Raw genomic sequence first — 72,089 nt, forward strand, 5'->3', positions numbered from 1 at the left:
TTCCTCCCTTAGTAGGGTAACTTGGTACTCGCGAGTGTAAATTATTTTATGCACCTTGGACAACCAAATTATCAATCGAAGAAATTCGAACGAAGTTTTACCGGAGCTACTGTCAATCAAACTATATCAGAACGATTGAATTTGAGTTTGATCGGTACGTAAAGCTACTTCTACAAAACATCTCCCAGCTGTTGTTGTTTTTCTTTGTACGATAAGGCTAGTATAAATATAAAGATTTGTTTGTAGTAGAGAGTTGTTTTCGTTATGGGATAGAAGAGAGTTCTACGTACACAATTTTTTCCCCCCATCACCATGGCGTGTGCGATTCATTGCAGTCTATTCTTACACAAAGTTTCGGCAGGAATATGCAGGATGTGTTAAAGCAGGTCAGTATTAGATTTCTACCTGATTACTCTTGGCAGGAGTTTTGATTTTTGGACCTACCGGCCTATTAAAGGAGGTTTTTGTAGTATCCGAAATATTTAATGACAAGTGTTATCGGTAAAAGTCTGTATTTTATGGCGAGGTAGTTCTTAAGCAGATCTCAGCGTTCTGTTGCGTTCTTTCTGGGTCAGAGTTTTGCCATAAGAACCGTTTCCATGGAAACGGTCATTATACGTGTATGTTTTGTTTTCGAACGCACGTCCGGAGGGTCATATGATAAACTACTTACTAACCTAGCTTGCTCGAGCCGTACTGGGGAAAGTTGGCCTTCGCGTGGTCATTTTTGTACGGACCTCGCTGCGCTCTGTGCGTAATGCACCGACCTTGGGCCATTATTCCCCAGTACGGCTGAAGTAAGCTAGGTTAGTAACAGGTTAATATTTTACACTGTTTCAAAGAACATATCCTCTTATTTACCGTTGCGGAAAATACAATATAGGAAAATTTTTATTTTTCTGTGTGCAACTATACAAGATGCTCAGATACCGCGCGTCAACTCCCGGAAATCATGCACTTGATCCCGGCATGCATTTACTTAGCTGCTGCAGATTAGTGACGACAAACCAGGAATGCAAGGTTTCCAGTCTGGACAACAGCTCTGAACCGATAACAAAGGGGATAGCGAGTAAACTGTGTGATGATAAAAATGATCTCATTTTATTTACAAGAGGCACTAGAACACACATCAAAAACTATCTAGTGCTAAATTTAGATTGAATTAAATTTCAAATGCATTAATATAACTATAGAGACAGCAACTACCCTAAAGTCATCATCAGTTCTCGAGGCGCCAGTAGGCGCATAGTCTAAAGTAATACAAGATATCTGCCTGAGGCAAATTAAATTAAATGGTATTATAAGGAGATTAATATTATTTATCAAACATTCAAACACAGCTTTCTTAACTGGACTACCTAAACTCAGTGATTGATGCGTTTTGCAAATGAACAGAATCTGCAAACAATCCAATACGCTTCAGCAAAGTACTTTTCCTGCTCAGTTGTGTTTTTGTTTGTTGAGTTCCTGGACATTAGTAAAAGTCAAAAAACTGAGTGACGAAAACACAAAGAGAAAACTCATCCCCACTAACAATCTAAAAAATGGAACTTTTTATATGATACCATAAACGACACTTTTTAAAAGTAATGGCGCACTGTTTAAATCGCTAGTCAGAAGTTGTGTCGTGCGCGAGGTGACTCCTGGGTGAAAAACAACCGGAATCAAGCAAACACTTATCCTGAAGGACAAGGCCAATTCTAGGCTTGGTAAGAAGGAAATTTTAATTTTTCATACAGTATAATCGTTCGGTAACAGTGGGTCGCGGGAGGGGTGAGTGGGAAACATTCTCTACAGGGACAACTTTTCACCATGTAAGTAGGCCCTTAACTTGCAACCGACACTGAACCACCAGTAGCTTGGCGGCGACAGTGGGTTAAATCGAAGAGATTTAGGTTTAAAAAAACACTCAGAGAAAATTAATTCTCTCTACTCAATTACCATATAGTTTTGTTAACGTAAGTTCTGAGAATTTAGTGTCACATCAAGACGATTGGTCTATACTCATCACCTGTCTCCCGGACAATGTGTTGATGATCTTTAACTAATGGCTACTCACTTTCTGATCTTTAGCTATTACTTTCCTTTCTCGTTCATAATACTTGCCACGGACTTATCTCTTGAAAAACCTAACTCGTCCATTTGATTCAAAATTGTCTGTGTTCGAAGGACATCTCACACGGAGAAAAAGTGGCAACGAATTTAAACGGTGTTTATTTGATGCATGTGATCGAAATCTTAAATTACAACGCTTAAAAGCCTGGAAACGTAGCTGTTACCATGCGTTTCTGTAAGAACAGGAAAATAACCATTGGCTCCACAGACACTCATGATCAGAGTGCGCACTCAGTTGTTAGAGGTTATTGCTGAAAGGTATCAAACAAAAACGTCTATAAATCACATTGTTTGTCCAGTTGATGATTTACATGGTTAGTATAAACACTCACGCTTCATTGGCGAGGGCGAGGCTGTGAGAGAACTACCAACATATGAAATCGTTGCGCGAGTGTTCTAAATGCAAACGATTTCAAGAACCGTTGTTGACATGTCTAGCAGGATTTGGATCTCGTAACTTATGACATGAAATGGCGACAGTTTCGTTAACGTTTGTTAGCTTGCCCGTCCCCTCCCTCCACCAAAAAAGCGTTTTGTTTCCAAAAAATACTTACCGTTATATCCCAAAGTCAAATGTCACGTTGTCTCCAATCAGCATAAACGGCGCCCAATCGCGAACGTTGTTAAAGCCGTTACCTCTCATCCATTTCATGGCCTGGTGAAGAGATTCACTGGCACTCTCCCCACAAACAAGATGCTCGTAGAAACGACACATTAGCTGCTCTGTTGCTTCGTCACTTATGGCCCACAGAGCCACCAAAACGGACCGTGCACCGGATCCTAAGAACGCTCGAGCGATCCCAACGACTCCTTCGGCTCTAATCTGCCCACGTGCACTATGACAGCAGCTAAGTACCACCAGTTTAGCTCGCAGTTGAACTTTTGCAATGTCAGACATCGTCAATAGGTAATCTTCTTCTTCTGGAACCCTGTTAGGAGGTCCTACTGGAGAAAGGGCAATTTCTCCTCTTTCGGCATTACCATGGGCTGCAAAATGTATAAGACTCACTGAGTGTAGCCCGTCAAGTACCGCCTGCTTTGTTGCCTGCCGTCCCAACAAAGGTTGAACACCTAGCAGTCGTCCAATCCTGGCTGCTTCATTTCCTGCACAGGGTAACCTCGAAACCCACATCTTCGTTCCTTTGTAACGCACCGTGCCGACAACTGGATCCCCCACTATCAGAGCACCAGTCTGACTGTGATAGTATACAGGACTGTCCTGAATGAGCTTGAGAGTCGTCAAAGAAGGAACGATGCGGATTCTGAATTTCTCTGATAAATACCTCCCGCCTTCATCTGTTAACGCTGGAAATGGAACTTGGTTTAAGAAGGGATCAGGAACAACAATGAGCTCGGGCTCCTCAAGTAGATCAGCTACCGGACGGATTAACGCTCTGTAGTACAAAGAAACGCTTGATTCGGAGTTTTGACTTTCTTCATCTTCTTCCTCTATAAGTCTCACTGCTGCGAGGTTCTCAACGTCACTTAAAGATCGATCTTCGCAATCTTCCTCGGATAAAATAGCAAAGTTCCGAAAGCTTTTTGCGAAGAAATCATGTAACTTACCAACTGATGTGGCACCAACTAGTTTCTCATCCACTGTTATTCTTCGGAACTGAATGATTTCTCTTGTTTTGAGAATCCAGAACGACAGATCACTATTATAATAAGAAATGTACAGACAAGAGGAGTTACTTTCTTTTTTCATAATATTTTCAATACCAATCCACGATTGCGGATCAGCTGAGATTTGGCTTTTAAGAGAATACTGAGTTGCCATCAAGTCTGCTAATGCTCTAGCCCGAGCCAGCTCTAAAACATAAAGTGCATGGTTCGGATTTCCCGAAAAACAAAGGGATGCACTAAGACTCCGGTAGAGAAAATCGCGACCATCTGAAGACGATACCTTAAAATCGTCGTTGTCCCCTAACAAACTTCGTAAAGTTTCGCTTCTGTTCATACTCAAAAACAGACAGTCAAACGCTTCCTGGATCTTATATCGGCATGACTTCACCAATGAAAGAAGACAAAGACATTTGAACTCTTTGTCTAAGTCTTCAATGTCTCGACTAATTGACAATGCCCTCTCAGTATAATCTTCAGCCATGACATATTCACCAAGAGATTGATACAATGCTCCTAAGTTTCCGTAATCTGCTGCTTCTCCTGCTTTGTCACCAATTTGTATTCTAATGGCAAGTGCTTTCTCAAGATATTCTTTGGCTTTGTGATATTCACCAAGAGATTTAAACACAGCTCCTAAGTTTCCGTAATCTGCTGCTTCTCCTTCTTTGTCACCAATTTGTATTCTAATGGCAAGTGCTTTCTCAAGATATTCTTTGGCTTTGTGATATTGACCAAGAGATTTAAACACAGTTGCTAAGTTTCCGTTTGAAGTGGCTTCTCCCCGTTTGTCACCAATTTGTATTTTGATGGCAAGTGCTTTCTCAAGATATTCTTTGGCTTTGTGATATTCACCAAGAGATTGAAACACAGTTCCTAAGTTTCCGTAATCTGCTGCTTCTCCTTCTTTGTTACCAATTTGTATTCTAATGGCAAGTGCTTTCTCAAGATATTCTTTGGCTTTGTGATATTGACCAAGAGATGAAAACACAGTTGCTAAGTTTCCGTTTGAAGTGGCTTCTCCCCGTTTGTCACCAATTTGTATTTTGATGGCAAGTGCTTTCTCAAGATATTCTTTGGCTTTTTGATATTCACCAAGAGAGTGAAACACAGTTCCTAAGTTTCCGTAATCTGCTGCTTCTCCTTCTTTGTCACCAATTTGTATTCTAATGGCAAGTGCTTTCTCAAGATATTCTTTGGCTTTGTGATATTGACCAAGAGATGAAAACACAGTTGCTAAGTTTCCGTTTGAAGTGGCTTCTCCCCGTTTGTCACCAATTTGTATTTTGATGGCAAGTGCTTTCTCAAGATATTCTTTGGCTTTTTGATATTCACCAAGAGAGTGAAACACAGTTCCTAAGTTTCCGTAATCTGCTGCTTCTCCTTCTTTGTTACCAATTTGTATTCTAATGGCAAGTGCTTTCTCAAGATATTCTTTGGCTTTGTGATATTGACCAAGAGATTTAAACACAGTTCCTAAGTTTCCGTTTGAAGTGGCTTCTCCCCGTTTGTCACCAATTTGTATTTTGATGGCAAGTGCTTTCTCAAGATATTCTTTGGCTTTTTGATATTCACCAAGAGATTGATACAATGCTCCTAAGTTTCCGTAATCTGCTGCTTCTCCTTCTTTGTCACCAATTTGTATTCTAATGGCAAGTGCTTTCTCAAGATATTCTTTGGCTTTGTGATATTCACCAAGAGAGTGAAACACAGTTCCTAAGTTTCCGTAATCTGCTGCTTCTCCTTCTTTGTCGCCAATTTGTATTCTGATGGCAAGTGCTTTCTCAAGATAGTCTTTAGCTTTGTCATATTTACAAAGAGATAAGAACAGAGTTCCCAAGTTTCCGTACGAAGTGGCTTCTCCCTTTTTGTCACCCATTTCCTTCATGATTTTTATGGCTTTCTCATAAAGTTCCTTTGCTTCTTTGTATCGATATTGCTGTTTACATATTTTAGCCATTGCTATTGTTAGATTCCTTTCCTCGTCTTTTTTACTACACTTGCGGTAAATTTCAAGAAGTTCCCTGCCGTAGATTAAGGCTTTTGTATAATCAGGGATATGACAATACGCATTGAAAAACGTTTGATAAATGCAAATGTTGAATAAATTGAAAAGTTCTCCCGCTTTTAGTACTTCGTTATTTAGACAGATCAAACATTCTTGGCAGACCTCAATGGCTTTTAGACCACGACCAGTGTTGAGAAGGAAAGTAGCAACAACCAAGCCAATAGAGACGGCTTGTAAAATGTCTGTTATATTGTTCATAGCGTCCACTTCTATGAGTCCTGTTAAAGGGATAACACGAATCAAGATTTGTAGCTAATTCGAGTAATAATATACTTTTGTACGTCTTTCAACCTGGTTGTCTAAGTGGGTAATGGCGAATTCAAAGCTGGGGGTAGTCCTGTTATGGACTTGCATTTTGTCATAGGGAAGCAGAAATAGTCCCAATCTAAACAAAAGAAAACTGTTGAAAATACGAGGCCGTTGGTTGCATGCAGTTAGTTGTCTTGGCGTGTGTGAAAACCGTCGTGTTGATCATTTCAGGGCAATGCGTTTTTTTCTTAGAGTTGCATTTGCCTTTTCGTTTTTCTTTTTTTTCCAGCAAAAATCACCGTTAAAGTTCAGGCTGCGTACTAGTCTTTTTTTGGCTAAGTATTGTTGTGACTTTTTATCGATCCCAAAATTATTTTATCAGTGTTGAGTCCTTTTAAAATCTCTACTCTAGCCTATTAATAAAAATGTCGCCGAGCAGATTGCGTCCGATCAGTAAAAGAAAAACACACTGAACATAGCCGAGCTCAATCACATTTTTTTTTAAATAGACAATAAAACTATGTATATGGTGTGCGACTGCTAATTCCAGTTCTGGCTACTCTACTCAAACGACGGTGATAATTTAACTGTTTAATGTTTCCCGTTTTCTCCAATCATTGAGCTCGCGAAAGTCCCCCTTTTTTTCCTCGAAAGTGCAGAGCGACTGTGAACAGTTAACGTGATGATTTCAGTCCAATATGTATAACAACGCTGAATCTGATTTGCACTCACCACTTTTGCACTAGAATGGAACAAAAACCAATATGCGCCGACAACGATGATATTTCCTGTAAAAATTGTTAACAGGGAAAAGTTAAGCAGATTTTTACTCTACAACGGTACCTCCAAACAAGAATTCGTTTGATTTATTTCTTCGCGTGACTGACAGCACTCAAAAACTGAAGAAAATCAGTCACGCGATTCATGAAAAATCTCTTTCATTGTAAATTGAAACTATTAAACATCGCTTTCAAATACACGTTATATGTGTATGAAATGGTATCAATCACGAACAGCTTAAAGTTTACAAACTTCCTGTGTTCAGTCTCTCGACCCTTGGACGAAATTAAATCAAAAGTGATAGAGACTGAAGAGCAAAAACAAATGCCAATTAAATAGTGGAATTAATTACTGATGGCAAAATCCAATGCCTTTTAAAGCATATTGCGTTGTTGACTATAGTTAATAGATTGAAATGATTATTAAGCCCAACAAAGTCCTTTGTTGTATGTTTTTGTTTTCATTTCGGTCTTGACCGTGCTTTAAACACAATAGGTAATTATTTCTATTTCACAGACTATATAATTCAACTGAAAAGTTTCGGTTACGTAGTTTATGCTTATTATATATAGTCTCAAAACGAAAGACTGTTTACTGTGTGGACCTTCCAACATAAATCGTGGCATCTTTGTTTGCTCTTTTGAAGTTTGTCAAGTTTTAAAACTATATGCCCCTCTACTAACTATGAGTTGATTAGTGAATAAAGTTTACATTCCTCGCCTTCCTTTCATAGAAACTAACTGACTTGCTCACAAGACAAATACGACAACTAAAGACGACGGGCTTTTGCCATCGTTCTGTTGTAATTCTTCATATTTGTTATATGCGAGTGCTCATTTCATAAGTTACTTTGCACGATCTCATTGAGTTCCTTCTGCCGCCGTCTCATGGTAACAATATCAATTGACAGAACTAAAAACTTTCTCTTTCTCACAGCAATCAGTTGAGTTTGGGGTTTATTATCACTGCATGATTGTCTGAAGGTCGTGGCTATCATAATTGAGCTCTATATTATTCTAACTGGTTAAGACACCAGACGATGCAAAGTGAAACTAAGAAAACCACTTGATGGGTTCTCGATATCTCGAGAAAACACTGATTATCCTAATACGTCATGCATGGAAGATCTATTTTGAAGTTGGCGGAATATGCCATTTTGAAGTTGGCGTAAACTTGGCGGAATATGCAAGATAAGCTGAAAATCATGGCGGGATGTGGAATGCGGAATGTAGGATTCGGGATAAGAATATCTTGGCCTGAGCAGCATGTGCTCATTTCAACCAGGAAATGTGGGATAAATTTGATATTGAGGGGTGGGATGTGGGATAAAAAACAGCAAATCACAGTTACTCAATGCCTGGAGAAGTAAATTTACCTTTTGGGAGTGTTTGGAAACACTAATGAGTTTGTAAAACAGTTTCCCTATCGCGTTTCGGTCACACCAGCGTCATTAACTATAACTGGTTCAAACATGACGTTAAAGTTAAAAGTAGTTCCTTATTACGGTCTATGCTACGGCAACAAATTCTCTCAGGTTCTTTCTTTGCATTCAAAAATTAGATCGACTGCAAACAGTTTACTTAATGATTTCAGTCTACAATGGATAACAAAGCTATTAAAATAGTGATTTATACTCACTGGTTTTGGTGAGTCGACCACAATGAAACCAGAATGACTACGCGTCAATAACAGGACCTTTTCCTCTGAAAAGTAGAAGAGGAGGAAAAGTTTAGCAAATTTTTACTGCGCAAACGATGCTTCCAAACAATTATTCGCGTGACGTAATTTTCGCGTGACTCACTAATAGCTCTTACAAGAAAAAGAAAATCAGCCACGCGATTCATGCAAACCTCTCCCAGTGTAAATTTAAAGTATTAAAAATCAGCTGTACTTATTATATGCGCGCTCAACGCTATCAGTCATGCACAGACAGCTTACAGTTTATAAACTTACCGTAATTGAAAGTGAAACAAGAGTGATAGAAACTGAAACAACACTGGGGGGTGTTCCTGCAAGACAATAAGAGGTCCAATAGGAAATCAAAACAATTTAAAATTGAAGTATGTTTTAAACGTTGAGCAAAACAATTAAATAAAAACATTCGAAAGTATGTTACATTTTGTCTTTCCTATGTGCATTATTTGTCAAATACTGACCGTTAAGTCTAATAGCTTTCAAAGTACATTGAGTGTTTGACCATATCTAATAATCAGTATAATGGTTATCAAGCAAGACAAATTTCTTTGTTGTCTGTTGTTCTTCGCTCTTTGGTTTAACCGTGCATAAAACACTATAGGTGTTAACTTAGTTCTGACTTATTGGTTAACCAACTTAACTGTTTCGCTTAAGTAATTTTTAATGAATTGTTCATGATCGCAAAGCGAAAGACTTTTCACAGTCCTAGACCATCCAGCATAAATCGCATGAATCTCTCGTGAAAGCTGCTTTTGCCATCGATCTGTTGTAAATTATGGAAGACCGTGAATTAACTTTTCGTCAGTTTGCACTTTATAATATACTTTTTACGATTTGGGCGAATTCATACTTTCGTTTTCCCATGGTAACAGACATTAGATCTGACAGAGCCAAAAACTTTGTTATCTACTAGAAAGCGGTAGAGCTTGCAGTTAATCTCCTCTTCATGATTGTCGGAATATGGTCGCTATCGTAATCGAGCTATATATTATTCTAACTGTTTAAGATAGAAACCAGACGATGCAAAGTTAGCACTGAAGAGCTGTACTAACCACGGCGAAACTTAGCTTTTTAAAGTGAAACTACGAAAACCGCTTGAGGGAGTTCTAGATATTTCGATGAAACACTGATTATCATACTACATCATGCATGGACGGATGTATGTCGAAGGTTTTAGAGTGTCAAAACATAAGCTTTGCGGGAGGCGAGAAAAGCTGAAAATAAGCAGGCGGGATGTGGCCTGAGCAGCAGGTGATCATTTCAACTAGGAAATTCGAGATAAATTTGATATCGAGGGACTGTGAATGACAAAGCTGAACTTTTTTTGCGTTCACAGGACGCAGTTCATAATCTTGGGTATACTGTGGTTTCAAGGTGACCTATTTAGACATTTTTTCTTCGAACGTCTGCATTTTCTACGCCATTTTGAATGACGTCACACACCATATGCGCAAAGACTATCACACACCTCAAGGTTTTCGTTGTGGTGTGAGTAAGTCTGAGCATCTAAAGACTACCTCGTGGTTTATAGTTTATTTTTTATGTTCATGAACACGACTTTGAATCGCCGTGGGTTTGGGATGTTTACCGTGGGAACAGTTGTGTTTCATTGGCTGTAGTTTGATGTGGTTAGTGCAGGTTGCACAGGGGCTGGTACCCTTTCGCGAGCTAAAATTTATCGGCCTGAATGTTCGGCGCGGGTTGCCCAATAGAGCGAAGGGAGTCATTGCAATTTCGCTAGCCAACATTTATATGGGCTTGAACTGATTGATGTAGGAAGCATCTCAAAGTTAAGCATATTGTCAGGGATTGTCAGAAACTAAAAACGACTATATTGCACTTGCATTGTACTTGAATTGTTAGAAATACACTTGAGTAGGGTTAACAGACACCCTGTTGTTGCTTTTTCAAGACCAAAAGTTAGTATACGAACAATACCGGTCAAGAATCGGCTTTCATAACCATTTCGTGAATGCACAGGAGGTCTTATCACAGTTTAAGGATCAGTTATGAAATATGATGTGCGTGGCCTCAATTACGGACAACGATGTCATATTGTGGAGAATTTGCGACAATTCTCTGAGCCAAGACGTTAATTCTCATGCCAAAATTGAAACATGTTACCCAATAAAAAATGTGGAATTATGAGGTGATGCTTTGGTTGACACAAATGATGTGCTGCAAAGTGTATATAGGGCAAACGACTGATGTGGAGGAAAATCTAGACCCTAAAATTTTTGATGTCATTGATTCGATCGTCATTTTCTGGGAATTAGAGCATGTACGAAACGATACAACGTGACGTGATAGTGGCGCTAACGGTCTAACGTAAGTAGACTAGCTATTATCTAAACATACCAACAAATATACCCCATGTTGCGGGCGTAAACGGGGACGTGGTAGGGATCGGGAGGCAAAAAAAAAACCCGTGAAAGAAAGGGAACAGCACCCTATCCCGATGAAGACGCTCGTTTCCAAGAAGCATCCCAGTTTAATTTCCTCAACCCGTAAAATTCAAAAAAAAAAAAGGACGTTACACACACACAAGTACGCAGTGTGGACCTATTTTTTTCTTAGACGCGATAATCGCTCCTTCGAATGTTTACGATAAACCAGTTCGCGATTGCAAATGTTTGCTTACATTTGTGCTTCAAGCTTAAAATAATGTACGATAAAAAAACACTTTTACAAATTAGCTTTGACGCTGAAACCGATTACCAGTTAATGTGAAAATCTTTAGCGCGAAATTAGAAGGCTTATGTAAATATTTTTGTGAGTCTACGGAAACAGGCGCCGTAACGCAACGTATCAACAAATCGTATTTTATACGGCGGACCTCAAAATAAAAATATATCTGTCTGTAAAACCTCGATTGATTTTAGTAATAGCCAGAGGTTGAAAGCCAGCAAGTGAAATCATTTAAAGTATATATATTAGTGACGGCGTCGAACGCATTTATAATCTTTGATTACTACTACCTTACTCACTAGTTTCCGTGAGTCAACAGAGTGAAACCAAAACTAACACGTCAGTAACAGGACCTGCTCCTCTGAAAATAAGCAAAAGGGAGATATTTTAGCGAATTATTACTACACAAAACGTGCTCCCACGCAGTCATTCGTGCTACTTAATAATTCGCGTGACTCACTATTGGCTATTCACTATTAGTCTCTTCCAGTGTAAACTCTAGATCTTGGGTATGTGCACGCTACTAGTCACAAATAGCTTACAGTTTATAAACTTACCGTGTTCAGTTTGTCAGTCTTCTGATAAAAGTGGAACCTAAAGTAATAGAAACTGAAACAGCACTGAGGGAGTTTCCCTGCAAGACAATAGGAGGCCAAAACAAATTAAAATTGAAATAAGTTTCAAACGGTCGGCAAAACAATCAAATGAAACATTCGAAAGCAAGTTACATTTTTTCTATTCTCATTCCTTGCTAAACACTGACGGTAAAGTCGAATAGCTTTTAGAGCATATTGGGTCTTTGACCATGGCTAATAATCAGCGAAATGGTTATCAAGCTAGACAAAGTTCTTTGTTGTTCGCTCTTTGGCTCAACTGTGCATAAAACACAATAGGTTTTAAACTCAGTTCTGTCTTATAGATTAACGATGCTTTGCTATGTAAAGGCAAACGATGCAGCTTGCAATTAATCATCACTTTATGACTGTCTGAATGTCGTGGCCATCATAATCGAGCTATACATTAATCTAACTGGTTAAGATAAAAACCAGACGATACAAAGTTAACTAGAGCTGTACTTACCAAGGCGGAACTTGCTTTGGAAAGTGACACTACGAAAATCGCTTGAGGGGTTCTAGACATTTCAAGGAAACACGGATCATCATAATACGTCATGCATGGAGGATGTATTTTTAAAGTTTCTGGAGTTTGAAAACATAACCTTGGCGGGATGCGGGAAAAGCTTAAAATCCAGGCAGGATGCAGGATGTGGGATTCGGGATGAAAATATCTCGGCCTGAGAAGCATGTTCTCATTTCAACCAGGAAATGCGGGATAAATTTGATATTGAGGGACGGGATGTGAGATGAAAAACGGCAATTCACGGTTACTTAGTGACTGAAGAAATACATTTACATTTTTGTCCTATCTGCATTCTTTTTTAAATAGAGACAGTAAAGTCTAATAGCTTTCAAAGTATACTGGGTTTTTAATAATCAGTGACCTGGTTATTAAGCTAGACAAAGTTCTTTGTTGTATGTTGTTCGCTCTTCGGCTTAACCATGCATAAAACACAATAGGCCGATGTTAACTCAGTTCTGTCTTATTGATTAACCAACAGAAATGTTATGCTTATGTAATTAACGCACTGTGTATGATCGAGAAACGAAAGATTGTTGACAATCCTGGACCTTTTAGTATAAATCTTGGCATCTTTGTTTGCTCTTTTGAAGCTTCTTGGGCTTAAAAACCATTCCTGTTTACCATTAAACCGGCTGTGTTCGCTGATCAATATAATTTACATTCCACGCTGGTTCCTGTCATAGACAGACTGACTTGCTCTGAAGAGAAACAAGGCAACTAATGAAAGTTACTTTTGCCATCATTCTGTTGCAAAATATGGAAGACCGTGAATCAACTTTTCGTCAGTTTTCACTCCATAAAGTACTAAAGTACTACGATTTGATCGATTTCAAACTGTCGTTTTCCCATGGAAACAGACATCAGAAATAACAGAGCCAAAAGCTTTGTTGTTTACTAGCAAACGATGGAACTTGGAATTGATCCTCATTTTATGATTGTCTGAATGTCATGGCTATTTTAATCGAGCTATATATTATTCTAACTGGTTAAGATAGAAACCAGACGATACAAAGTTAGCTAGAGCTGTACTTACCACGGTGGAACTTGCTTTGGAAAGTGAAACTACGAAAACCGCTTGAGGTTTCTAAATATTTCGAGAAGATACTGAGTATCGCAACACGTCATGCATGGAAGGTTCATTTCGATGTGAAATGTCAACACATGTTGGGAGGCGAGATAAGTCAGTTTAAAATCCAGGCGGGATGCGGAATGCGGGATTCAGGATAAAATATACTGGCTTGGCCTGAGAAGACATGATGTGCTTATTTCAACCAGAAAATGAGGGATAAATTTGATATTAGGGACCTTACGCATATACGACGGCTACGGCGAGGACGACGCCTGGTAAAAAAATGTGTTTCTATTTTACTTTGGAATTAATTTTATCATTTATTTAATTAGATCTATCCAGTGTGTCTGTCGGTATTAAAACTTGCCCCTACTGAATATGCTACAAACGTGTTCAGTTCCAAATAGAAATACGAAAAATTAGCCGTTGTGGTTCGCGTTCTCCAGACAACGCAGAATTTGGTCATTTCATGATCACGTCGTAGATTTGCAGGGGACGGCAAAGAAATGTACCAAGAATTATAACGCACGTGAGCAGCCATTGTTTTGCTCATTAAAACTTTTATTGGGTGACGTTCTCGTTGTTGTTGCCGTCGTGTTTTGCGTAAGATCCCTATTGAGGGACGGGATGCATGATGAATACCAGCAAATCACGCCTACTCAGTGACTGAATTCATCAATATACCTTAATTGGAATCCCCGATGAGACACGAAGGACGCATTTTCGACTTCTCAATCGCGCTTCACCTATAGTCACAACAGCGTCATACAGTAAATATGATTAGAAACTGGTTCTGATTGTTAACATAAAGTTTCCAAAGCAGGATCAAAATGATGGTCTGAGTTCTTTCTTTGTGTTGAAAAAGTAGATCGAATGAGAACAGTTTACTTGATGATTTAAGCCTACAATGAATAACAAAGCTAAACTCGTTTTATACTGACTAGTTTTGGTGAGTCAACAGAGTGAAACCAAAACTAACACGCGTCAGTAACAGGACGTTTTCCTCTGAAAATAAGCAAAAGGGAAGAAGTTAAGCGAATTATTACTGCACAGAACGATGCTTCCAAGTAATCATTCGTGTTACTTAATAATTCGCGTGACTCACTGTTGGCGCTTACAGCAGGAAGAAAATCAGTCACGCGATTCATGAAGTCTCTTCCAGTGTAAACTCTACATCTTGTGTACATGCACGCTATTAGTCACAAATAGCTTAATACAGTTTATAAACTTACCGTGTTCAGTTTGTCAGTCTTCTCATGAAGTGGAACCCGGAGTGATAAAAACTGAAACAGCTCTTAGGGAGTTTCCCTGCAAGACAATAGGAGGTCCAATAGGAATTCAAAACAAATCAAAATTGAAATAAGTTTCAAACATTGTGCAAAACAATCAAATAAAATCATTCGAAAGTAGGTTACATTTTTTCCATTCCCATTCTTTCTTAAACATTGACGGTAAAGTCCAATAGATTTCAAAATATATTGGGTTTTTTGAGCATAGCTAATAATCAGTGAAATGGTTATCAAGCTAGACAAAGTTCTTTTTTGCATATTGTTGTTCGCTCTTTGGCTTAACCGTGCATAAAACACAGTAGGTGTTAACTCAGTTCTGATTTATAGATTTACCAACAGAAACGTTTCGGTTATGTAACTAATGCATAGTGCATGATCGCAAAGCGATCTTGGACCTTTCAATAAAAATCTTGGCATGTTTGTTTGCTATTTTGAAGTTTCTCGGGCTAAAGAATCGCTCCAGTCTACTATTTAAGTATTTGTTGGCTGATAAATACAATTTACATTCCAAGCCTTCCTATCATAGACAGACTGACTTGCTCTAAAGAGAAATAAAGCAACTAATGAAAGCTACTTTTGCCATCGTTCTGTTGTAAAATATGGAAGACCGTGAATTAAGTTTTCCTCAGTTTTCGCTTTATAATGCACTTTGCACGATTTGGTCGATTTGAAACTCTCGTTTTCTCATGGTAGCAGACATCAGAACTGACAGAGCCAAAAACTTTGCTATGTAACAGCAAACGATGGAGCTTGTAATTAATGATCACTTTGTGATTTTACGAATGCCCTGGCTATCAGAATCCAGCTATATATTATTCTAACTGATTGATAGAAGCCAGAGGATGCAAAGTTAATTAGAGTTGTACTTAACACGGCCGGCAGAACTTGCTTTGAAAGTGAAACTGCGAAAAACCGACTGAGGGGTTCTAAATATTTCCAGAAGACACTTATTATCATACTACGTCATGCATGGAAGCTTTATTTCGAAGTTTTTGGAGTATCATAACATAAGCTTGGTGGGAAGCGAGATAAACTGAAAATCAAGGCGGGATGTGCGATGCGGAATGCGGGGTGCGACATTCAGGATAAAATATCTTGGCTTGAGCAGCATGTGTTCATTTCAACCAGGGAATGCGGGATAAATTTGATATTAGGGGACGGGATGTGAGATGAAAAACAGAAATTCACGTTACACAGTGACCAAGGAAATTAATTTATCTTTCGGGAATGTTTGGAAACACTAATGAGTTAAAGAGTAGGGGTTTATAAAACATGCCAATCGCATCATATATTAACACCGATTCAAATCAGTCTTTAACTACATGACGTCAGAGTTGAAAGTAGTTGGTGATTACAGTCGACATCACGGCTACAAAATCTGCCAGTTTTTTCTTTTTGTTCAAAAAGTAGATCAACTGTGAACAGTTTACTTAATGATTCCAGTCTACTATGAATAACAAAGCTATAAAAAATATTGATTTATACTCACTGGTTTTAGTGGGTCGACCACAATGAAACCAAAATGAATACGCGTCAATAACAGGACCTTTTCCTCTGAAAAGTAGAAGAGAAGGAAAAGTTAAGCCAATTATTGCTGGGCAAACGATGCTTCCAAACAATTATTCGCGTGACTTTATTTTTCGCGTGACTCAATAACAACTCTCACAACAAGAAGAATAACAGTCACGCAATTCACGCAAATCTCTCCCAGTGTAAATTTAAAGTATTAAGAAATCGGCTATGCTTGTTAAATGCGCAGAAAACGCTTTCAGTCATGCACAGACAGTTTACAGTTTATAAACTTACCGTGTCTAGTTTCTCAGTCTTCTGACGAAAATGAAACCAAAATTGATGGAAACTGAAACAACACTGGGGGTTTCCCTGCAGGACAATAGTAGGTCCAATAGAAAGTTAAAACAATTTGAAATTTAAATATGTTTCAAACGTTCTGCAAAATAATCAAATAAAAAAAAAATGAAAGCTTTCAAAGTAGATTGGGTTTTTGACCATAGCTAATAATCAGTGAAATATTTATCAAGGTACTGAGACTAAGTTCTTTCTCGTATGTTGTTCGTTCTTTGTCTTAACCATGGATAAAACACAATAGATGTTAAGTCAGTTTTTTCTTATAGATTAAACAACAGAAACGTTTCGGTTATCTAATTAATACACTATTGAAGGATTGTTCACAGTCCTGGACCTTTCAACATAAATCTTGGCATCATTGTTTGCTCTTTTGAAGTTTCTCAGGCTTAGAAACCACTCCAGTTTACTATTAATTTAACTCCGTGTGGGCTGATTAATAGAATCTACATTCCACGTCGGTTCCTGTCACAGACAGACTGACTTGCTCTGAAGAGAAATAAGACAACTAATGAAAGCTACTTTTGCCATCGTTTTGTTGTAAAATATGGAAGGCCTTGAATTAACTTTTCGTCAGTAATTACTTTATAATGTACTTTGTACGATTTGATTGATTTCCAACTCCTTTTTTCGGTGGCAACAGACATCAGAACTGACAGAGCCACAAACCTTTTTGTTTACTAGCAAACAATGGAGTTTGCAATTGATCATCACTTTATGATTATGCTTGAATTTCGTGGCTATCATAATAAAGCTTATAATAGTATTCCAACTGGTTAAGATAGAAACTAGACGATGCAAAGTTAGCTAGAATTGTACTTACCACGTCGGAACTTGCTTTGGAAAGTGAAACTACAAAAACCGCTAGAGGCGTTCTAGAAATTTCGAGAAAACACTGATTATCATAGTACGCCAAGCATGGAAGATGTATTTTGAAGTTTCTGGAGTGTCAAAACGTAAGCTTGACAGGATGCGAGATAAGCTGAAAATCCTAGCGGGATGTGGCAAGCGGGATGCGGGATGAGAGCAGCATGTGTTGAGTTCAACCAGGAAATGCCGGATAAATTTGGAATTGATGGACGGGATGCGGGATGAAAAAAAAGTTACGGTTACAAAGTGACTGGAGGAATTAATTTACCTTTTGTGAGTGCTCCGAGACACTAATGAGTTGAAAAGGAAGAGTTTTTTTTAAACAGATTGCCAATCGTGTTTCGGTCACACGAACGTCGCCACTTATAACTGGATTTGATTAGTCTTTAAATACATGACTCAGAGTTAAAAGTAGTTAGTGATTAGCTTCGACGTTGCCGTCACTAATTCTCTCAGGTTCTGACTTTGCATTGAAAAATGAAATTGACTGTGAACAGTTTACATCACTATTTCAGTCTGCTATGAATATGTTATAACTAAGCTAAAATCATCATTTATACTCACTAGCTTTGGTGAGTCACCAGAGTGAAACCAAAACCAATACGCGTCAATAACAGGACCTTTTCCCCTGAAAAGTAAGCAAAGAGGGAAAGTTGAGCAAATTGTTACTACTGAAAAACGGTGATTCCAAACAATCATTTCTGTGACTAAATTTTTCGCGTGACTCACTTTTGGCGCTTACAGCAGGAAGAAAATCAGTCACGCGATTCGTGACGTCTCTTCCAGTGTAAACTCTAGATCTTGTATATGTGCACGCAACTAGTCACAAATAGCTTACAGTTTATAAACTTACTGTGTTCGGTTTGTCAGTCTTCTCCTAAAAGCGGAGCGACTGTGAACAGTTAACGTGATGATTTCAGTCCAATATGTATAACAAAGCTAAATCTGATTTGCACTCACCACTTTTGTTGAGTCACTAGAATGAAACTACAACCAATATGCGCCGACAACGATAATATTTCGTGTAAAAATTGTTAAGAAGGAAAAGTTAAGCAGATTTTTACTCCACAACGGTACCTCCAAACAATAATTCGTTTGATTTATTTGTCCGCGTGACTTACAGCACTCAAAAACTGAAAAAAATCAGTCACGCGCGCGATTCATGAAAAATCTCTTTCAGTGCAAACTGAAACTATTAAACATCGCTTTGAAATACACGTTGTATGTGTATGAAACGGTATCAATCACGAACAGCTTAAAGTTTACAAACATACCGTGCTCAGTCTCTCGATCCTCGGACGAAATTAAATGAAAAGTGATAGAGACTGAAGAACAAAAACAAATGCAAATTATTAACAGTGGAATTAATTACTGATGGCAAAATCCAATGTTTATGAAAGCATATTGCGTTGTTGACTATAGTTAATAGATTGAAATGATTATTAAGCCCGACAAAGTTCTTTGTTGTATGTTTTTGTTTTCATTTCGGTCTTGACCGTGCATTAAACACAATAAGTGATTATTTCTGTTTCACAGACTATATAACTCGAGTAAAAAGTTTCGGTTATGTGATTTATGCCTACTTAATGTCGTTGTTCCTAGCGAAAGTAAGTTAACCGTGGCGACTTACAATTGAATCAGAGCTACTACTCAAATACAAACAACTCGTGATGGCGTTAATGGGGGAACACTGCCTTGCGTTTGGTTAGCCCATGCGACTTCCAGCGATAGCGTGACAAAACAACCTCATTTATCTCCTCAGCACCACGAACTGAATGACAGACAGCATGTGCTGGATCGGACAAGAGTATCGGTTAGCAAGCGATGTTCAAAGGCGATGAAAAAACAACAAGCTTGGGGGAAGTCGCTGCGCAGACTTAACCGCACCACACAGGAGTGACCCTTTGTTTATTATGCAGGAATACATGACCAACCTCTTCTCCAAAGGGCGGGAGGGAAAATTAAACGATAGATTTACAACAAGTAATAGCTACGTTGCTTAGACGAACTCAGAATGGACTCTGAACAATTTTCTGAGCTTTTATATGGAGACGCTCGTCTGCTTGTAAGCCAGTAGGGAAGGCTGTACTACCGAACAGCTTACCTAACACGTGTAACATCTTAAACATGAATAGTGCTTTAATGCTTTGTGCCAATGCTATGGTACGTTATAACGTTCAGAAGGTAACGAAACTACAATGTTTTAGGTTTAGCTACAATAAGGCTCACAGTTTGCTGACCTTTGAAATATAACTGCTCAATAACTCTATAGAAAGTGATGCCGCCATGAACGGCTCATTGAGAACGTACGTCACGCTCCATTAACTATATTTTACTGGCGTGACAGTAAAATCTCATTATATATGATCGCAAAACGAAAGACTGTTTACTGTTGTGGACCTTCCAACATAAATCGTGGCATCTTTGTTTGCTCTTTAGAAGTTTGGCAAGTTTCTCCTCTTCTAACTATGAGTTGATTAATGAATAAAGTTTACATTCCTCGCCTTCTTTTCATAGAAACTAACTGACTTGCTCACAAGACAAATACGACAACTAAAGACGAATGGCTTTTGCCATCGTTCTGTTGTAATTCCTCAAATTTGTTATACGCGAGCGCTCATTTCATAATTTAGTTTGCACAATCTCATTGATTTCCTTCTGCCGCCATCTCCTGGCAACAATATCAATTCACAGAGCTAAAAACTTTCCGTTACTTACAGCAAACAATTGACTTTGGGGTTAATTATCACTGCATGATTGTTTGAAGGTCGTGGATATCATAATCGAGCTCTATATTATTCTAACTGGTTAAGATAGAAACCAGACGGTGCAAAATGAAACCCCGAAAACCACTTGAGGAGTTCTCGATGTTTCGAGAAAACACTGATTGTCATACGTCATCCATGGAAGATCTATTTCGAAGTTTCTGGAGTGTCAAATCATAAACTTGGCGGAATATGCGAGATAAGCTGAAAATCATGGCGGGATGTGGAATGCGGGATGTGGGATTCGGGACAAAAATATTTTGGCTTGAGCAGCATGTGCCCATTTCAACCAGGAAGTGCGTTTAAATTTGATATTGAGGGACGGGATGCGGGATGAAAAACGGCAAATCACAGTTACTCAATGCCTGGAGAAATAAATTTACCTGTCGGGAGTGTTTGGAACACTAATGTTTCTAAAACATTTTTTCAATCGTGTTTCAGTCACACCAGCGTCATTAACTATAGCTGGTTCAAATTAGCCTTTAATAACATGACGTTAGAGTTAAGAGTAGTCAGTGATTATGGTCGACGCTACGGCAACAAATTCTCCCAGGTTCTTTCTTTACATTCAAAAATTAGATCGACTGCAAACAGCTTACTTAATGTTTCAGTCTAGTATGAATAACAAAGCTATTAAAATAATGATATCTACTCACTAGTTTTGGTGAGTCGACCACAATGAAACCAAAATGACTCTGCGTCAATAACAGGACCTTTTCCTCTGAAAAGTAGAAGAGAGAGAAAAGTTAATCGAATTATTACTGCGCAAACGATGCTTCCAAACAATTATTCGCGTGACTCAGTAATTGCTCTTACAAGAAAAAGAAATCAGCCACGCGATTCGTGCAAACCTCTCCAAGTGTAAATTTAAAGAATTAAAAATCAGCTCTACTTATTATATGTGCTCACAACGCTATCGGTCATAGACAGTTTACAGTTTATAAACTTACCGTGTTCAGTTTCTTAATATTCTGGTGAAAAGAAAACCAAAAGTGATACAAACTGAAATAAACTAAGGGAGTTTCCTTGCAAGACAATAGGAGTTCAAACATTGATCATAACAATCAAATAAAATCACTCGAAAACAAGTTGCATGTTTCTATTCCCATTCTTTGTTAAATACTGACAGTAAAGTCCAATAGCTTTGAAAGTGTACTGGGTTTCTGAGCATTGATAATGAATGGAAATGGTTATTAAGCAAGACAAAGTTCTTTGTTGTATGTTGTTGTTCGCTCCTTGGAAGAGAAAGAAAAGTTAAACCAATTAGCACTGCGCAGACGATTCTTGCGAACAATTATTCGCTGACTCACTAATACTTCTTACAATATGAAGAAAATCAGTCACGTGATTCATAATTTGTTCTATGTACATCTAACTCTATCAGTCACAGACAGCTTGGTGTTTATAAACTTACCGTATTCAGTTTCTCGATCTTGTGATGAAAGTGAAACCAAAAGTGAAAGAAACTGAAAAGACACTGTAAGAGTTTCCCTGCAAAGCAAGTGGAAGTCAAGGAAAAATGCAAATTAAATTTCGTATTATTTTCAAACGCGGCTCAAACCAGTTGAACTAAAACACTTCTTCTAAAGTGTGTTATTAATTTTTTTGCTATCTCCATTTTTTGTCAACATACTAATGGGAAAGTCCAATAGCTTTAAAGGCAAATTGAACGTGCATCACTTCGTTTACAGAGGGATAAATGTTTCTGCCAAAATTGTTTCCAGTACATGGGAACCCCACACTACGATCGCCTCATTATGACGGCCACCTTTTTTCTCTCGGTGAAACGCCCATACTTTTCTTTATAAGAAAACCCCATTAATGCGGCCACCCCGCTAATACGGCCAACGACCACATTCTGATATTCTAATCGGTATAATCCTTGATAATTTTATCCCGTTTATACTGCCACTCAAACCAGTTATGTTCATCTTTCCATTGTTAATATGGTATGTAATGATTAAAGAACAGTTCTTTTTACAAGTGCAATTGTAATACATATGTTAAGACCTCACTCAATTTAGACCAGCCATGAAATTTGACCCTACCCGTTAATACAGCCAAATTTTCATGGACCGTTGATGACCGTATTAACAGAGTTCCACTGTAAAATAGCAAGAAATAAGAGAAATTCCGTAGTGTCTTCGAAATTTCTTTTCTTTCTCGTGATTACGATAACTAAGCTCACCTGAACGTGTCACCCATTACAAAAAGAGGAACAGTGGAAAGCTTTAATTTAATAATGTTGACAGTCTCATGGCTAACAATGTTGTTTTGGAAGACCTGAACCATACTGCTAATCTGTGTCTAATCTGTGTCTAATCTGTGCAGTGGCTGTCGAATCGACTTTGTAGAAAGTTCGCTTGTCTTATTCTACGAAACAGCATTTACAGTGAAACCTGTATTAAGCGGACCCCATGTCAAGTGGAAACCCTCTATTAAGTCGACACTAGCTGGAGTCCCAAAATTTTCATCCCACATTCACTGCAAAAAAACCCTGCATTCAGCGGACACCTCTGTTAAGCGGACGCGGACACCAAGTTGCACAAAACCAGCAATAGGCGGACACTTCGAGAGCTTTTTACTTCTAGAGGTCTAGCTGAGACTCCTTTAACATTGTTCAGCGATGTCGTTTTAAAGCTAAGCGATTATTCCAGATTGATGCATTTACTGGCTGAACATTGTCCTATGAGCAGTGTTTGATATTACACTGTGTTACACTGTGCTATAAAAGAGTTACTAGTTGACTATTATCGCACCGCATATGAGACCCTGTTTTGAACGGACACCATGTATTAAGCGGACACTAATGAGGGTCCTAACGGTGTCCACTAAATACAGGTTTCACTGTAGTTAATTTCACTTCCAAAAACAATTGTAAATCGTGAACCCTTTGAATTCGTACAGAAGTACGGTAAATTAATTAAGCCCAGGTTAGGGAATGCAGCACCTTCCACAATAAACAAAGTTTTGCTTCTTGCACACAAGTTATGAAGAACTTTTAAATGATATCCTCCTACTATAAATTAATTTGTACTCACCAGTCTGTTCAGAACAACAGGATGAATCCAAAATCAAACCGCGTCAACAACAGTAACTGTTTCAATAATAAAAAGAAATTAAGCAGATTATATATCGAAAAGCGTTACTTCTAGCGAGCATTCATTCGCGTGACTATATTTTCTTGCGTGACTCATTGTTAGAGCTCGCAACCCAAATAACATTTGTCACGCTATACATGCAAATTTCTTCCACAGGAAATGATTTAATAGTATTTAATATTGACTTTTGTGGCAGAGTTAAAGCTCATGTTTTGAAGTACGATGTAAATTTACGGTGTTTAGTTACACTATCTTGACATCAAAGGGAAACCACCACTAAGAAACTGAAATAAGAGTGAGGGAATTCCCCTGCAAGATAAAGGCAGACAATGACAAACACAAATAAAATAGCTGGAAGACAGCTAAATAAAAGAGTAATTCTAATAAGTATTACATTCTTTGCTCTCTTTAGTTTTCATATGCCGACGAGATAGCCCAAATTTCAAGGAAACAGATGATCGTATCACGCATGCGTTTGTGGGTATCCGGGATGTGGGTTTAAAAAAGGGTACGGGGTAAAAATACCTTGGTGGAAAGATAATATCCTCTTTTCGGCGAGCTGGAGGCGCGACTCTTTTAGAGTTCATGGTAAGATACAGAAGAATAATATAGAAAACAGAAAATCGCATTTTCTCTGTTAACTCTAAAGTTTCAGTGAAGTGATTTCCAAGGAGCGCGCATTAGCTCAATGACTACGAAATACCCCTCTAGAGGCCACAAAAAAACAAAGATACAAACAATCAAACAGACAAAACAAAACAAAACAAAAATATTACTACCACTACTACTACTGTTCAGAGTTCATTCGTTATCCTGCATTGCCTCGTTTGATTTGTTGCGACACCCAAATTATCAATCGAAGAAAATCCAACTTATATTTGTCGAGCTCATTCAAGATATATGCGAACGATTTAATTCGAGTTTGATTGGTTCGTGATGTTGCTAGAGCAAAACATGCCAAATTTGTATTAGTTATCGTCCTTTCACTGAGGCCAGTATGTGTACAGCATTTCGAAACTGAAAGAAGCCCGTTATGTGACAGAGTTAGGTTCTACTTTAAGGGCGTAGCTTAGGGAGGGGGGTTCTAAGGTGCCCGTGACTCTCCCTTTTGTAAGCCTTTTTTAAGGAAACAACCTACAACAGGTGGCAAAAACGACATGCCAATCTGTTGAGTACTCCCACTTTGACACAGTGTGACCTCCCCCCACCCCCCATTTGAAAAATCCTGGTGGAGATGATCAACGTCTTTGTAAAGTGACTATCATAGAGGTGTGTTCTTGATCCATTGCAGTCTTATCTCAACCCTAAATGTATTCCATAACAGATTGGTAGGGACATGAGGCATTAGCTAAAGCAGGTCACTAATAGAGCACTAGCAGTGCTGGCAAAAGTATTTGATTCGGGATATCGAGACCATAAACCCTAGGCCATACAATTATATGAGGAGGTTTTCGGGATATCCCGAAAAAGCGATATCGATATGGTAACTGTTAACAGTGGAAGCCGAAATTATACAATGTTAGAAACAAAATATAATTACGACTAACTTACCGTTGCGCAGCAGACTGTGTACAGCCGTTTGCTCTCCTTAAGAAAAATTGCAGAGGGGCGTCTAGGTGACATTGTTACAGTATAGCGTGCTGTTCGCATAAATTATGGTTCCACAAAAATATTTCAGTTTCAAATTATCTGACATCACAAGAGGAAAGAGAAACAAAATACGAAAAAGACATTGCCGTATGCTCGTGCACTTTGACTGATAAAGCCATTTATGACCTCTGCTAAGGAAATCACAGAACAAACAAGCTTCGACTTCGAATTCAGCCTTCCCTATGTTTTTTTTTTTTTTATGAATGTGGTAACGAGTTATTATTGTCAACTGAGAGGACAAACAATACAAGATTAGCTGCTTACCATAGTGGAGCTTCCTTTGAAAACTGAAAACTAGGAAGCATTCCCGTGAGAAACGTATTTTGTACTTTTGTGCGAGCGAAACCGATCTCTTAGGGAATACGTTATTAGCTCACGAAACACAAAATGCACCTAAAGAGCCCAAACAAAATAAAACTGACTGGTCAGATTTTATTCCTCGTAGTTCTAAGTGCCTCCCCCACCCCCTCCAGGAAGGTATCGGAAGGAGAACTCAGTGTATTGTCCTCTTGGGTCGGGAAATGGACAATTTCTTCCTTACCTAACTATAATAAAAGGTGTGTTATCGATTTATTGCAGTCTATTGGCTCAAGCCTGAAGTCGGGAAGGATGTGTAGTAATAACTTAAGCTAGCGAAGGCAGCTCAAATATCCTCTTCTGGCAGATTACTGCTAGGAAAGGTTTTCGTTCGAGACCTTCCTGCTTTAACCAAGAGGCAATAAAATTAATTGGGACGTTTTCGTGATATCCCGAATAAACAAGATGGATATGGTAAAATGTCATTAGCAGAAGCCGATAACAACGACTTACTTACCGTTGCGCAGTAGTTTGTATACAGCCGTCCGTTCTCCTCAAGAAAACTGCAGAAGCGTGTTTGTGTGTTACTGTTAATAATTCTGTTGCTCACTCAAATTATTCATCCGTAAAACTATTTCAGTTTCCCAGCATCTGACGTCATAAGCGGAACAACAAAATAAATGATATTGCTGTCTGCACGTGATTTTTGCATTCGGCCGTTTATGACCTTTTCTATGTTCACCGATATAAAAAACCAGACCGCTCGGAATAATTTCGTCATGACCAATATGGTTTGATACTTCAGTTAATCAATCTTTTAAATGCCAAAGTATTAAAAGACAATCTCACATACAGGGTCACCGCCAGTAAATTTACTATTTGTGTCAGTCTGTTGATGATATTCGTCGTCATTCCTGTTGTAACAGGCCTTGAAGTCACAGAACCAAACAGCTTGGAGTTTGCTATTAGTCTCGAGTACATTCAATTGTTAATTGGTTAAGAAAAGACCAAAAAATAAAGGATAACTTTTACCTACCACAGGGAATTTCACATCGGAAAGGGTCGAAAGTGAATTCTATGAAACACTCAGGAAAAAGGATGATATATATTTCGCAGGGGCTTGGTGGAATGCGCGATGGGTTTGAACAGGAGGCGAGATCCGAAATATGACACTTCTTCGTAAAAACATAATATGCACTCTTTAATAGTTAATGGCGGGATACGCATTGACAAACAGCAAATTGCGAATCGTTTCTTAACTCCACGGTGTTACTAAAATGAACTGTGAGGAGTGGATTTTGTCTAAAGCGGCAGGAAATACGCCTCGAGAGGCCGTCTAAAGAAATTGTCCTGATATTTTTTCTTCTCGTTATATTTAGTATTTTCGTCCTTCCGGCAGCTTAATGTAATACGCGGTTTTGAAGTTATCAAGATCGAACAAAATCGAAAGAAGTTTTAATGGAGCTAAATCAAACTATATAAGAACGATTCAATTCGTGTTTGCGGTACGTAATATTGTTTTTGTTTTTGTTTTGTTTTTTTTTTGTTCTTCCGTACAGGAAGGACAGTATTTATAGAACATCTGTTTGTGGCGAAAAGAAACCTCTGTTCAGGATCAACCTGTCATGATTAAGGTGTTCACTTCTACTTGGGGTGGATTGATTCATTGCAGTCTACTCCCAACTCTGAATGTGGTAAATTCGAAAAACTGGTTAAGAGGGACATAAAGCATTTGCTTATGTGGGTCACCGGAACAATCTGCTAGCAAATTATTGGTGCCAAGAGCATTTGATTTAGGACCTCAAGATAATAGCCACTAGGCCACACAACTATACGAGGAGGCTTTTTTCGATATCCCGAATGAGCAAAATTGGTATGGTAATTTTTATCAGTCGAACTTGTAATCAAATATTGTTTTAAACAAAATAATGAGTAACTTACCGTTGCACAGTGGTCTGTGTTCAGCCGTCCGCTTTCCTCAAGAAAAATTGCACAGAGACTTCCGCGTGTCACTGTTCTTAATAGGGTCGCTCGTGTAATTAACATTCATAAAAAATTTCAGTTTCACAGCATCTGACGTGCCAAGTGGAGACAAAAACGAAATTGTTGGGTTCAGGTGATTTTGTCATAAGGCCGTTTGTGACATTTGAGCATGTTCACAGATATTCACGCAATGATTACTCAACAAGAAACTGAAATGATATTGAGTTACTTCCCCTGCGACTAGAGGAAAAAAACTATCTAGGGTGTGTTACATCTTTTCCTATCTGACATGCTTTAAAGACAGAGGGCGACCTTAGAAGAACTTAGCCTGTGAGCAGGCTCACCTTTGAGTCACGCGCGCGAGCGACGAAGAGCAATGCGATCCGGCGGGAAGGAATATGGTGAAGAGGCGCAAAGTTTACTTTCTCGTGTCGCGGCTTCGCTTCCGGATTTCTCGCTCGCTGCTATGCCACGCGCCCTTGTGCTTCAACGTGAGCTCGCTCGCAGGCTAAGAAGAATTTAGCTGATGTCGCTCGATCTTTTTTAATTATTCATGCGCATTATTAAGATACGAGAGAATGTGAATTTATCACGTATGTCAGTCACTTCATAATAAACTTTCCACGATCGATGCGATCGATGCGATCGATGCATTCTTCCCAATTTCCATTGTAACAGACCACGACATCACAGAATCAAACAGCTTCGAGTTAGCCATAAGTCTTCGTTTTCGGTGTTTATGAATGTCACAGCTCTACATTATTGTCAATTGAGAGAGTAAACAATACCATTTTAGCTACTTACTACAGTAGGTTCCCTTTGAAAAGTGAAAAGTACGAATTGCATGTTCGGGTGTTTCCAGAAATTCCAAGAAAACAGCTGATCATAAAGTGTGGTTTAAGAAATTTGTTTAGAAAGACTGTGAAGGTTACAGAGGAAGTACGTTTTTCAGTTTTTTCTTCCGCATTCCGCCATTAACTTATTTAAAATCTCCCGCATCCCGCCTGCGTAATGTATTTTCACGCATGCTTGATGGGTACGCCTGGAAATGCCCCACAAAAAAAAGCAATTCCGATTTCATTCGTCGCTATCCTCAGTGCCTCCCTCCCCTGGTAGGGTAACTTGGTACTCGCGAGTGTAAATTATTTGATGCACTTTGGAAAACCAAGTTATCAATCGAGGAAATTCGAACGAAGTTTTACTGGAGCTACTGTCAATCAAGCTATATCAGAACGATTGAATTTGACTTTGATCGGTACGTAATGCTACTCCTACAAAACATCCCACCAACTGTTGTTGTTTTTCTTTAATTTGTACAATAAGGCTAGTATAAATATATAGATTTGTTTCTATTAGAGAGTTGTTTTCATTATGGGATAGCGTAAAGTCCTACTTAGACAATTTCGGCAGGAGTATGACGCATGTGCTAAAGCAGGTCAGTAATAGAATTCTAGCAGATTACTCCTGGCAGTAGTTTTGATTCTTGGACTTACCGGCCTATTAGAGAAGGTTTTTGTAGTATCCGGAATATTTAATGACAATATTATCAGTAGCAGCCTGTATTTTATGGCAAGGTAGTTATTAAGCAGATCTCAGCGTTCTGTTTCGTTCTTTCTGGGTCGGGATTTTGCCATAAGAACCGTTTCCATGGAAACGGTCATAACACGTGTATTTTTTGTTTTTTGAAAGCACGTCCCGGTGGTCATATAATAAACTACTTACTAACCTAGCTTGCTCGAGCCGTACTGGGGAATATTGGCCTTCGCGCGGTCGTTATATACAAGATGCTCAGACACCGCGCGTTAACTCCCGGAAATCATGCACTTGATCCCGGCATGCATTTACTTAGCTGCTGCATATTAGTGAAGGCAAACCAGGAATGCATGGTTTCCAGTCTGGACTACAGCTCTGAACCGATAAGAAAGGGGATAGCGAGTAAACTGTGTGATGTTAAAAATGATCTCACTTTATTTACAAGAGGCACTAGAACACACATCAAAAACTATCTAGTGCTAAATTTAGATTGAATTAAATTTCAAACGCGTTAATATAACTATAGGGACAGTAACTACCCTAAAGTCATCATCGGTTCTCGAGGCGCCAGTAGGCGCATATTCTAAAGTAATACAAGATATTTGCCTGAGGCAAATTAAATTAAATGGTATTATAAGGAGATCAATATCATTTATCAAGCATTCAAACACGGCTTTCTTAACTGGACTACTTAAACTCAGTGATTGATGCGTTTTGCAAATGAACAGAATCTGCAAACAATCCAATACGCTTCAGCAAAGTACTTTTCCTCCTCAGTTGTGTTTTTGTTTGTTGAGTTGCTGGACATTAATAAAAGTCAAAAAACTGAGTGACGAAAACACAAGGAGAAAACTCATCCCCACTAGCAATTTAAAAAATGGAACTTTTAATATGATACCATAAACGACACTTTTTAAAAGTAATGGCGCACTGTTTAAATCGCTAGTTAGAAGTTGTGTCGTGCGCGAGGTGACTCCTGGGTGAAAAACAACTGGATTCAAGCAAACACCTATCCTGAAGGAGAAGGCAAATTCTAGGCTTGGTAAGAAGGAAATTTTAATTTTTCATACATTATAATCGCCCGGTAACAGTGGGTCGCGGGAGGGGTGAGTGGGAAACATTCTCTACAGGGACAACTTTTCACCATGTAAGTAGGCCCTTAACTTGCAACCGACACTGAACCACCAGTAGCTTGGCGGCGACAGTGGGTTAAATCGAAGAGATTTAGGTTTAAAAAAACACTCAGAGAAAATTAATTCTCTCTACTCAATTACCATATAGTTTTGTTAACGTAAGTTCTGAGAATTTAGTGTCACATCAAGACGATTGGTCTATACTCATCACCTGTCTCCCGGACAATGTGTTGATGATCTTTAACTAATGGCTACTCACTTTCTGATCTTTAGCTATTACTTTCCTTTCTCGTTCATAATACTTGCCACGGACTTATCTCTTGAAAAACCTAACTCGTCCATTTGATTCAAAATTGTCTGTGTTCGAAGGACATCTCACACGGAGAAAAAGTGGCAACGAATTTAAACGGTGTTTATTTGATGCATGTGATCGAAATCTTAAATTACAACGCTTAAAAGCCTGGAAACGTAGCTGTTACCATGCGTTTCTGTAAGAACAGGAAAATAACCATTGGCTCCACAGACACTCATGATCAGAGTGCGCACTCAGTTGTTAGAGGTTATTGCTGAAAGGTATCAAACAAAAACGTCTATAAATCACATTGTTTGTCCAGTTGATGATTTACATGGTTAGTATAAACACTCACGCTTCATTGGCGAGGGCGAGGCTGTGAGAGAACTACCAACATATGAAATCGTTGCGCGAGTGTTCTAAATGCAAACGATTTCAAGAACCGTTGTTGACATGTCTAGCAGGATTTGGATCTCGTAACTTATGACATGAAATGGCGACAGTTTCGTTAACGTTTGTTAGCTTGCCCGTCCCCTCCCTCCACCAAAAAAGCGTTTTGTTTCCAAAAAATACTTACCGTTATATCCCAAAGTCAAATGTCACGTTGTCTCCAATCAGCATAAACGGCGCCCAATCGCGAACGTTGTTAAAGCCGTTACCTCTCATCCATTTCATGGCCTGGTGAAGAGATTCACTGGCACTCTCCCCACAAACAAGATGCTCGTAGAAACGACACATTAGCTGCTCTGTTGCTTCGTCACTTATGGCCCACAGAGCCACCAAAACGGACCGTGCACCGGATCCTAAGAACGCTCGAGCGATCCCAACGACTCCTTCGGCTCTAATCTGCCCACGTGCACTATGACAGCAGCTAAGTACCACCAGTTTAGCTCGCAGTTGAACTTTTGCAATGTCAGACATCGTCAATAGGTAATCTTCTTCTTCTGGAACCCTGTTAGGAGGTCCTACTGGAGAAAGGGCAATTTCTCCTCTTTCGGCATTACCATGGGCTGCAAAATGTATAAGACTCACTGAGTGTAGCCCGTCAAGTACCGCCTGCTTTGTTGCCTGCCGTCCCAACAAAGGTTGAACACCTAGCAGTCGTCCAATCCTGGCTGCTTCATTTCCTGCACAGGGTAACCTCGAAACCCACATCTTCGTTCCTTTGTAACGCACCGTGCCGACAACTGGATCCCCCACTATCAGAGCACCAGTCTGACTGTGATAGTATACAGGACTGTCCTGAATGAGCTTGAGAGTCGTCAAAGAAGGAACGATGCGGATTCTGAATTTCTCTGATAAATACCTCCCGCCTTCATCTGTTAACGCTGGAAATGGAACTTGGTTTAAGAAGGGATCAGGAACAACAATGAGCTCGGGCTCCTCAAGTAGATCAGCTACCGGACGGATTAACGCTCTGTAGTACAAAGAAACGCTTGATTCGGAGTTTTGACTTTCTTCATCTTCTTCCTCTATAAGTCTCACTGCTGCGAGGTTCTCAACGTCACTTAAAGATCGATCTTCGCAATCTTCCTCGGATAAAATAGCAAAGTTCCGAAAGCTTTTTGCGAAGAAATCATGTAACTTACCAACTGATGTGGCACCAACTAGTTTCTCATCCACTGTTATTCTTCGGAACTGAATGATTTCTCTTGTTTTGAGAATCCAGAACGACAGATCACTATTATAATAAGAAATGTACAGACAAGAGGAGTTACTTTCTTTTTTCATAATATTTTCAATACCAATCCACGATTGCGGATCAGCTGAGATTTGGCTTTTAAGAGAATACTGAGTTGCCATCAAGTCTGCTAATGCTCTAGCCCGAGCCAGCTCTAAAACATAAAGTGCATGGTTCGGATTTCCCGAAAAACAAAGGGATGCACTAAGACTCCGGTAGAGAAAATCGCGACCATCTGAAGACGATACCTTAAAATCGTCGTTGTCCCCTAACAAACTTCGTAAAGTTTCGCTTCTGTTCATACTCAAAAACAGACAGTCAAACGCTTCCTGGATCTTATATCGGCATGACTTCACCAATGAAAGAAGACAAAGACATTTGAACTCTTTGTCTAAGTCTTCAATGTCTCGACTAATTGACAATGCCCTCTCAGTATAATCTTCAGCCATGACATATTCACCAAGAGATTGATACAATGCTCCTAAGTTTCCGTAATCTGCTGCTTCTCCTGCTTTGTCACCAATTTGTATTCTAATGGCAAGTGCTTTCTCAAGATATTCTTTGGCTTTGTGATATTGACCAAGAGATTTAAACACAGTTGCTAAGTTTCCGTTTGAAGTGGCTTCTCCCCGTTTGTCACCAATTTGTATTTTGATGGCAAGTGCTTTCTCAAGATATTCTTTGGCTTTGTGATATTCACCAAGAGATTGAAACACAGTTCCTAAGTTTCCGTAATCTGCTGCTTCTCCTTCTTTGTTACCAATTTGTATTCTAATGGCAAGTGCTTTCTCAAGATATTCTTTGGCTTTGTGATATTGACCAAGAGATGAAAACACAGTTGCTAAGTTTCCGTTCGAAGTGGCTTCTCCCCGTTTGTCACCAATTTGTATTTTGATGGCAAGTGCTTTCTCAAGATATTCTTTGGCTTTTTGATATTCACCAAGAGAGTGAAACACAGTTCCTAAGTTTCCGTAATCTGCTGCTTCTCCTTCTTTGTCACCAATTTGTATTCTAATGGCAAGTGCTTTCTCAAGATATTCTTTGGCTTTGTGATATTGACCAAGAGATGAAAACACAGTTGCTAAGTTTCCGTTTGAAGTGGCTTCTCCCCGTTTGTCACCAATTTGTATTTTGATGGCAAGTGCTTTCTCAAGATATTCTTTGGCTTTTTGATATTCACCAAGAGAGTGAAACACAGTTCCTAAGTTTCCGTAATCTGCTGCTTCTCCTTCTTTGTTACCAATTTGTATTCTAATGGCAAGTGCTTTCTCAAGATATTCTTTGGCTTTGTGATATTGACCAAGAGATTTAAACACAGTTCCTAAGTTTCCGTTTGAAGTGGCTTCTCCCCGTTTGTCACCAATTTGTATTTTGATGGCAAGTGCTTTCTCAAGATATTCTTTGGCTTTTTGATATTCACCAAGAGATTGATACAATGCTCCTAAGTTTCCGTAATCTGCTGCTTCTCCTTCTTTGTCACCAATTTGTATTCTAATGGCAAGTGCTTTCTCAAGATATTCTTTGGCTTTGTGATATTCACCAAGAGAGTGAAACACAGTTCCTAAGTTTCCGTAATCTGCTGCTTCTCCTTCTTTGTCGCCAATTTGTATTCTGATGGCAAGTGCTTTCTCAAGATAGTCTTTAGCTTTGTCATATTTACAAAGAGATAAGAACAGAGTTCCCAAGTTTCCGTACGAAGTGGCTTCTCCCTTTTTGTCACCCATTTCCTTCATGATTTTTATGGCTTTCTCATAAAGTTCCTTTGCTTCTTTGTATCGATATTGCTGTTTACATATTTTAGCCATTGCTATTGTTAGATTCCTTTCCTCGTCTTTTTTACTACACTTGCGGTAAATTTCAAGAAGTTCCCTGCCGTAGATTAAGGCTTTTGTATAATCAGGGATATGACAATACGCATTGAAAAACGTTTGATAAATGCAAATGTTGAATAAATTGAAAAGTTCTCCCGCTTTTAGTACTTCGTTATTTAGACAGATCAAACATTCTTGGCAGACCTCAATGGCATTTAGACCACGACCAGTGTTGAGAAGGAAAGTAGCAACAACCAAGCCAATAGAGATGGCTTGTAAAATGTCTGTTATATTGTTCATAGCGTCCACTTCTATGAGTCCTGTTAAAGGGATAACACGAATCAAGATTTGTAGCTAATTCGAGTAATAATATACTTTTGTACGTCTTTCAACCTGGTTGTCTAAGTGGGTAATGGCGAATTCAAAGCTGGGGGTAGTCCTGTTATGGACTTGCATTTTGTCATAGGGAAGCAGAAATAGTCCCAATCTAAACAAAAGAAAACTGTTGAAAATACGAGGCCGTTGGTTGCATGCAGTTAGTTGTCTTGGCGTGTGTGAAAACCGTCGTGTTGATCATTTCAGGGCAATGCGTTTTTTTCTTAGAGTTGCATTTGCCTTTTCGTTTTTCTTTTTTTTCCAGCAAAAATCACCGTTAAAGTTCAGGCTGCGTACTAGTCTTTTTTTGGCTAAGTATTGTTGTGACTTTTTATCGATCCCAAAATTATTTTATCAGTGTTGAGTCCTTTTAAAATCTCTACTCTAGCCTATTAATAAAAATGTCGCCGAGCAGATTGCGTCCGATCAGTAAAAGAAAAACACACTGAACATAGCCGAGCTCAATCACATTTTTTTTTAAATAGACAATAAAACTATGTATATGGTGTGCGACTGCTAATTCCAGTTCTGGCTACTCTACTCAAACGACGGTGATAATTTAACTGTTTAATGTTTCCCGTTTTCTCCAATCATTGAGCTCGCGAAAGTCCCCCTTTTTTTCCTCGAAAGTGCAGAGCGACTGTGAACAGTTAACGTGATGATTTCAGTCCAATATGTATAACAACGCTGAATCTGATTTGCACTCACCACTTTTGCACTAGAATGGAACAAAAACCAATATGCGCCGACAACGATGATATTTCCTGTAAAAATTGTTAACAGGGAAAAGTTAAGCAGATTTTTACTCTACAACGGTACCTCCAAACAAGAATTCGTTTGATTTATTTCTTCGCGTGACTGACAGCACTCAAAAACTGAAGAAAATCAGTCACGCGATTCATGAAAAATCTCTTTCATTGTAAATTGAGACTATTAAACATCGCTTTCAAATACACTTTATATGTGTATGAAATGGTATCAATCACGAACAGCTTAAAGTTTACAAACTTCCTGTGTTCAGTCTCTCGACCCTTGGACGAAATTAAATCAAAAGTGATAGAGACTGAAGAGCAAAAACAAATGCCAATTAAATAGTGGAATTAATTACTGATGGCAAAATCCAATGCCTTTTAAAGCATATTGCGTTGTTGACTATAGTTAATAGATTGAAATGATTATTAAGCCCAACAAAGTCCTTTGTTGTATGTTTTTGTTTTCATTTCGGTCTTGACCGTGCTTTAAACACAATAGGTAATTATTTCTATTTCACAGACTATATAATTCAACTGAAAAGTTTCGGTTACGTAGTTTATGCTTATTATATATAGTCTCAAAACGAAAGACTGTTTACTGTGTGGACCTTCCAACATAAATCGTGGCATCTTTGTTTGCTCTTTTGAAGTTTGTCAAGTTTTAAAACTATATGCCCCTCTACTAACTATGAGTTGATTAGTGAATAAAGTTTACATTCCTCGCCTTCCTTTCATAGAAACTAACTGACTTGCTCACAAGACAAATACGACAACTAAAGACGACGGGCTTTTGCCATCGTTCTGTTGTAATTCTTCATATTTGTTATATGCGAGTGCTCATTTCATAAGTTACTTTGCACGATCTCATTGAGTTCCTTCTGCCGCCGTCTCATGGTAACAATATCAATTGACAGAACTAAAAACTTTCTCTTTCTCACAGCAATCAGTTGAGTTTGGGGTTTATTATCACTGCATGATTGTCTGAAGGTCGTGGCTATCATAATTGAGCTCTATATTATTCTAACTGGTTAAGACACCAGACGATGCAAAGTGAAACTAAGAAAACCACTTGATGGGTTCTCGATATCTCGAGAAAACACTGATTATCCTAATACGTCATGCATGGAAGATCTATTTTGAAGTTGGCGGAATATGCCATTTTGAAGTTGGCGTAAACTTGGCGGAATATGCAAGATAAGCTGAAAATCATGGCGGGATGTGGAATGCGGAATGTAGGATTCGGGATAAGAATATCTTGGCCTGAGCAGCATGTGCTCATTTCAACCAGGAAATGTGGGATAAATTTGATATTGAGGGGTGGGATGTGGGATAAAAAACAGCAAATCACAGTTACTCAATGCCTGGAGAAGTAAATTTACCTTTTGGGAGTGTTTGGAAACACTAATGAGTTTGTAAAACAGTTTCCCTATCGCGTTTCGGTCACACCAGCGTCATTAACTATAACTGGTTCAAACATGACGTTAAAGTTAAAAGTAGTTCCTTATTACGGTCTATGCTACGGCAACAAATTCTCTCAGGTTCTTTCTTTGCATTCAAAAATTAGATCGACTGCAAACAGTTTACTTAATGATTTCAGTCTACAATGGATAACAAAGCTATTAAAATAGTGATTTATACTCACTGGTTTTGGTGAGTCGACCACAATGAAACCAGAATGACTACGCGTCAATAACAGGACCTTTTCCTCTGAAAAGTAGAAGAGGAGGAAAAGTTTAGCAAATTTTTACTGCGCAAACGATGCTTCCAAACAATTATTCGCGTGACGTAATTTTCGCGTGACTCACTAATAGCTCTTACAAGAAAAAGAAAATCAGCCACGCGATTCATGCAAACCTCTCCCAGTGTAAATTTAAAGTATTAAAAATCAGCTGTACTTATTATATGCGCGCTCAACGCTATCAGTCATGCACAGACAGCTTACAGTTTATAAACTTACCGTAATTGAAAGTGAAACAAGAGTGATAGAAACTGAAACAACACTGGGGGGTGTTCCTGCAAGACAATAAGAGGTCCAATAGGAAATCAAAACAATTTAAAATTGAAGTATGTTTTAAACGTTGAGCAAAACAATTAAATAAAAACATTCGAAAGTATGTTACATTTTGTCTTTCCTATGTGCATTATTTGTCAAATACTGACCGTTAAGTCTAATAGCTTTCAAAGTACATTGAGTGTTTGACCATATCTAATAATCAGTATAATGGTTATCAAGCAAGACAAATTTCTTTGTTGTCTGTTGTTCTTCGCTCTTTGGTTTAACCGTGCATAAAACACTATAGGTGTTAACTTAGTTCTGACTTATTGGTTAACCAACTTAACTGTTTCGCTTAAGTAATTTTTAATGAATTGTTCATGATCGCAAAGCGAAAGACTTTTCACAGTCCTAGACCATCCAGCATAAATCGCATGAATCTCTCGTGAAAGCTGCTTTTGCCATCGATCTGTTGTAAATTATGGAAGACCGTGAATTAACTTTTCGTCAGTTTGCACTTTATAATATACTTTTTGCGATTTGGGCGAATTCATACTTTCGTTTTCCCATGGTAACAGACATTAGATCTGACAGAGCCAAAAACTTTGTTATCTACTAGAAAGCGGTAGAGCTTGCAGTTAATCTCCTCTTCATGATTGTCGGAATATGGTCGCTATCGTAATCGAGCTATATATTATTCTAACTGTTTAAGATAGAAACCAGACGATGCAAAGTTAGCACTGAAGAGCTGTACTAACCACGGCGAAACTTAGCTTTTTAAAGTGAAACTACGAGAACCGCTTGAGGGAGTTCTAGATATTTCGATGAAACACTGATTATCATACTACATCATGCATGGACGGATGTATGTCGAAGGTTTTAGAGTGTCAAAACATAAGCTTTGCGGGAGGCGAGAAAAGCTGAAAATAAGCAGGCGGGATGTGGCCTGAGCAGCAGGTGATCATTTCAACCAGGAAATTCGAGATAAATTTGATATCGAGGGACTGTGAATGACAAAGCTGAACTTTTTTTGCGTTCACAGGACGCAGTTCATAATCTTGGGTATACTGTGGTTTCAAGGTGACCTATTTAGACATTTTTTCTTCGAACGTCTGCATTTTCTACGCCATTTTGAATGACGTCACACACCATATGCGCAAAGACTATCACACACCTCAAGGTTTTCGTTGTGGTGTGAGTAAGTCTGAGCATCTAAAGGCTACCTCGTGGTTTATAGTTTATTTTTTATGTTCATGAACACGACTTTGAATCGCCGTGGGTTTGGGATGTTTACCGTGGGAACAGCTGTGTTTCATTGGCTGTAGTTTGATGTGGTTAGTGCAGGTTGCACAGGGGCTGGTACCCTTTCGCGAGCTAAAATTTATCGGCCTGAATGTTCGGCGCGGGTTGCCCAATAGAGCGAAGGGAGTCATTGCAATTTCGCTAGCCAACATTTATATGGGCTTGAACTGATTGATGTAGGAAGCATCTCAAAGTTAAGCATATTGTCAGGGATTGTCAGAAACTAAAAACGACTATATTGCACTTGCATTGTACTTGAATTGTTAGAAATACACTTGAGTAGGGTTAACAGACACCCTGTTGTTGCTTTTTCAAGACCAAAAGTTAGTATACGAACAATACCGGTCAAGAATCGGCTTTCATAACCATTTCGTGAATGCACAGGAGGTCTTATCACAGTTTAAGGATCAGTTATGAAATATGATGTGCGTGGCCTCAATTACGGACAACGATGTCATATTGTGGAGAATTTGCGACAATTCTCTGAGCCAAGACGTTAATTCTCATGCCAAAATTGAAACATGTTACCCAATAAAAAATGTGGAATTATGAGGTGATGCTTTGGTTGACACAAATGATGTGCTGCAAAGTGTATATAGGGCAAACGACTGATGTGGAGGAAAATCTAGACCCTAAAATTTTTGATGTCATTGATTCGATCGTCATTTTCTGGGAATTAGAGCATGCACGAAACGATACAACGTGACGTGATAGTGGCGCTAACGGTCTAACGTAAGTAGACTAGCTATTATCTAAACATACCAACAAATATACCCCATGTTGCGGGCGTAAACGGGGACGTGGTAGGGATCGGGAGGCAAAAAAAAAACCCGTGAAAGAAAGGGAACAGCACCCTATCCCGATGAAGACGCTCGTTTCCAAGAAGCATCCCAGTTTAATTTCCTCAACCCGTAAAATTCAAAAAAAAAAAGGACGTTACACACACACAAGTACGCAGTGTGGACCTATTTTTTTCTTAGACGCGATAATCGCTCCTTCGAATGTTTACGATAAACCAGTTCGCGATTGCAAATGTTTGCTTACATTTGTGCTTCAAGCTTAAAATAATGTACGATAAAAAAACACTTTTACAAATTAGCTTTGACGCTGAAACCGATTACCAGTTAATGTGAAAATTTTTAGCGCGAAATTAGAAGGCTTATGTAAATATTTTTGTGAGTCTACGGAAACAGGCGCCGTAACGCAACGTATCAACAAATCGTATTTTATACGGCGGACCTCAAAATAAAAATATATCTGTCTGTAAAACCTCGATTGATTTTAGTAATAGCCAGAGGTTGAAAGCCAGCAAGTGAAATCATTTAAAGTATATATATTAGTGACGGCGTCGAACGCATTTATAATCTTTGATTACTACTACCTTACTCACTAGTTTCCGTGAGTCAACAGAGTGAAACCAAAACTAACACGTCAGTAACAGGACCTGCTCCTCTGAAAATAAGCAAAAGGGAGATATTTTAGCGAATTATTACTACACAAAACGTGCTCCCACGCAGTCATTCGTGCTACTTAATAATTCGCGTGACTCACTATTGGCTATTCACTATTAGTCTCTTCCAGTGTAAACTCTAGATCTTGGGTATGTGCACGCTACTAGTCACAAATAGCTTACAGTTTATAAACTTACCGTGTTCAGTTTGTCAGTCTTCTGATAAAAGTGGAACCTAAAGTAATAGAAACTGAAACAGAACTGAGGGAGTTTCCCTGCAAGACAATAGGAGGCCAAAACAAATTAAAATTGAAATAAGTTTCAAACGTTCGGCAAAACAATCAAATGAAATATTCGAAAGCAAGTTGCCTTTTTTCTATTCCCATTCCTTGCTAAACACTGACGGTAAAGTCTAATAGCTTTTAGAGCATATTTGGTCTTTGACCATGGCTAATAATCAGCGAAATGGTTATCAAGCTAGACAAAGTTCTTTGTTGTTCGCTCTTTGGCTCAACTGTGCATAAAACACAATAGGTTTTAACTCAGTTCTGTCTTATAGATTAACGATGCTTTGCTATGTAAAGGCAAACGATGCAGCTTGCAATTAATCATCACTTTATGACTGTCTGAATGTCGTGGCCATCATAATCGAGCTATACATTAATCTAACTGGTTAAGATAAAAACCAGACGATACAAAGTTAAGGTTACAGTATACCTTCAGGGGTGTCTCGCGTGTAAGCGATGTAGCGAGTGCAGTTTAAGCAGTAGATACCGAAACCTCTATGTCAAATTAAAGCTCATAGAGCTGGCTATCAAACTATACCAAGAATTTTGAAATAAAATGAATTGTCGAATTTTTCACGACCACTAAATGCGAGCGCCCGACTCACCTTTCGAAAGCTACAAGTCAAAGCGAATTTTGTTTTTCGCCAATTTTATTTTTTCCTCGGTTTTAGGGCCCAATTCGCTAAAAAACCGTGTCTGAGTTTTGCCATATTCAATCGCAGTAAAAAGTTACAGAACATTTTCGAAATAGGATTAAAAAAATGTGGAGTGATCGTACAAAAATCGCTCTTGAAGAAAAAATATTTCGAAATTAAAAATTCGCAGACACGTTTTGGTAGTTTATATGTTAAACTAGCTACTGTCCAAATTTGAGGGCAATTGAACAAATTCCCTTTGAGTTAGAACTCTTTAAAGTGTCTGCTTCAAGCGAAAAAATTTATTCGAGAAAACAGCGTAAAAAAAATCTTCCACTTCGCAAACAAACTCCGCCCACAAACGCCTTCAACTGGGTTCTCAGATAACTGAGCCAATCAGGGCAGGGAAAGTTTACTACCATTAACCTCCTGGTGAAATTTACGGGTGAAGCTCCAAAAACCCGTGTGTTTTGCAATGCGCTCAAGGCGCCGAAGACGGAGAGATCATTTCTCTGTAGCTCGGTTTTTCTCCAAGCTGGTCACTCTGGCAAAATGGGGAAGACGAAAAAGGAGACGAACGCTAGAGTGGCTGAGCGAAGAAAACAAATAAGAGAATGTGCGGTGGAGCAGCTGTGTATGGATAATATTTTAATGGATTTCAACGAGTCCAACGATTCATCGATATCTGACTCATCAGAAGAGTCTCTGTCAAGTTCCCAAATTTTTACAGAACCTTTCTTTTCTCTTACCTCGAATTTTTTGCCCACCTTATACGATAGCTATAGCTTCATTTGCGTGGCAATCTTTTGGTTTTTCACTCATTGATGTATTCTCATTCGTTCTTCGCTGTTTTCGCTTTTACGAACTGGTGCATGTTTTTAACGTGGTCTACGTTTACTTATAACTTAATAGAATTACACCAAATACTAAAAATGCTTGGTAGTCAGAGCAACAATGCTGATCAACCGAGTAGTCAATTTGTGACACCCGTACAGGTAATTCCCGCGAAAATCGTCTCGGTTGATTGCATACGCGCCATAGGGCTGTCAATCAAGAGGTAAACTATCACTTCCGGTGAAAACGTAAAACCGCCATTTCTCTGCCAATATTTAGTCTTTTTCAATTTTTTTTTTTTCAGAAATTAGAGATTATTCTTCGACCACTACTTTGACCCAAAAATCCAAATTTAAAGAAAATTGCCGACTTGAAGGTATACTGTAACCTTAACTAGAGCTGTACTTACCAAGGCGGAACTTGCTTTGGAAAGTGACACTACGAAAATCGCTTGAGGGGTTCTAGATATTTGAAGGAAACACGGATCATCATAATACGTCATGCATGAAGGATGTATTTTTAAAGTTTCTGGAGTCTGAAAACATAACCTTGGCGGGATGCGGGAAAAGCTGAAAATCCAGGCAGGATGCGGGATGTGGGATTCGGGATGAAAATATCTCGGCCTGAGAAGCATGTTCTCATTTCAACCGGGAAATGCGGGATAAATTTGATATTGAGGGACCGGATGTGGGGTGAAAAACAGCAATTCACGGTTACTTAGTGACTGAAGAAATACATTTAAATTTTTGTCCTATCTGCATTCTTTGTTAAATAGAGACAGTAAAGTCTAATAGCTTTCAAAGTATACTGGGTTTTTAATAATCAGTGACCTGATTATCAAGCTAAACAAAGTTTTTTGTTGTATGTTGCTCGCTCTTCGGCTTAACCATGCATAAAACACAATAAGCCAATGTTAACTCCGTTCTGTCTTATTGATTAACCAACAGAAATGTTATGCTCATGTAATTAACGCACTGTGTATGATCGAAAAACGAAAGATTGTTCACAGTCCTGGACCTTTCAGTATAAATCTTGGCATCTTTGTTTGCTCTTTTGAAGTTTCTCGGTCTTAAAAACCACTCCAGTTTAATATTAATCTCTGTGTTGGCTGATTTATAAAATTTACATTCCACGCTGGTTCCTGTCACAGACAGAATGACTTGCTCTGAAGAGAGATAAGAAAACTGAAAAAAGCTACTTTTGACATCATTCTGTCGCAAAATATGGAAGATCGTGAATTAACTTTTCGTCAGTTTTCACTCTATAAAGTACTAAAGCACTTTGTACGATTTGATCAATTTCAAACTCTCGTTTTCCCATGGTAACAGACATTAGAAATAACAGAGCCAAAAGCTTTGTTGTTTACTAGCAAGCGACGGAGCTTGGAATTGATCATCATTTTATGATTGTCTGAATGTCATGGCTATTATAGTCGAGCTATATATTATTCTAACCGGTTAAGATAGAAACCAGCCGATGCAAAGTTAGCTTGAGCTGTACTTACCACGACGGAACTTGCTTTGGAAAGTGAAACTACGAAAACCGCTTGAGGGGTTCTCGATCAGTTTCGAGAAAACACTGATTATCATAACTCGTCATGCATGGAAGATTCATTTCAACGCGGAATGTCAACATATTAGTTTGTTGGGAGGCGAGATAAGTCAGGCGGGATGCGGAATGCGGGATTCAGGATAAAATATCCTGTCGTGGCCTGAGAAGACATGATGTGCTCATTTTAACCAGAAAATGCGGGATAAATTTGATATTAGGCACCTTAGGCATATACGACGGCGACGGCGAGGACGACGCCTGGTAACAAAAAATGTGTTTCTATTTTACTTTGGAATTAATTTTCTCGTTTATTTATTAGATTTTTTTTTTCTTATTATTACTATTTTTAAATTTTATTGTAGATTTTTAACACTTGTATAGTTTTAGGTTATTTATTGTTGTAATGCGCTTTTGATCACCTGGTATGTTAAAAAGCGCACTATAAATCAATAAATTATTATTATTAAATTATTATTATCTATCCAGTGTGTCTGTCGGTATTAAAACTTGCCCCTACTGAATATGCTACAAACGTGTTCAGTTCCAAATAGAAATACGAAAAATTAGCGGTTGTGGTTCGCGTTCTCCAGACAACCCAGAATTTTGTCATTTCACGATGTTGACTTGCAGAGGACGGCAAAGAAATGTATCAAGAATTATAACGCGCGAGCACAGCCATTCAGCCAGGTTTGCTGATTAAACCTTTTGTTTGGTGACGTTCTCGTTGCCGTTGCCGTCGTGTTTTGCGTAAGATCCCTATTGAGGGACGGGATGCATGATAAATACCAGCAAATCACTCTGAACACATAAATATAACTGAACACATTAATATACCTTAATTGTAATCTCGGATGAGACACGAAGGACGCGTTTTCGACTTCTCAATCGCGCTTTATCTATGGTCACAACAGCGTCATACAGTAAATATGATTAGAAACTGGGTCTGATTGTTAACATAAAGTTTCCAAAGCAGGATCAAAATTTTGGTCTGAGTTCTTTCTTCGTGTTGAAAAAGTAGATCGAATGAAAACAGTTTACTAGATGATTATAAGCCTACTATGAATAACAAAGCTATACTCGTTTTATACTCACTAGTTTGGGTGAGTCAAAAGAGTGAAACCAAAACTAACACGCGTCAGTAACAGGACCTTTTCCTCTGAAAACTAGAGGCTCTAAGAGCGTTTACTCGGGCTTCGTACCACAGTATCAAATTGTACTTTACGAAAACGCGTAATTGACACAATAAAAGCAAATTAAAGGTTCAGGATATTTTAGCACAAGAGTTCCGCTTAGATATCTACTATTCAAGTTGCTTCGTTGAGTATCCTCCTCATCCTATCGCAAGTTGTGAGTTTAAACCATTTTGGTTCAAGAATGAAGTACAACTGCCTTCGCATTGATGGAGAAGTTGTTTGCATAGAATTTTCGAGGTCTTTTTACAACTTATGGTTATTACTTTGTACATGCTGGCAGAAATTGTCCGAAGTTTGTTTGCTGGTCGGGGCGATCCGTGTAAATTGTGTAGCTGAACTGACATCTTTGCCGTGTTTCGATCTTAAACCCTTTTCAAGAGTCATATCTACTTTGGAGAGCGAATAATCTTTTCGAGAGAGCCAAAATGAATCATGACAAGCTCCTTCGCGAAAACAACAGTCCTGTGACTAAGCTCAAGTTGCATTGTACATAATTTGCATAAACTTTCAAGTTGTGTATTTTGCGGATAACTTCCAAGAATTTGCGACCCTTAACGCAGTTTATGAAGAAATATTCAAGCTACATATCTTTCTTAAATCAAGGCAGGAGTATTTTTAAAAAGGACTCTCATTTATAAGGGAAGATGCGGCATTTTGCTTTGCTATTTATTTTAGTTTCATGCTCGTCTAGTTCATGTCGTCTAGTTCTCGCAACATGATTTTCTTTTGCAGTCAGACACAGTTTTCTAAAAGAATGGATGTTACTAAAACTGGTAACGGGGAACGGGAAACGAGAGTCTGGGAACGAGTGTACAGCGGTAACCCGCGTGAAACCTCGACATGGCGGACAAACGAAAAGAAAAGGGAACAGTTTGGGGAAATGTGAGTGAGTGTTACGGTTGTTAACGTGAGTTTCTACCGGCTGTGCCACCAGATCATGGCCCGGTACGTGCTTGCTAGAGCAGAGTCCGATTGGTACTGGGATAAACAAAGCATGAAATGGCGCCTGGGGTGAAAATCGAGTCGGTATTATCCTGTATTATCACAAGCTACGTCCGCCAATCAGTCAGGCCACAGTCTTTCTTACATAGAATTTCAAGCCTTCATAGTCTACTCATATCTTCTCACTTTGTGCGCAAGCTGTCATATCAATATTTAAAAATAGCAACACGCAATATGATATCGAGGACAAGTGACATAACACACGAGCATCATTGATTGTGGCTCGTCCGCTGTCTTCGCATTCGGAAGCTAGAAAGGCGGCCTTTCGGAAATCGGCAAGTCAGCTGGCAAATCAGGTGAGCAGCAGATAAATAACCTGTGGCCTGGCCGCTTTGTTAAAGACAAAATATATGAAGAAATGAGCAAGGAATATTCCAAAATAATGCTAACGTTGGTGACAGATGACCGCGGAAAAGCGACTGCGTGACACTCGGTATGTTTTTAGATGACATGTTATCACGTATCAGACGGAAAACAGTCTTTATTCTCTGTCTGCGTTTTGTACCCAGTCTGCAGTCTGCATTTTGTACCTAGTCTTCATTTTGTACCCGGTCTGCAGTCTGCATTTTGTACTGACCGATTGGGGTAGCATGTGATAATACCGATACGATTTTCTTCCCAGGCGCTATTTCATGCTTTGTTTTACTCAGTACCATTTTGGACTTTGAGGCACAGCCGGCAGAAAGTAAAGTTTACAACCGTAACACTTCCTTACATTTCCCCAAAGTGTTCCCTTTTCTTTTCCTTTGTCCGCCATGTTGAATTCTTAGGGCTTAGGTGGGTTACCGCTGTACACTCGTTCTTAGACTCCCGTTCCCGGTTCCCCGTTCCCCGTTCTCCGTCCTCCGTTCCCCGTTCCCCGTTCCCCGTTCTCCGTTCCCCGTTCCCCGTTCCCCGTTCCCCATTCCCCGTTCCCCGTTCCCCGTTCCCCGTTCCCCGTTCCCCGTTCTCCGTTCCCCGTTCCCCGTTCCCCGTTCTCCGTTCCCCGTTCCCCGTTCTCCGTTCCCCGTTCCCCGTTCCCCGTTCCCCGTTCTCCGTTCCCCGTTCCCCGTTCCCCGTTCTCCGTTCTCCGTTCCCCGTTCCCCGTTCCCCGTTCCCCGTTCCCCGTTCCCCGTTCCCCGTTCCCCGTTCCCCGTTCCCCGTTCCCCGTTCCCCGTTCCCAGTTTTAGTAACATCGTAAAAGAATTGGCGATTGCTGAGACTGCTAAATATATTTGAACTACTAGTGAAATAACTGGCTAAACTATCTTCAATGCAGATTTTCGTTAGGACTTGACAAGAACATTGGTTCGTCAATAATCCCAAACAATTCCCCGCACAATCGAAGGTTTAATTCTCCCGCACAGTGTGCCTCCAAATTCGCACGTTATTTTTTTTTTCCTGCACCCTAATAGAAAGCCAACTAACTTGAAGGTAGGATATTTTATTCAGTTACCGAAAGTCTCATCTTTACAACTTTGGAGATCGACATATTTTACGCGGTGAAAGAAACAAGTCGGCATGTTTTTAATGAACTACGAGTCCAAAAACGTTTTCGTATTTAGCTCGTTTTATTGCAATATGATTTGTTTTACTGCAATGTTTTAAATAATAACAGCAGTAGCCACACACCATCATTGACTGCCTGTTTTTTGCCAGTGTTTTCGTAGACTGAACTCATACCGCAATCGGCTCAGTTGTTATCTCACGAGAACGTTTCGAGCGTGAACTTTGCTTACCTGGCTGGCTTTCAAGCAATATAATTCGTGGACCGACCCTTTCTGAAAACGATCGACATCTTTGTATGTGAGATGAAAGTATAAGGCGCGATTCTTGCCAAACCTTTCTTCCCAAAACACCGCATTCTGTCACGAAGAGCGAGCAATGTCGGGTTTCTCGTCCCCAGTTTTTATGGTCTACGCATGGAACGCCTGGGACCATGACCCCCCTTTTGGCGACCAAAACGCTAGCATTTTAAGACTCGGGCTCTCCTACGGAAGCCCGGGTAATAAGCAAAAGGGAAGAAGTTAAGCGAATTATTACTGCACAGAACGGTGCTTCGAAGCAATCATTCGTGTTACTTTTAATAATAATTCGCGTGACTCACTATTGGCGCTTACAGCAGGAAGAAAATCAGTCACGCGATTCACGAAGTCTCTTCTAGTGTAAACTCTCGATCTCGTGTATAAGCATGCTTTTAGTCACAAATAGCTTGCAGTTTATAAACTTACCGTGTATAGTTTTTCAGTCTTCTTATAAAGTGGAACCCAGAGTGGTAAAAACTGAAACAGCTCTTAGGGAGTTTCCTTGCAAGACAATAGGAGGTCCAATAGGAATTCTAAACAAATCAAAATTGAAACAAGTTTCAAACATTGTGCAAAACAATCAAATAAAATCATTCGAAAGTAGGTTACATTTTTTCCATTCCCATTCTTTGTTAAACACTGACGGTAAAGTCCAATAGATTTCAAAATATATTGGGTTTTTGAGCATAGCTAATAATCAGTGAAATGGTTATCAAGCTAGACAAAGTTCTTTGTTGCATATTGTTGTTCGCTCTTTGGCTTAACCGTGCATAAAACACAGTACGTGTTAACTCAGTTCTGATTTATAGATTTACCAACCGAAACGTTTCGGTTATGTAACTAATGCATAGTGCATGATCGCAAAGCGATCTTGGCCCTTTCAACAAAAATCTTGGCATCTTTGTTTGCTATTTTGAAGTTTCTCGGGCTAAAGAACCGCTCCAGTCTACTATTTAATTATTTGTTGGCTGATAAATACAATTTACATTCCAAGCCTTCCTATCATAGACAGACTGACTTGCTCTAAAGAGAAATAAAGCAACTAATGAAAGCTACTTTTGCCATCGTTCTGTTGTAAAATATGGAAGACCGTGAATTAAGTTTTCCTCAGTTTTCGCTTTATAATGCACTTTGCGCGATTTGGTCGATTTGAAACTCTCGTTTTTCTCATGACAGAGCCAAAAACTTTGTTATGTAACAGCAAACGATGGAGCTTGTAATTAATCATCACTTTGTGATTTTACGAATGCACTGGCTATCAGAATCCAGCTATATATTATTCTAACTGATCGATGGAAGCCAGAGGATGCAAAGTTAATTAGAGTTGTACTTAACACGGCCGGCAGAACTTGCTTTGAAAGTGAAACTGCGAAAAACCGATTGAGGGGTTCTAAATATTTCGAGAAAACACTGATTATCATACCACGTCATGCATGGAAGCTTTATTTCGAAGTTTTTGGAGTATCATAACATAAGCTTGGTGGGAAGCGAGATAAACTGAAAATCAAGGTTGGATGTGCAATGCGGAATGCGGGGTGCGACATTCAGGATAACATATCTTGGCTTGAGCAGCATGTGTTCATTTCAACCAGGGAATGCGGGATGAATTTGATATTAGGGGACGGGATGCGAGATGAAAAACAGAAATTCACGTTATACAGTGACTAAGGAAATTAATTTATCTTTCGGGAATGTTTGGAAACACTAATGAGTTAAAGAGTGGGGGTTTATAAAACATGCCAATCGCATCATATATTAACACCGATTCAAATCAGTCTTTAACTACATGACGTCAGAGTTGAAAGTAGTTGGTGATTACAGTCGACATTACGGCTACAAAATCTGCCAGTTTTTTCTTTTTGTTCAAAAAGTAGATCAACTGTGAACAGTTTACTTAATGATTTCAGTCTACTATGAATAACAAAACTATAAAAAATATTGATTTATACTCACTGGTTTTGGTGGGTCGACCACAATGAAACCAAAATGAATACGCGTCAATAACAGGACCTTTTCGTCTGAAAAGTAAAAGAGAAGGAAAAGTTAAGCCAATTATTGCTGGGCAAACGATGCTTCCAAACAATTATTCACGTGACTTTATTTTTCGCGTGACTCAATAACAACTCTTACAACAAGAAGAATAACAGTCACGCAATTCATGCAAACCTCTCCCAGTGTAAATTTAAAGTATTAAGAAATCGGCCATGCTTGTTAAATGCGCAGACAACGCTTTCAGTCATGCACAGACAGTTTACAGTTTATAAACTTACCGTGTCTAGTTTCTCAGTCTTCTGACGAAAATGAAACCAAAATTGATAGAAACTGAAACAACACTGGGGGTTTTCCCTGCAGGACAATAGGAGGTCCAATAGAAAGTTAAAACAATTTGAAATTGAAATATGTTTCAAACGTTCTGCAAAATAATCAAATAAAAAAAAAATTGAAAGCAAACTGTATCTTTTTAGTCCCCATTTTTCGTTATAGCTTTCAAAGCAGATTGGGTTTTTGACCATAACTAATAATCAGTGAAATATTTATCAAGGTACTGAGACTAAGTTCTTTCTCGTATGTTGTTCGTTCTTTGTCTTAACCATGGATAAAACACAATAGGTGTTATGTCAGTTTTGTCTTATAGATTAACCAACAGAAACGTTTCGGTTATCTAATTAATGCACTATTGAAGGATTGTTCACAGTCCTGGACCTTTCAACATAAATCTTGGCATCATTGTTTGCTCTTTTGAAGTTTCTCAGGCTTAGAAACCACTCCAGTTTACTATTAATTTAACTCCGTGTGGGCTGATTAATAGAATTTACATTCCACGCCGGTTCCTGTCATAGACAGACTGACTTGCTCTGAAGAGAAATAAGACAACTAATGAAAGCTACTTTTGCCATCGTTTTGTTGTAAAATATGGAAGGCCTTGAATAAACTTTTCGTCAGTAATTACTTTATAATGTACTTTGTACGATTTGATTGATTTCCAACTCCTTTTTTCGGTGATAACAGACAGCAGAACTGGCAGAGCCACAAACTTTTTTGTTTACCAGCAAACAATGGAGTTTGCAATTGATCATCACTTTATGATTGCTTGAATTTCGTGGCTATCATAATAAAGCTTATAATAGTATTCCAACTGGTAAAGATAGAAACTAGATGATGCAAAGTTAGCTAGAATTGTACTTACCACGTCGGAACTTGCTTTGGAAAGTGAAACTACGAAAACCGCTCGAGGCGTTCTAGAAATTTCGAGAAAACACTGATTATCATAGTACGCCAAGCATGGAAGATGTATTTTGAAGTTTCTGGAGTGTCAAAACGTAAGCTTGACAGGATGCGAGGTAAGCTGAAAATCCTAGCGGGATGTGGAAAGCGGGATGCGGGATGAGAGCAGCATGTGTTGAGTTCAACCAGGAAATGCGGGATAAATTTGAAATTGATGGACGGGATGCGGGATGAAATAAAAGTTACGGTTACAAAGTGACTGGAGGAATTAATTTACCTTTTGTGAGTGCTCCGAAACACTAATGAGTTGAAAAGGAAGAGTTTTTTTTAAACAGATTGCCAATCGTGTTTCGGTCACACGAACGTCGCTACTTATAAGTCGATTCGATTAGTCTTTAAATACATGACTCAGAGTTAAAAGTAGTTAGTGATTAGCTTCGACGTTGCGGTCACTAATTCTCTCAGGTTCTGACTTTGCATTGAAAAATGAAATTGACTGTGAACAGTTTACATCACTATTTCAGTCTGCTGTGAATATGTTATAACTAAGCTAAAATCATCATTTATACTCACTAGCTTTGGTGAGTCACCAGAGTGAAAGCAAAACCAATACGCGTCAATAACAGGACCTTTTCCCCTGAAAAGTAAGCAAAGAGGGAAAGTTGAGCAAATTGTTACTACTGAAAAACGGTGATTCCAAACAATCATTTCTGTGACTAAATTTTTCGCGTGACTCACTTTTGGCGCTTACAGTAGGAAGAAAATCAGTCACGCGATTCGTGACGTCTCTTCCAGTGTAAACTCTAGATCTTGTATATGTGCACGCAGCTAGTCACAAATAGCTTACAGTTTATAAACTTACTGTGTTCGGTTTGTCAGTCTTCTCCTAAAAGCGGAGCGACTGTGAACAGTTAACGTGATGATTTCAGTCCAATATGTATAACAAAGCTAAATCTGATTTGCACTCACCACTTTTGTTGAGTCACTAGAATGAAACTACAACCAATATGCGCCGACAACGATAATATTTCCTGTTAAAATTGTTAAGAAGGAAAAGTTAAGCAGAGTTTTACTCCACAACGGTACCTCCAAACAATAATTCGTTTGATTTGTTTGTCCGCGTGACTTACAGCGCTCAAAAACTGAAAAAACTCAGTCACGCGCGCGATTCATGAAAAATCTCTTTCAGTGTAAACTGAAACTATTAAACATCGCTTTGAAATACACGTTGTATGTGTATGAAACGGTATCAATCACGAACAGCTTAAAGTTTACAAACATACCGTGTTCAGTCTCTCGATCCTCGGACGAAATTAAATGAAAAGTGATAGAGACTGAAGAACAAAAACAAATGCAAATTATTAACAGTGGAATTAATTACTGACGGCAAAATCCAATGTTTATTAAAACATATTGCGTTGTTGACTATAGTTAATAGATTGAAATGATTATTAAGCCCGACAAAGTTCTTTGTTGTATGTTTTTGTTTTCATTTCGGTCTTGACCGTGCATTAAACACAATAAGTGATTATTTCTGTTTCACAGACTATATAACTCGAGTAAAAAGTTTCGGTTATGTGATTTATGCCTACTTAATGTCGTTGTTCCTAGCGAAAGTAAGTTAACCGTGGCGACTTGCAATTGAACCGGAACTATTACTCAAATACAAACAACTTGTGATGGCGTTAATGGGGGAACACTGCCTTGCGTTTGATTAGCCCATACGACTTCCGGCGATAGCGTGACAAAACAACCTCACTTATCTCCCCAGCACCACGAGCTGAATGACAGACAGCATGTGCTGGATCGGACAAGAGTATCGGTTAGCAAGCGATGTTCAAAGGCGATGAAAAAAACAACAAGCTTGGGGGAAGTCGCTGCGCAGACTTAACCGCACCACACAGGAGTGACCCTTTGTTTATTATGCAGGAATACATGACCAACCTCTTCTCCAAAGGGAGGGAGGGAAAATTAAACGATAGATTTACAATAAGTAATAGCTACGTTGCTTAGACGAACTCAGAATGGACTCTGAACAATTTTCCGAGCTTTTATATGGAGACGCTCGTCTGCTTGTAAGCCAGTAGGAAAGGCGGTACTACCGAACAGCTTACCCTAACACGTGTAACATCTTAAACATGAATAGTGCTTTAATGCTTTGTGCCAATGCTATGGTACGTTATAACGTTCAGAAGGTAACGAAACTACAATGTTTTAGGTTTAGCTACAATAAGGCTCACAGTTTGCTGACCTTTGAAATATAACTGCTCAATAGCTCTATAGAAAGTGATGCCGCCATGAACGGCTCATTGAGAACGTACGTCACGATCCATTAACTATATTTTACTGGCGTGACAGTAAAATCTCATTATATATGATCGCAAAACGAAAGACTGTTGTGGACCTTCCAACATAAATCGTGGCATCTTTGTTTGCTCTTTAGAAGTTTGGCAAGTTTCTCCTCTTCTAACTATGAGTTGATTAATGAATAAAGTTTACATTCCTCGCCTTCTTTTCATAGAAACTAACTGACTTGCTCACAAGACAAATACGACAACTAAAGACGAATGGCTTTTGCCATCGTTCTGTTGTAATTCCTCATATTTGTTATCCGCGAGCACTCATTTCATAATTTAGTTTGCACAATCTCATTGATTTCCTTCTGCCGCCATCTCCTGGCAACAATATCAATTCACAGAACTAAAAACTTTCCGTTTCTTACAGCAAACAATTGACTTTGGGGTTAATTATCACTGCATGATTGTTTGAAGGTCGTGGATATCATAATCGAGCTCTATATTATTCTAACTGGTTAAGATAGAAACCAGACGATGCAAAATGAAACCCCGAAAACCACTTGAAGAGTTCTCGATGTTTCGAGAAAACACTGATTGTCATAATACGTCATCCACGGAAGATCTATTTCGAAGTTTCTGGAGTGTCAAATCATAAACTTGGCGGAATATGCGAGATAAGCTGAAAATCATGGCGGGATGTGGGATTCGGGACAAAAATATTCAGTTTTGGCTTGAGCAGCATGTGCCCATTTCAACTAGGAAGTGCGTTTAAATTTGATATTGAGGGACGGGATGCGGGATGAAAAACGGCAAATCACAGTTACTCAATGCCTGGAGAAATAAATTTACCTTTCGGGAGTGTTTGGAACACTAATGTTTCTAAAACATTTTTTCAATCGTGTTTCAGTCACACCAGCGTCATTAACTATAGCTGGTTCAAATTAGCCTTTAATAACATGACGTTAGAGTTAAGAGTAGTCAGTGATTATGGTCGACGCCACGGCAACAAATTCTCTCAGGTTTTTTCTTTACATTCAAAAATTAGATCGACTGCAAACAGCTTACTTAATGTTTCAGTCTAGTATGAATAACAAAGCTATTAAAATAATGATATCTACTCACTAGTTTTGGTGAGTCGACCACAATGAAACCAAAATGACTATGCGTCAATAACAGGACCTTTTCCTCTGAAAAGTAGAAGAGAGAGAAAAGTTAATCGAATTATTACTGCGCAAACGATGCGTCCAAACAACAAACAATTATTCGCGTGACTCAGTAATTCCTCTTACAAGAAAAAGAAATCAGCCACGCGATTCATGCAAACCTCTCCAAGTGTAAATTTAAAGTATTAAAAATCAGCTCTACTTATTATATGTGCTCACAACGCTATCGGTCATAGACAGTTTACAGTTTACAAACTTACCGTGTTCAGTTTCTTAATCTTCTGGTGAAAAGAAAACCAAAAGTGATACAAACTGAAATAAAACTAAGGGAGTTTCCTTGCAAGACAATAGGAGTTCAAACATTGATCATAACAATCAAATAAAATCACTCGAAAACAAGTTGCATGTTTCTATTCCCATTCTTTGTTAAATACTGACAGTAAAGTCCAATAGCTTTGAAAGTGTACTGGGTTTCTGAGCATTGATAATAAATGGAAATGGTTATTAAGCAAGACAAAGTTCTTTGTTGTATGTTGTTGTTCGCTCTTTGGAAGAGAAAGTAAAGTTAAACCAATTAGCACTGCGCAGACGATTCTTGCAAACAATTATTCGCTGACTCACTAATACTTCTTACAATATGAAGAAAATCAGTCACGTGATTCATAATTTGTTCTATGTACATCTAACTCTATCAGTCACAGACAGCTTGCTGTTTATAAACCTACCGTATTCAGTTTCTCGATCTTGTGATGAAAGTGAAAGCAAAAGTGAAAGAAACTGAAAAGACACTGTAAGAGTTTCCCTGCAAAGCAAGTGGAAGTCAAGGAAAAATGCAAATTAAATTTTGTATTATTTTCAAACGCGGCTCAAACCAGTTGAACTAAAACACTTCTTTTAAAGTGTGTTATTAATTTTTTTGCTATCTCCATTTTTTGTCAACATACTAATGGGAAAGTCCAATAGCTTTAAAGGCAAATTGAACGTGCATCACTTCGTTTACAGAGGGATAAATGTTTCTGCCAAAATTGTTTCCAGTACATGGGAACCCCGCATTACGATCGCCTCTTTATGACGGCCACCTTTTTTGTCTCGGTGAAACGCCCATACTTTTCTTTATAAGAAAACCCCGTTAATGCGGCCACCCCGTTAATACGGCCAACGACCACATTCTGATATTCCAATCGGTATAATCCTTGATAATTTTATCCCGTTTATACTGCCACTCAAACCAGTTATGTTCATCTTTCCATTGTTAATATGGTATGTAATGATTAAAGAACAGTTCTTTTTACAAGTGCAATTGTGATACATATGTTAAGACCTCACTCAATTTAGACCAGCCATGAAATTTGACCCTACCCGTTAATACAGCCAAATTTCCATGGACCGTTGATGACCGTATTAACAGAGTTCCACTGTAAAATAGCAAGAAATAAAAGAAATTCCGTAGTGTCTTCGGAATTTCTTTTCTTTCTCGTGATTACGATAACTAAGCTCACCTGAACGTGTCACCCATTACAAAAAGAGGAACAGTGGAAAGCTTTAATTTAATAATGTTGACAGTCTCATGGCTAACAATGTTGTTTTGGAAGACCTGAACCATACTGCTAATCTGTGTCTAATCTGTGTCTAATCTGTGCAGTGGCTGTCGAATCGACTTTGTAGAAAGTTCGCTTGTCTTATTCTACGAAACAGCATTTACAGTGAAACCTGTATTAAGCGGACCCCATATCAAGTGGAAACCCTCTATTAAGTCGACAGCGGCTGAAGTCCCAAAATTTTCATCCCACATTCACTGCAAAAAAACCCTGCATTCAGCGGACACTTCTGTTAAGCGGACGCGGACACCAAGTTGTACAAAACCAGCAATAAGCGGACACTTCAAGAGCTATTTACTTCTAAAGGTCTAGCTGAGACTCCTTTAACATTGTTCAGCGATGTCGTTTTAAAGCTAAGCGATTATTCCAGATTATTGCATTTACTGACTGAACATTGTTCTATGAGCAATGTTTGATCTTACACTGTGGTACACTGTGCTATAAAAGAGTTACTAGTTAACTATTATCGCACGACATATTAGACCCTGTTTTGAACGGACACCCTGTATTAAGCGGACACTAATGAGGGTCCTAACGGTGTCCACTAAATACAGGTTTCACTGCAGTTAATTTCACTTCCAAAAAAATTGTAAATCGTAAACCGTTTTAATTCGTACAGAAGTACGGTAAATTAATTAAGCCCAGGTTAGGGAATGCAGCACCTTCCACAATAAACAAAGTTTTGCTTCTTGCACACAAGTTATGAAGAACTTTTAAATGATATCCTCCTACTGTAAAGTAATTTGTACTCACCAGTCTGTTCAGAACAACAGGATGAATCGAAAATCAAACCGCGTCAACAACAGTAACTGTTTCAATAATAAAAAAGAAGAAGTTAAGCAGATTGTATATCGAAAAGCGTTACTTCTAGCGAGCATTCATTCGCGCGACTATATTTTCTTGCGTGACTCATTGTTAGAGCTCGCAACCCAAATAACATTTGTCACGCTATACATGCAGATTTCTTCCAGAGGAAATGATTTAATAGTATTTAATATTGACTTTTCTGGCAGAGTTAAAGCTCATGTTTTGAAGGACGATGTAAATTTACGGTTTTCAGTTACACTATCTTGACATCAAAGGGAAACCACCACTAAGAAACTGAAATAAGAGTGAGGGAATTCCCCTGCAAGATAAAGGCAGACAATGACCAACACAAATAAAATAGCTGGAAGACAGCTAAATAAAAGAGTAATTCTAATAAGTATTACATTCTTTGCTCTCTTTAGTTTTCATATGCAGACGAGATAGCCCAAATTTCAAGGAAACAGATGATCGTATCACGCATGCGTTTGTGGGTATCCGGGATGTGAGTTTAAAAAAAGGGTACGGGGTAAAAATACCTTGGTGGAAAGATAATATCCTCTTTTTGGCGAGCTGGAGGCGCGACTCTTTTAGAGTTCATGGTAAGATACAGAAGAATAATATAGAAAACAGGAAATCGCATTTTCTCTGTTAACTCTAAAGTTTCAGTGAAGTGATTTCCAAGGAGCGCGCATTAGCTCAATGACCACGAAATACCCTCTAGAGGCCACAAAAAAACAAAGATACAAACAATCAAACAAACAAAACAAAACAAAACAAAAATATTACTACTACTACTACGACTGGTCAGAGTTCATTCGTTATCCTACATTGCCTCGTTTGATTTGTTGCGACACCCAAATTATCAATCGAAGAAAATCCAACTTATATTTGTCGAGCTCATTCAAGATATATGCGAACGATTTAATTCGAGTTTGATTGGTTCGTGATGTTGCTAGAGCAAAACATGCCAAATTTGTATTAGTTATCGTCCTTACAGTGAGGCCAGTATGTGTACAGCATTTCGTAACTGAAAGAAGCCCGTCCTGTGACAGAGTTAGGTTCTACTTTAAGGGCGTAGCTTAGGGGGGGGGGGGGTTCTAAGGTGCCCGTGACTCCCCCTTTTGTAAGCCTTTTTTAAGGAAACAACCTACAACAGGTGACAAAAACGACATGACAATCTGGTGAGTACTGTCACTTTGACACAGTGAGACCTCCCCCCACCCCCCGTTTGAAAAATCCTGGTGGAGATGATCAACGTCTTTGTAAAGTGACTATCATAGAGGTGTGTTCTTGATCCATTGCAGTCTTATCTCAACCCTAAATGTATTCCATAACAGGTTGGTAGGGACATGAGGCATTAGCTAAAACAGGTCACTAATAGAGCACTAGCAGTGCTGGCAAAAGCATTTGATTCGGGATATCGAGACCATAAACACTAGGCCATACAATTATATGAGGAGGTTTTCGGGATATCCCGAATAAGCGAGATCGATATGGTAACTGTTAACAGTGGAAGCCGAAATTATACAATGGTAGAAACAATATATAATTACGACTAACTTACCGTTGCGCAGCAGACTGTGTACAGCCGTTTGCTCTCCTTAAGAAAAATTGCAGAGGGGCGTCTAGGTGACATTGTTACAGTATAGCGTGCTGTTCGCATAAATCATGGTTCCACAAAAATATTTCAGTTTCAAATTATCTGACATCACAAGAGGAAAGAGAAACAAAATACGAAAAAGACATTGCCGTATGCACGTGCACTTTGACTGATAAAGCCATTTATGACCTCTGCTAAGGAAATCACAGAACAAACAAGCTTCGAGTTCGAATTCAGCCTTCCCTATGTTTTTTTTTTAATGAATGTGGTAACGAGTTATTATTGTCAAGTGAGAGGACAAACAATACAAGATTAGCTGCTTACCATAGTGGAGCTTCCTTTGAAAACTGAAAACTAGGAAGCATTCCCGTGAGAAACGTATTTTGTACTTTTGTGCGAGCGAAACTGATCTCTTAGGGAATACGTTATTAGCTCACGAAACACAAAATGCACCTAAAGAGCCCAAACAAAATAAAACTGACTGGTCAGATTTTATTCCTCGTAGTTCTAAGCGCCTCCCCCACCCCCTCCAGGAAGGTATCGGAAGGAGAACTCAGTGTATTGTCCTCTTGGGTCGGGAAATGGACAATTTCTTCCTTACCTAACTATAATAAAAGGTGTGTTATCGATTTATTGCAGTCTATTGGCTCAAGCCTGAAGTCGGGAAGGATGTGTAGTAATAACTTAAGCTAGCGAAGGCAGCTCAAATATCCTCTTCTGGCAGATTACTGCTAGGAAAGGTTTTCGTTCGAGACCTTCCTGCTTTAACCAAGACGCAATAAAATTAACTGGGACGTTTTCGTGATATCCCGAATAAACAAGATGGATATGGTAAAATGTCATTAGCAGAAGCCGACAACAACGACTTACTTACCGTTGCGCAGTAGTTTGTATACAGCCGTCCGTTCTCCTCAAGAAAACTGCAGAAGCGTGTTTGTGTGTTACTGTTAATAATTCTGTTGCTCACTCAAATTATTCATCCGTAAAACTATTTCAGTTTCCCAGCATCTGACGTCATAAACGGAACAACAAAATAAATGATATTGCTGTCTGCACGTGATTTTTGCATTCGGCCGTTTATGACCTTTTCTATGTTCACCGATATAAAAAACCAGACCGCTCGGAATAATTTCGTCATGACCAATATGGTTTGATACTTCAGTTAATCAATCTTTTAAATGCCAAAGTATTAAAAGACAATCTCACATACAGGGTCACCGCCAGTAAATTTACTATTTGTGTCAGTCTGTTGATGATATCCGTCGTCATTCCTGTTGTAACAGGCCTTGAAGTCACAGAACCAAACAGCTTGGAGTTTGCTATTGGTCTCGAGTACATTCAATTGTTAATTGGTTAAGAAAAGACCAAAAAATAAAGGATAACTTTTACCTACCACAGGGAACTTCACATCGGAAAGGGTCGAAAGTGAATTCTATGAAACACTCAGGAAAAAAGATGATATATATTTCGCAGGGGTTTGGTGGAATGCGCGATGGGTTTGAACAAGAGGCGAGATTCGAAATATGACACTTCTTCGTAAAAACATAATATGCACTCTTTAATAATTAATGGCGGGATACGCATTGACAAACAGCAAATTGCGAATCGTTTCTTAACTCCACGGTGTTACTAAAATGAACTGTGAGGAGTGGATTTTGTCTGAAGCGGCAGGAAATACGCCTCGAGAGGCCGTCTAAAGAAATTGTCCTGATATTTTTTCTTCTCGTTATATTTAGTATTTTCGTCCTTCCGGCAGCTTAATGTAATACGCGGTTTTGAAGTTATCAAGATCGAACAAAATCGAAAGAAGTTTTAATGGAGCTAAATCAAACTATATAAGAACGATTCAATTCGTGTTTGCGGTACGTAATATTGTTTTTGTTTTTTTGTTTTGTTTTTTTTGTTCTTCCGTACAGGAAGGACAGTATTTATAGAACATCTGTTTGTAGCGAAAAGAAACCTCTGTTCAGGATCAACCTGTCATGATTAAGGTGTTCACATCTACTTGGGGTGGATTGATTCATTGCATTCTACTCCCAACTCTGAATGTGGTAAATTCGAAAAACTGGTTAAGAGGGAAATAAAGCATTTGCTTATGTGGGTCACTGGAACAATCTGCTAGCAAATTATTGGTGCCAAGAGCATTTGATTTAGGACCTCAAGATAATAGCCACTAGGCGATACAACTATACGAGGAGGTTTTTTTCGATATCCCGAATGAGCAAAATTGGTATGGTAATTTTTATCAGTCGAACTTGTAATCAAATATTGTTTTAAACAAAATAATGAGTAACTTACCGTTGCACAGTGGTCTGTGTTCAGCCGTCCGCTTTCCTCAAGCAAAATTGCACAGAGACTTCCGCGTGTCACTGTTCATAATAGGGTCGCTCGTGTAATTAACATTCATAAAAAAATTTCGGTTTCACAGCATCTGACGTGCCAAGTGGAGACAAAAACGAAATTGTTGGGTTCAGGTGATTTTGTCATAAGGCCGTTTGTGACATTTGAGCATGTTCACAGACATTCACGCAATGATTGCTCAACAAGAAACTGAAATGATATTGAGTTACTTCCCCTTCGACTAGAGGAAAAAAAACTATCTAGGGTGTGTTACACTTTTCCTATCTGACATGCTTTAAAGACAGAGGGCGACCTTAGAAGAACTTAGCCTGCGAGCAGGCTCACCTTTGAGTCAGGCACGCGAGCGACGAAGAGCAATGCGATCCGACGGGAAGGAATCTGGTGAAGAGGCGCAAAGTTTACTTTCTCGTGTCGCGGCTTCGCTTCCGGATTTCTCGCTCGCTGCTATGCCACGCACCCTTGTGCTCCAACGTGAGCTCGCTCGCAGGCTAAGAAGAATTTAGCTGATGTCGCTCGATCTTTTTTCATTCTTCATGCGCATTATTAAGACACGAGGGAATGTGAATTTACCACTTATGTCAGTCACTTCATAATAAACTTTCCACGATCGATGCGATCGACGCATTCTTCCTAATTTCCATTGTAACAGACCACGACATCACAGAATCAAACAGCTTCGAGTTAGCCATAAGTCTTCGTTTTCGGTTTTTATGAATGTCACAGCTCTACATTATTGTCAACTGAGAGGTTAAACAATACCATTTTAGCTACTTACTACAGTAGGTTCCCTTTGAAAAGTGAAAAGTGAAAAGTACGAATTGCAGGTTCGGGTGTTTCCAGAAATTCCAAGAAAACAGCTGATCATAAAGTGCGGTTTAAGAAATTTGTTTAGAAAGACTGTGAAGTTTACAGAGGAAGAACGTTTTTCAGTTTTCTCTTCCGCATTCCGCCATTAACTTATTTAAAATCTCCCACATCCCGCCTGCGTAATGTATTTTCACGCATGCTTGATGGGTACGCCTGGAAATGCCCTACAAAATAAAGCAATTCCGATTTCATTCGTCGCTATCCTCAGTGTCTCCCTCCCCTGGTAGGGTAACTTGGTACTCGCGAGTGTAAATTATTTGATGCACTTTGGAAAACCAAGTTATCAATCGAGGAAATTCGAACGAAGTTTTACTGGAGCTACTGTCAATCAAGCTATATCAGAACGATTGAATTTGACTTTGATCGGTACGTAATGCTACTCCTACAAAACATCCCACCAACTGTTGTTGTTTTTCTTTGTACAATAAGGCTAGTGTAAATATATAGATTTGTTTGTATTAGAGAGCTGTTTTCGTTGTGGGATAACGTAAACTCCTACTTAGACAATTTCGGCAGGAGTATGACGCATGTGCTAAAGCAGGTTTAGCAGATTACTCCTGGCAGGAGTTTTGATTCTTGGACTTACCGGCCTATTAGAGGAGGTTTTTGTAGTATCCGAAATATTTAATGACAAATGTTATCAGTAGCAGCCTGTATTTTATGGCAAGGTAGTTATTAAGCAGATCTCAGCGTTCTGTTTCGTTCTTTCTGGGTCGGGATTTTGCCATAAGAACCGTTTCCATGGAAACGGTCATAACACGTGTATTTTTTTGTTTTTTGTAAGCACGTCCCGGTGGTCATATAATAAACTACTTACTAACCTAGCTTGCTCGAGCCGTACTGGGGAATATTGGCCTTCGCGCGGTCGTTATATACAAGATGCTCAGACACCGCGCGTTAACTCCCGGAAATCATGCACTTGATCCCGGCATGCATTTACTTAGCTGCTGCATATTAGTGAAGGCAAACCAGGAATGCATGGTTTCCAGTCTGGACTACAGCTCTGAACCGATAAGAAAGGGGATAGCGAGTAAACTGTGTGATGTTAAAAATGATCTCACTTTATTTACAAGAGGCACTAGAACACACATCAAAAACTATCTAGTGCTAAATTTAGATTGAATTAAATTTCAAACGCATTAATATAACTATAGAGACAGTAACTACCCTAAAGTCATCATCAGTTCTCGAGGCGCCAGTAGGCGCATAGTCTAAAGTAATACAAGATATTTGCCTGAGGCAAATTAAATTAACTGGTATTATAAGGAGATCAATATCATTTATCAAGCATTCAAACACAGCTTTCTTAACTGGACCACCTAAACTCAGCGATTGATGCGTTTTGCAAATGAACAGAATCTGCAAACAATCCAATACGCTTCAGCAAAGTACTTTTCCTGCTCAGTTGTGTTTTTGTTTGTTGAGTTCCTGGACATTAGTAAAAGTCAAAAACTGAGTGACGAAAACACAAAGAGAAAACTAATCCCAACTAACAATTTAAAAAATGGAACTTTTAATATGATACCATAAACGACACTTTTTAAAAGTAATGGCGCACTGTTTAAATCGCTAGTCAGAAGTTGTGTCGTGCGCGAGGTGACTCCTAGGTGAAAAACAACTGGAATCAAGCAAACACTTATCTGAAGGAGAAGGCAAATTCTAGGCTTGGTAAGAAGGAAATTTTAATTTTCCATACATTATAATCGCTCGGTAACAGTGGGTCGCGGGAGGGGTGAGTGGGAAACATTCTCAGCAGGGACAACTTTTCACCATGTAAGTAGGCCCTAAACTTGCAACCGACACTGAACCACCAGTCGCTTAGCGGCGATAGTGAGTTAAATCGAAGAGATTTAGGCTTAAACAACACTCAGAGAAAATTAATTCCCTCTACTCAATTACCATATAGTTTTGTTAACGTAAGTTCTGAGAATTTAGTGTCACATCAAGACGATTGGTCTATACTCATCACCTGTCTCCCGGACAAGACACCGCGGAAATACGTTTTTTGGGGCGCGATACAGTATTTTGCTGGTCAGCGGTACACCTTAACAAAACTACAAAATGCCTGCAACTTTAACAATGTTTTCGCAGCGAGTCTTATCGACAGTCAAAAAGATACAAAACTTAGAGCGCACACTGTAAACTTAGCTTTTAAACTCCGCTCATTTGTTGGATAGTTCTCAGTTAATATTATATATTGTGCCAAAGCCAAACTGAACTTGCACACGGTGTGAAATTGTTGTTGTTTCGTGAGAGTTCATGCTCGCAAGCTGCGAGCCAGTGGCAATTTACGCTACGATGTGCGCAAAGGCTAAAACTAGGCAGCTTTTGTGTTGCTGTAACGTTGTTCTGAGGACATCAACTTCTCAAGTTTGTTGAATTGATGGACTTGAACCGTATGAATCGGTATGTCAACGGCATTTCGATCAAATTCGTCGGGAAGACATGCTCGTGTTCGTCCACTTGTTCGATTGGGGGCACTCACGTAAGTAATCACGGTCATCCTGTCCTCACTCGGTATCACCGAATTATAGACCAAGTTGGCCGAAATCGAAACAGTGCTTCGTATAAATCTTGGACACGTTGGTGTAACAGGTGTAGGACTGAATCCCCAAAAGAGTTCAAAATCTGGCCCCAACTCGAGGAAGAATTCACCGAGGTATGTTTTCTCATAAAATATCCAATTTTAATTATACTGTACTTCAGGAAGTTTGAGGCTGGCGAAAATAAAATTTAAAATTTTTATGTTTATTATTGTTTCTTTGTTTCTTGTCATAATTTCGAATTGTTGCAGTTCTGTATTTTGCTTTTAGCGCCTCTAAAGTGTGAAAATTATTTTAAACTAGTTGATAGCTATTAGAGTTTAGAAAAAAAGCTATTTAGCTATTAGAAAAAACCACAAGAAGTACATGACATCTGATTATCTTAAGATGGCAGAAGACATGGAATACAAAGCTGTTAAAAGGGTAATTAAAAATAAATGCATATAAGAGAATAAAATTACCATAAAATCTGGGTAATAACAACTTCCAGTTAAAACTCAATAAATGAAGTTCATTTTTAGTTATAAATAGGCTATCCTCCCTGTATTCACACAACAATCTTCTGATTATAAGGCCACCAAGATAATTTCTGACCACATTACCTTAGAGCCTGAGACTCTATAACTTTGTAACATTAATATTTGTTTAAATATTACTATTATCTGGATTTCCCAATAGAAAACTTCTTCTATTGTACATTTTTTTCTATTTTGGCTCAGCAAAAATCCTTTTAGATACTGTCCATGGATGATTTCCACAACATCAATGCTGTAAAAACACCAACTGAGAGAACAGTGACCAATGCTCTCCATATGGCAACTCCTCTCCTGAACATTCAGCCATCTGTTGATGGTGGGGAGAGGCAAGGGGCAGGAGTCCGGGAGAATAGGGGGGAGGAATCCGGAGAGAAATGCAAAATGCTAATTTTTGTCATTCATTAAGGCTTCAAATACTTTCAAAAACAAAAACTGAAAATGTTACTTGACTTTCATTTAGTGCCTTTAGAGACTTCTAGGCCGACGGGCAAAGAAAAATTCACCCTTGGGCTCAAAATGAGGCTCAAATTGAAACCCTTTGACAGGGGTTATGTCATAGGTCATTCACTTGAAAGACGTGGGTAAGAGTAGCAAGGCTGAAAACGAAGGAAAAAGGGAAAAGGAAATGCCTAAGGACTGTGCAGCTAAATGACTAGGATGTGTTTTGAGTCTCTTAATTTACAGGGGACAGGAGCAGGATGAACAAGGGTGGGAGTCAAGAGATAGAGGTATGGGAAGTGGGAGGTTCTGACTCTGCTGTCCCTCCCCCCACTTGATGCAGTACCTTGTCCCTAAGTAAAAGGTAAAGTCTGCATAGAGCCAAGTGGCCCATCAGGCAAGGCTTATCTCGGTTTCTGTAGCATGAACCAACTAGGAGTATTTCTACTACCCCCTGGATAGGATGTTAGTCGATCACAGGGTTACCCCCAACATTAAATTCACCAGTACCCATATGTACACCTTTGTGGAGAGAGGCACCATGAGAATAGAGGTGTCTTGCCCAAAAACACAACACAATGTCCTTGACCAGGGCTTGAACACGGACCACTTGATCCATTGCTGAGTGCACTAACCACAAGGCCACTGCACCTCCCACCTTGTCCCTTAGGCCTAACCTTAACCCTAAACCCAAAAAAAAGGAGTCTGTAGATTTCAGTCAAGTTTACCTCTTTTATCACTTGTGTATTTGAGACAATTTCTAATTTCCTCGCTTTGCCATTCAGTTTACAGCACCAAAGCCTGATTTTAAGTGATTCACAACTACTGACGGAACTTGTTTTTGCAACTTACAACTTCAGACTTTGCACAAAATTTCTCACTGGAGAAAAGCAATGTTGTAGAACTTAAGTGATGAACTAAATGCAATAAATATTAATTTGCAGGAAATGTATCTGTTCTTTAATACATGCTTTTGTGTCTAGTATCTGAGTTAGATGTAGCCAAGATATATTACCAATGGTTTGTAGACGACAGTAAGCCAATTCAGAGACACAGTGGCATAAACAAACCCACTTGTTAGCCAATTTATCCCAGGAAAAAAATAAATACATATAATAATATCATAAATAGATAATAAACAATGGTAGCAAGACTTCAATTCATCGTTTTATTGCCACCATTGTTTATTATCTACACTGCTCCTCTCAGAGTCGAGCGCTCTATAAATTTATTCTGTTCAAGTTCAAGAAGTATAATAATATCATACATATATATATAATTTATTGCCATCAGGTGTTATAATGTCTTGTAATAAAGTGGTTACAAGTTAAGTAAGAATCTTACAGAAGAGAGGATGATACAATACTATTACTAAGGCGATCATAATTAATTTCATATTGATTCAAAGCACGTGATATGTACATGTATGATTACAATGTAAAAATTATTTTGTAGTGATTGAGCAGAGCTCATCTGAATTAAATTAAATGAAAGGAAAAACAACAACAGTCCATTATTTATGTAAGTTGATACAATGCACATGTAAGATAGGGAAATAGGAATCGAAAAGCTTCAAATGACTGAGTAAACAAAATAAACTAGTGGGTTTCATTGAGGAGTTGATTACTGCCTCTCTGAAATGTTGAATGACTTTTCAGCATCAAAAGAATTGAAACTTGACCACATCCCATAAGTGGAAGCGGTTTCGTGTAAACAAATACAGGTGTTTGGGCATTTTGAAATATTTAGTTACATGTGCATACATGTACAGGGAAACGGTCTTGAAAATTTCCATGTACTATCAACATTTAATCGATGGAAACAAAAAAGACCTCAAAAAAGGAAATATTGTCAATGAACCGAAGATATTGAGCGGTCTTAAATGTTTTCAGATTTCCAGCGTTCGCTGCGGCCAACAAATCACAATATTTTCGATTTCTACTCCCTTCGCAAACGCCACCATTATATAAATGTAGGCTTAAACAATCTTTAATGACAGAGAAATATCTTGTGAGTGAAATGAACAAATGTTTTATTCTTACAGCAAACGGCAGGTACAAAAAAATTATTTCACCCGTTCCAAAAGGCGCAGAAAGTCAGAAAGGTGATAGAAACTCTAAAACACCAGTCTTTAAAGACAAATTCTTATCAAAGTTTCTTTGACGCGTTGCGAAATAATCTCAATGAACAAGCACCACATGTCGGCGCAAAGTGAGTGTGAATAAAACGGTCCCGACTTACATGTACCTTAACCATTTCGTGCAAATTACACTTTAAATCCAACCAGTCTTCAAAATCCTTGTAAAAGCTGCATACAGGACAAATTTTCTGCTTTGCTGGATACCCATCGTTGATTTTCACAATTCTGAGGCGAGGGCGGCTGAAGCAACACGAACCACGCTTCGTCCGCTCGAGCTGGCTCGAGTCAGCAGACTACACATTACTCCACACAAAATGACTCCCCTGTACCGCCATTCTTTACGAACATTGCTTGAGGGAAAGATTTCCGATAACCCCATACATTTATTATGCATGCAGAATTATTAATTATGTATGCGCTCTATTGTTTTTGAAGACAATAGCAACTCCCTAAGGTATTGAATATATACATTGATAATTACTACTTACTGTGTGAATAAAAGAGGATTTGATTGAGCGCTGTGGCGCGCTATCGCGCGTTGTCTTTTCGTCGATTCTTTTCGTCCCTTAGCTCCATTCCTCTCTCTTTTTCTTCTCCATATTACCCAGGCTCCTTACGGATTTTTTTTCCCTTTTTTTTCTTGTACCCCATCAGGTCTCGAACCACTTACCTTTCGCACACCTCTCGCTTACCAGTCTCTCTTCTACACCACTACACTACGAGGTTCAGTTGAGAATTACCCCTTCAAAAAATAATTTTTATTTTACTTGACTCGTTCGCATTCCAAAAAATTAACATTACAATTTACTTTTTCATGTGTTTAACGCATGTTGCACGCTGCACGAAAATATGCATCGCATGTGTGGGTCCCTGGTGAATAAAAGGGGGGGGGGGGTGATTTCTTTCTTTCTCCCAATCGCTTCTCACAGTCAACCACAGGCTAAACATTGTAGACCCAGACACAGGTGCGCACACCCAGCACATTGAAAATACATGGTGGGGAGTCAAACGAAGTATGCCTCGTACAGGAACATCCAAAGATCTCTTCGAAAGCTATCTACAGCAATGGTTGTGGCGTCAGCACTATGGAGATGATCCTTTTGGGAACATTATCAAGCATATCGCCGACTTATACGAAGTGCGCAAAGATGCGTAAATTGTTCCTCGTACCACTGTATACACTGTTCGTGATCTGATCGCCACTTCATGGAGGAAAGAAACAAAATACACAGCTTCATCGCATGGGTCTGAATTTGAGGAAGGAAATCAAGGGGGAAAAAACGCGAAGAGACGCGACAGGTAAGCTAGAATTTTATTTCACTTTGTTTACATTTACAAAATTAGTACAATAGTCGCTAACCCGCGCAACAGATTATAGCTAACCGCAAGCAGCCGGTTTTGCTTAGGCCTAAAACAGTATTTTTAAGCTTTTTTAAACTAGCGAACAGGTCTAAATCGCTATTATTTTAAGCAGTTTTAAGCCTGCGCTCAGTTTAAAAATACGGTAAATGCGCCCAAAATTATGAAATTTCGTTTCGGTTTTCCGTAATTTAGACCTAACACTCGTAAAATTATTATTAGTGTGGGTCTCCAAGAAATCGTTCCGTTTTTGCGTATTTTAGATAGAAAATTCGAAAAAAAGTTTAAAAGTATGCGACACTTAGAAAAAAAAATGGTAAAATTTAGAGTTATTCAAATCAGATAAGTCTCAAAGGATCGCTATTGTTTTCGCTATTGTTTAGTTAAACAAAGAACTGTATGCATAATAAATGTATGGGGTTATACGGAAATCTTGCCTGCTTGAGTATTAAAAACCTATTTAAGGACGTCAAACTCACCAATAACGAGAAGTATCAAGGATATTTTCGACCTTAAAACGAAGCAAAATACCGATCTCAGAGACTGCTCGATCGAAGGACAGCACAGCCCGATGGTGATGACCACTGACCAGTTACTGTGACGTCAAAAAACGTATTTCCGCGGTGTCCCCGGACAATGGGTTGATGATCTTTAACTAATGACTACTCACTTTCTGATCTCTAGCTATTACTTTCCTTTCTCGTTCATAAGACTTGCCACGGAGTAATTTCGTGAAAAACCTAACTCGTCCATTTGATTCAAAATTGTCTGTATTCGAAGGACATCTCACACGGAGAAAAAGTGGCAACGAATTTAAACAGTGTTTATTTGATGCATGTGAGCGCAATCTTAAATTACAACGCTTAAAAGCCTGGAAACGTAGCTGTTACCATGCGTCTCGGTAAGAACAGGAAAATAACCCTTGGCTACACAGACACTCATGATCAGAGTGCGCACTCAGTTGTTAGAGGTTATTGCTGAAAAGTATCAAACAAAAGCGTCTATAAATCACATTGTTTGTCCAGTTGATAATTTACATGGTTAGCATAAACACTCACGCTTCACTGGCGAGGGCGAGGCTTCGAGAGAACTACAAACAGATCAAATCGTTGCGCGAGTGTTCTAAATGCAAACGATTTCAAGAACCGTTGTTGACATGTCTAGCAGGATTTGGATCTCGTAACTTATGACATGAAATGGCGACAGTTTCGTTAACGTTTGTTAGCTTGCCCGTCCCCTCCCTCCACCAAAAAAGCGTTTTGTTTCCAAAAAATACTTACCGTTATATCCCAAAGTCAAATGTCACGTTGTCTCCAATCAGCATAAACGGCACCCAATCGCGAACGTTGTTAAAGCCGTTACCTCTCATCCATTTCATGGCCTGGTGAAGAGATTCACTGGCACTCTCCCCACGAACAAGATGCTCGTAGAAACGACACATTAGCTGCTCTGTTGCTTCATCACTTATGGCCCATAGAGCCACCAAAACGGACCGTGCACCGGCTCCTAAGAACGCTCGAGCGATCCCAACGACTCCTTCGGCTCTAATCTGCCCACGTGCACTATGACAGCAGCTAAGTACCACCAGTTTAGCTCGTAGTTGAACTTTTGCAATGTCAGACATCGTCAATAGGTAATCTTCTTCTTCTGGAACCCTGTTAGGAGGTCCTACTGGAGAAAGGGCAATTTCTCCTCTTTCGGCATTACCATGGGCTGCAAAATGATTGATCCAGTTGATTAAAACATCCTGAACTCTTACTTAACCATTGCGGATTAAACTCGTCCCGAGTCTCTGGTTCATTATTTCCTTCCAGCCTCCCCGCCTTACCAGCTTGTATGTTGGCCTTAAGACGTGCGTATGATCTGAGAATCCTGGCTTCTTTAGGTTATTCACGGATTAATAAAGAACAACTCCTATCAGACGGACTCATGAGGTGCCACATATGTCTAGTAAGGAAAAACTATGTTGGAAACAGTGGGGTGGGGGAGGGGGGGGGGAAGAGGGGTGTTGAACATAACTCGCGCGAATAAAAATTGTTGGTCACAGATGCAAGATGATTTAGCCTGTGAAGTTGCGTTAATTCACCAAGCCGTGAGAGCACGCGCGATCAGAATAGTACAAATACACTCGGTAAATCGAGATCAAAATTTCGAATCTACGGAAACACGAAGTGAGATATAAAACGTAAAAAAAGTATAAAGATAACTTCAACGTCCAAATATGTCAGTAGATAATCCCTTGTCTTATTTTTCTTTCAGCTGTAATAACAGCGATGCTACTAAGTCGGTCTTGTCCTATTGGATCTTAAAAATGTCTTAATGCGCGGAAGGGCGCTGAAAGACCTTACAGCAGAGCACGAGGTTGCAGGAACTGTGGCCAGGATGTAGGCAACTCTAACCTAAATGGAGACCCTTTTGATGCGTGGTTTTTACCAACACGGCTGTTCTTTTTTTCCTCTGGCATTGGTCCCCGCAGTTGTAGTTTTCAAAGATTGACTTCTCAAGCGATAGCATTTCACTATCCACGCCGTATAAATGTGATACAATTTGCGTGTTGCTGCGGCTTGGAGAACAGATTTCTTCAACATTGTGCAAAACAATTTTAACGCGCGGAACAATTACGACTTGTCTTAGCTATCTGCAACATCCTGTGCAATAAAGGTAACATAAAAGTAACGTGTTTTTACTATCTACAACATTGTGCGACACATTTTTAACTTGCGTCAACTGTTTAAATTACATTGCAGGACACATCCTCGGCGTGTACTCTATCTTCAATATTGCATACGATACTTTAAGCTTGTCTTGATTATGTGCAACTTCTCAAGCACCTTTTCATCTGTTTTCTTTTATCTGTACCATTGCGCGAAGTGGCCTTCCACAATTATCAGCTATTTCATTTTTCCTTGTTAAAACGCAGTTTAATCCTAAACGAAACTCGCCAGTTATTTCTTAGTATAGAGCAGTTATTTCTTAGTATTGAAGTTAAGAGTGACTTCCTGGAATTACTACGGATAGGTGTGCAAAATGCAAAAATTGAATTCCCTCAAACTTTTTCACGAGAAAGCCCTCTGGAAACTATTTAGGAAAATACAACTTTTAGTTCGTTTGGATGTATATTTTTCAAGTAAAGCGATTTTTTAATTTTCACCCTTGGAGAAGCCCTCAAACCACTGAAAAATGTGCTTCGTATTTGCGACTCGTGTAAGAAAACTAAAACAATTATCAAATCTATTTCGATATTACACAATTCAATGACCCTTCCTTTACAAAGTACAGTTATTATAATTGGAAAAGATTCAAACCTGAATTTTTAAAAAAATTTCAAATTTACCCTCCTAAACAGCATTATCAGAAAGCTCGATTTTGGGAAATTTTAACAGCAAAACACCCTACCTGGTACATGGATTCCGCTGTAAAGATGGTATTCTATAGAAAGAGTACGGCTTCCTCTATCGTTCTGTGAAATAAAATTTTGGGGCAAATTCAAACTACGAATTTAGACGACGGAAAATATTTACGGTACTCGCTTGAAGTTTATGACCTTTGAACTTACAGTTGTCTTCATGAATACAAGAGATAACCTAAACAACAGTTGGAGTTTTAGCCTGAATGCGACCCTTTCTCCCATTTAAATGATTTATAGTTATTTTTTATCTTCTGTGTACAATTTTATCGAAAGTAATATTTTTTACGCTGAAAAGGAGTTCTAACTTGTTTATGAGTACGTGCGTATTTGTTTACTGAGGCGGAAATTTGTGAATATTAAATTTATTCCATCTAAGTTCTATTTCGTGTGCTGCAAGGCATTTCGTGTTCTCATTAAAACAAAATGATATTGCCAAGTAGAAGGTTTTCTTCTCAGATTTTAAAACAACTTATAACTTTTGACTTACCGTCCACCTGCATGGCTTGATTTACTCAGCAGCGTTACACCGGGTGTGATAGCGGTGAGATGGTGTGACGATAATTGACAAATCACTTTTCGCGAATCGAATTCATCAAAAAATATGTATATATAATATCTTTCTTTGAGACTACTTGATAAAGATTCTTGTGAAATAAGTCTGCAAATTTTGAAACTCTTATTGTTGTGAAATAAAAAACCTGGATCTACTATTTTTATGCCACGGTCGTCTGATCCTCTAGTGTGGTATCACATGACAGTAACAACTAAGAAATGGCCACCTGCAGTTATTCTCAAATCGTTGGGGGCACGTGCGGTCCTAGTGTTACGAATCTCGCACATGTTCAATGTGTTTTAATTCGAAAATGTGACAAAGACATTCAAGGTGATTTGAA

The 72,089-nt window shown here is 38.9% G+C and overlaps 3 protein-coding genes and 2 long non-coding RNA genes across 7 annotated transcripts; all 5 read right to left on the minus strand.

Moving 5' to 3' along the window:
* Positions 1–1,079: 1,079 nt before the first annotated feature.
* LOC149107899 (uncharacterized) lies at positions 1,080–14,833 on the minus strand. Of its 3 annotated transcripts, XM_089295931.1 has the most exons (10): positions 14,660–14,833; positions 14,369–14,432; positions 12,299–12,350; positions 11,776–11,852; positions 11,518–11,579; positions 8,789–8,844; positions 8,474–8,538; positions 6,788–6,843; positions 2,670–6,024; positions 1,080–2,366 (listed from the first exon to the last, which is right to left on the minus strand). In XM_089295931.1, the coding sequence occupies exon 9, from the start codon at positions 6,002–6,004 to the stop codon at positions 2,672–2,674; it is 3,333 nt and encodes a 1,110-aa protein (XP_089152057.1). In that variant the 5' UTR covers positions 6,005–6,024; positions 6,788–6,843; positions 8,474–8,538; positions 8,789–8,844; positions 11,518–11,579; positions 11,776–11,852; positions 12,299–12,350; positions 14,369–14,432; positions 14,660–14,833; the 3' UTR covers positions 1,080–2,366; positions 2,670–2,671. The 3 variants fall into 3 exon arrangements, with proteins under 3 accessions (XP_089152057.1, XP_089152056.1, XP_089152058.1); XM_089295930.1 differs by lacking the exons at positions 14,369–14,432; positions 14,660–14,833 and having other exon boundaries at positions 12,299–13,248; XM_089295932.1 differs by lacking the exons at positions 8,474–8,538; positions 8,789–8,844; positions 11,518–11,579; ... (2 more) ...; positions 14,369–14,432; positions 14,660–14,833 and having other exon boundaries at positions 6,788–8,438.
* A 1,550-nt stretch (positions 14,834–16,383) lies between these two features.
* Positions 16,384–19,386, minus strand: LOC149107900 (uncharacterized). Its single transcript, XR_016209150.1, has 3 exons — positions 18,410–19,386; positions 18,014–18,077; positions 16,384–16,597 (listed from the first exon to the last, which is right to left on the minus strand). It is a non-coding gene; the product is annotated as an uncharacterized LOC149107900 (long non-coding RNA).
* A 9,804-nt stretch (positions 19,387–29,190) lies between these two features.
* Positions 29,191–34,980, minus strand: LOC149107901 (uncharacterized). Its single transcript, XM_089295938.1, has 3 exons — positions 34,779–34,980; positions 30,781–34,015; positions 29,191–30,477 (listed from the first exon to the last, which is right to left on the minus strand). Exon 2 carries the CDS (start codon positions 33,993–33,995, stop codon positions 30,783–30,785), a length of 3,213 nt encoding a protein of 1,070 aa, XP_089152064.1. The 5' UTR covers positions 33,996–34,015; positions 34,779–34,980; the 3' UTR covers positions 29,191–30,477; positions 30,781–30,782.
* On the minus strand, positions 34,778–55,141 carry LOC149107902 (uncharacterized). The gene is made up of 14 exons (XM_089296156.1): positions 55,038–55,141; positions 51,362–51,380; positions 51,048–51,109; positions 50,652–50,715; positions 50,041–50,092; positions 49,124–49,199; positions 48,807–48,871; positions 47,280–47,386; positions 41,733–41,784; positions 39,766–39,842; positions 39,508–39,569; positions 36,780–36,835; positions 36,465–36,529; positions 34,778–34,834 (listed from the first exon to the last, which is right to left on the minus strand). Exons 1-6 carry the CDS (start codon positions 55,139–55,141, stop codon positions 49,129–49,131), a joined length of 372 nt encoding a protein of 123 aa, XP_089152282.1. The 3' UTR covers positions 34,778–34,834; positions 36,465–36,529; positions 36,780–36,835; positions 39,508–39,569; positions 39,766–39,842; positions 41,733–41,784; positions 47,280–47,386; positions 48,807–48,871; positions 49,124–49,128.
* Positions 55,142–68,539: 13,398 nt separating this feature from the next.
* LOC149107903 (uncharacterized) lies at positions 68,540–69,596 on the minus strand. Its single transcript, XR_016209143.1, has 2 exons — positions 69,068–69,596; positions 68,540–68,764 (listed from the first exon to the last, which is right to left on the minus strand). It is a non-coding gene; the product is annotated as an uncharacterized LOC149107903 (long non-coding RNA).
* Between the last annotated feature and the right edge of the window lie 2,493 nt (positions 69,597–72,089).

Source organism: Orbicella faveolata, unplaced genomic scaffold, assembly GCF_042242905.1.
Source record: "Orbicella faveolata isolate gen_17 unplaced genomic scaffold, um_ofav_v1 contig_26, whole genome shotgun sequence".
NCBI lineage: Eukaryota > Metazoa > Cnidaria > Anthozoa > Scleractinia > Merulinidae > Orbicella > Orbicella faveolata.

Bases quoted from the DNA above. Each gene is read 5' to 3' on its own strand.
- LOC149107899 (XM_089295931.1), bottom strand. From the start codon at position 6,004: ATGAACAATATAACAGACATTTTACAAGCCGTCTCTATTGGCTTGGTT.
- LOC149107901 (XM_089295938.1), bottom strand. From the start codon at position 33,995: ATGAACAATATAACAGACATTTTACAAGCCATCTCTATTGGCTTGGTT.
- LOC149107902 (XM_089296156.1), bottom strand. From the start codon at position 55,141: ATGGTTCAGGTCTTCCAAAACAACATTGTTAGCCATGAGACTGTCAAC. The intron at 50,716-51,047 runs GTGAGTGCAAAT...CTTACTTTTCAG, and splicing joins CTAGTGACTCAACAAAAGTG to GGGAAAAGGTCCTGTTATTG. The intron at 49,200-50,040 runs GTAAGTACAATT...ATTGTCCTGCAG, and splicing joins CCAAAGCAAGTTCCGACGTG to GGAAAACCCCCAGTGTTGTT.